Source organism: Lactuca saligna, chromosome 6, assembly GCF_052625555.1.
Source record: "Lactuca saligna cultivar CGN05327 chromosome 6, ASM5262555v1, whole genome shotgun sequence".
In the NCBI taxonomy this organism is placed as follows: domain Eukaryota; kingdom Viridiplantae; phylum Streptophyta; class Magnoliopsida; order Asterales; family Asteraceae; genus Lactuca; species Lactuca saligna.
The window spans coordinates 22,173,694-22,245,782 of record NC_136422.1 but is presented as its reverse complement, the minus strand read 5'-3'; the positions used below and the strand labels follow the sequence as shown (position 1 = coordinate 22,245,782).

The 72,089-nt window shown below is 38.0% G+C and overlaps 4 protein-coding genes across 4 annotated transcripts in view; all 4 read right to left on the bottom strand.

Moving 5' to 3' along the window:
• Nucleotides 1-8,269: 8,269 nt before the first annotated feature.
• On the bottom strand, nt 8,270-12,255 carry LOC145002371 (putative polygalacturonase At3g15720). The gene is made up of 11 exons (XM_078961657.1): nt 12,192-12,255; nt 10,324-10,412; nt 10,101-10,226; nt 9,854-9,991; nt 9,580-9,732; nt 9,456-9,491; nt 9,169-9,376; nt 8,991-9,072; nt 8,804-8,912; nt 8,586-8,708; nt 8,270-8,488 (listed from the first exon to the last, which is right to left on the bottom strand). Exons 1-11 carry the CDS (start codon nt 12,253-12,255, stop codon nt 8,270-8,272), a joined length of 1,347 nt encoding a protein of 448 aa, XP_078817783.1.
• Nucleotides 12,256-26,510: 14,255 nt separating this feature from the next.
• Nucleotides 26,511-30,827, bottom strand: LOC145002370 (putative polygalacturonase At3g15720). The gene is made up of 11 exons (XM_078961656.1): nt 30,755-30,827; nt 28,565-28,653; nt 28,342-28,467; nt 28,095-28,232; nt 27,820-27,972; nt 27,696-27,731; nt 27,409-27,616; nt 27,231-27,312; nt 27,044-27,152; nt 26,826-26,948; nt 26,511-26,729 (listed from the first exon to the last, which is right to left on the bottom strand). Exons 1-11 carry the CDS (start codon nt 30,825-30,827, stop codon nt 26,511-26,513), a joined length of 1,356 nt encoding a protein of 451 aa, XP_078817782.1.
• A 17,702-nt stretch (nt 30,828-48,529) lies between these two features.
• Nucleotides 48,530-56,182, bottom strand: LOC145002368 (putative polygalacturonase At3g15720). The gene is made up of 7 exons (XM_078961655.1): nt 56,039-56,182; nt 49,591-49,716; nt 49,346-49,483; nt 49,143-49,226; nt 48,951-48,986; nt 48,664-48,871; nt 48,530-48,567 (listed from the first exon to the last, which is right to left on the bottom strand). The coding sequence occupies exons 1-7, from the start codon at nt 56,180-56,182 to the stop codon at nt 48,530-48,532; spliced, it is 774 nt and encodes a 257-aa protein (XP_078817781.1).
• Nucleotides 56,183-70,942: 14,760 nt separating this feature from the next.
• LOC145002367 (putative polygalacturonase At3g15720) overlaps nt 70,943-72,089 on the bottom strand; it is a 2,143-nt gene continuing 996 nt past the window's right edge. The window contains exons 6-10 of the mRNA XM_078961654.1: nt 71,838-72,045; nt 71,661-71,742; nt 71,469-71,577; nt 71,246-71,368; nt 70,943-71,161 (exon numbers count right to left, since the gene is read on the bottom strand). Of these exons, the coding sequence (XP_078817780.1) occupies nt 70,943-71,161; nt 71,246-71,368; nt 71,469-71,577; nt 71,661-71,742; nt 71,838-72,045 (741 nt within the window). The remainder of the gene's footprint in view (nt 71,162-71,245; nt 71,369-71,468; nt 71,578-71,660; nt 71,743-71,837; nt 72,046-72,089) is intronic.

Sequence of the window (72,089 nt, the reverse complement as noted above, 5' to 3'; positions counted from 1 at the left end):
AATTATCGGCGTACATTTGGCGATTTGACAGGCAGCGGGCTGCCGACAGTCCACAACAACCACAACCTCTTGTCGCACCTTTGTCTTAGCCATATGGTTTAGTCCATTAACCCTCCAACACCGACCCCTTCTCAGATGCATTGGAATTATGGAACAAATCAATAGCAACCACAATGGGCCTCTTTAATAGCTCACCTACAGCAATAGTCTAATGAACTCCTTGGGTTGGCTCTACAACAGTGAAATCAGCAACCTCAGGCCAACATGAATGTGGGCTCATCTGTTGGACATACCAGTGGTGGCTCTATCTTACCTCCTTGGAATTGGTTCCCTTTATATCAACCTACTGCTCTTCGATAATTTTTTTGTAGCATGTCTCTTCAAGATCCATAACCATGATAGTGGATTATGAACATTGGATCCACTGAGCACGGCCAAGGATTATAGTACACTAGGTGAATGCCCACGCGTTGTGCAGAAACACTGAAGTTTTTACAAATATATGTTTTTTAATATAACATAACGTTGTTGTTAAATTTGATATAATAATTCGTATACTAAATTAATATAATATATTGATTGTTTTGAATTATATGATAATGTATACATTTATTATAATTGCATAATCTCAATCGTTTGAATGAATTCTACCTGCAAGTTAGATATTAATAAAATTAAATATAATATATGTTTTAATGTTATTTATAGTTCTTACTGTTAATTAATTTTTAAAATTTATTTGCTTAATGTTTTAATTTCTGTCAGTATAATTATTTAAAACATGAAACATTGTTTTTTGATTTTAAAGTTAACAATATAATCATGTATATAGGATTAGTTTTAACTATTGTTATTGTAAGTTATTTAAGCTACTTATTTGAAACTTTTAACGATTATAAAAATATATTCAGGAAATATGTTAGTTAAACTGATATTACAATTTAGTTTTTGCATTTATCAATAGAATTTATCACTTTTAACTATTTACAAAATATTCTTTGGTTTTTTAGGTGGAACTGAAATTTATATTTAAGTTGACATTGTAATGTTATATTTAAGTTAACAATTTAAGTATTTTATCCAAACTGTTTACAAGTTGTAGCTTTAAACTGATAATGGTTTATATAACAACATATTAAATCTAATAAATTAAGTATAATATATTAAAAGTTAAAGATATAACTTTATAAGTAGAAGTAAATATATTATTTTAAAATTGAAATTTATTTTATTGATGATTACACTTTAGGTTTGATATTTATGTTATCTTATTAACTAACTTATAATCATTATTAGAAAGACACTACAATTTATCACTTTTAACTATTTACAAAATATTCTTTGAGTTGTTTAAGTTAAACTAAAATTTATATTTAAGTTGACCATATAATGTAATATTTAAGTTAATAATTTATGTATTTTATACAAATTGTTGTAGAATTGTATCTTTAAAATTATAATGGTTTACATCCGACAATATATTAAAACTAATAAATTAATTGTAATATGTTAAAAGTTAAAAAACCTAATTTTATAAATACAAGTAAATATATTAATTTAATATCAAAATTTATTATATATATGATTACAATTTAAATTTGATAATTATTTAACCTAATTAACCAATAAATATAATTATTATTAAAAAGAAATTGTAAGGTCATGGGAGTTTCAAATGAATGTGGTGAAAGGAAAAATGCTTCCTTTATAAGTATACTAAGTGAATGCCCGCACGTTGCGCAGAATAGAATTATAAATTTAAAATATATGTTGTTTAAATATAAAAATGTCATGGTTAACTTTGATATAATAATTCTATACTAAGTTAGTATAAAATATTTATTATTTTGAATTATATGATCATATTAAATCTTTTAAAACTATATAGGCTTAATCGTCATTTTAAAAACTACATTTGATTAACTTTTTAATTTCTATTATTGTAGTTATTTAAAACATCAAACATTGTTTTTGTTTTAAAGCTAACAATATTATTTTTAACTATTATCGTTATAAGTTATTTGTAAGATAATTATTTAGAAATTATTAATGTTTATAAAAATAGTTTTAGGGAATATTTTAATTGATTTGAGATTACAATTTAGTTTTTAAATTTAACACTATAATTTATAACTTATAACTATTTACAAAATAGTCATCAGATTTTCTTTAAGTTTAATTGAAAATTTCATTTATGTTAGTACTTTAACACTCTATTTAAATTAACAATTTAAGTATTTTATACAAATTATTCAAAAGTTGTGGCTTTAAACTGATAATTTAAGAAATAACATATCAAAACTAAGTATAAATAAAATATGTTAATTTAATATTCGAATTTAGTTAATTTTAGGATTACAATTAGCGTTTTACATCTATTTAATATTATTAACTAATATATAATGATTATTATAAAGAAATTGAAAAGTAATGAGAATTTCAAATACATGCAGTAAAAAGAAAAATATATCTTTCAGATTTACATGGAAAATTTAAAATATTCATGACTTTTACTTAGTTACTTTTTAGAAGCGATACAAAACAAACGATAATATTTAACATATCTAATTAAATATTATCTACATCACAGTATATAACATATGATCGATAACATCAATCTGATCTAATATATATTAACGATTAAAACACAACATAGAACAATTGTATTAAAAGAGTCCAAAACCAAGAAAAATATATAAATAATTAGTATATAAGAAACTTACAAATTAAAAGCCTTAACATAATAATATATCTCAAAAAGTTGTCATAAGACCTCAAACCAATACCAAAACCTTTAAGCTTGTTTCTTTATGAAGTTTGTATGTGATTTGTATGCATGTCCACTTAAAAGATTGATCATTTTATTGTAAACGTTTCATTAAGTACTTATTAATCATAATATAAATTATAAAACCTTTGAGTGGTAAATCATTATTAAGAAGACTTTTGATTTGTATTAGTTAAAAGATGGAGGTTTCAAATGAATGTTGTTTGAGCAAAAATGATTTTATATAGTCTTAGGAGTTTCAAATGCATGAGGTTCAAGGAAAAATGCTAATATATGATTTTTTAAATATAACAATAACGTTGTTGTTAAATTTGATATAATAATTTGTATATACTAAATTGATATAATATATTGATTAGTTTGAATTATATGATAATATATACGTTTATTATAACTTCATAATCTCAATCTTTTGAATGACTTCTACCTGCGAGTTACACATGAATAAAATTAAATATAATATATGAATTAATGTTATATATAGTTGTTTTTATTGTTAATTAATTTTTTAAAATTTATTTGCTTAATGTTGTAATTTCTATCATTATAATTATTTAAAACATCAAACATTGTTTTTTTTATTATTATTTTTTTTTATTTTAAAGCTAACAATATAATCATTTATATAGAGTTGTTTTTAACTATTGTTATTGTAAGTTATTTTAAGCTACTTATTTGGAAACTTTTAACGATTATAAAAATGTATTGAAGAAATATTTTAATTAAATTGAATTTACAATTTAGTTTTTGTTTTTATGACTACAATTTATCACTTTTAACTATTTACAATATATTCTTTAGTTTTTTTAAATGGAACTGAAATTTATATTTTAGTTGACATTGTAATGCACAAAAACACCTATATATTTGAAGTCTTTACAAATGTATATTTTTTAAAATATAACACTAACTTTGTTGTTCAATTTGATATAGTAATTCGTATATTATTTTGATATAATATATTGATTATTTTGAATTATATGATAATATATAAATCTATTATAACATCATCATCTCAATCATTTGAATGACTTCTACTCACGAGTTACATATCAATAAAATTAAATACTATATATGGTTTAATATTATTTATAGTTGTTATTTTTAACTAATTTTTTAAATTTTATTTAATTAATGTTTTAATTTCTATCATTATAATTATTTAAAACATCAAACATTATTTTTTGATTTTAAAGGTAACAATATAGTAATTTATATAGAGTTATTTTTAACTATTGTTATTATAAGTTATTTTAAGCTACTTATTTGAAATTTTTTAACGATTATATAAACATATTTAGGAAATATTTTAGTTAAATTGATATTACAATTTAGTTTTTGCATTTATCACTATAATTTATCACTTTTAACTATTTACAAAATATTATTTGATTTTTTTAGTGGAACTGAAATTTATATTTAAGTTGACACTGTAATCTTATATTTAAATTAAGAATTTAAGTATTTTGTCAAAACTATTCAAAAATTGTAGCTTTAAACTGATAATGGTTTGCATGCAACAACATTTTAAATCTAATAAATTAAGTATAATATGTTAAAATTTAGAGACATAACTTTATAAATAGAAGTAAATATATTATTTTAAAATTGAAATTTAGTCTATTTATGATTACACTTTAGGTTTGATATTTATTTAACCTTATTAACCAACTTACAATCATTATTAGAAAGACACTATAATTTATCACTTTTAACTATTTATAAAATAATCGTTGGGTTGTTTAAGTTAAATAAAATTTATATTTAAGTTGAGCCTATAATGTAATTAATAATTTAAGTATTTTATACAAATTATTCAGAAATTATACCGTTAAAATGATAATGGTTTACATCCAACAATATATTAAAACTACTAAATTAATTATAATATGTTAAAAGTTAAAAAACATAATTTTATAAGTAGAATTAAAAATATTATTTTAATATTGAAATTTAGTTTATATATGAATACACTTTAGATTTGATATTTATTTAACCTAATTACCAAACTATAATTATTATTATAAGGAAATTGAAAAGTCATGGGAGTTTCAAATGAATGTGGTGAAAGGAAAAAAGAATGGCGGTTTCAAATGCATGAGATTTAAGAAAAAATGCTAGCTTTATAAGTATATATGATAATGATAATGATGTCAACCTCTAATACCATGTGATAATGACAACCCTCTTTACTCAGTTCTTCTATCCCTACCTCATGCCCATGTCTCCTCCATTTCAACTATTTGGCACCAGCGTCTCGGTCACCTCGAAAATAAAATTTTTGATTCCTTAATTTCAATAAATTCAACTTGTAATAAAAATCAATTGCATGAATTGTGTCAAGCTTGTCAACTTGGCAAAGACATTAAATTTCTATTTACCACTTTCGATTCAATTGTGGCAAATGCTTTTGATATTATGCACTGACCTCTCCCTTTTCTAATGTTGGTGATTTACGATATTACGTTATTTTCTATATCATCACACACACATAAACACACACACACACACATACACACAGTCTTTAGGCTTATCTAGTAAAGCAAAAATCTGCTGTATTTGCAAAATATGTTGAATTCACTAAAATTATTCAAACTCAATTCGGTAAAACCATCAAAATTATACAATGTGATAATAGGAGGGAATACAATAACAAACAGTTTCATGACCACTTTGACACACAAGGAACCCAATTTCATTTCTCATGCCCACACACATCGTAAAAAAAGACCATAAATCTGGAAGAATGATACGTACCATCAACAACATCATTCGTACCCTTTTGCTTCAAGCTCACATGCCCCCTACCTATTGGGATGAAGCTTTATACATGGCCATCCACCTACTAAACCTCATTCCCTCTACATCCATAAAATTGAAACACCCCACTATCGCCTCCACAAAGCTCATCCCACCTACAATCACCTACAAGCAAGGTTCTAAAAAGCTCGCCATGGTGTACCACGACTTCAAGGCTTGCACCTGCCGCCAAGCTTTGCCAAAACGCCACCTTAACTCATATATGTGTATAAAAAAGAATAATAGTTGAAAATACATATAAAAATATTAATTATATAGAAAATTGCTGCCTTAAGTCACGCCTTACAAATGTCATGACTCACCAAGGCTCGGAAAAGCTTGAGGCTTGACATTGCCGCCAAGTCATGCCTTACGTTATTTAGAACCTTGCCTACAAGTATTTAGTTGTTTGTATTTTCCACATATTTTCACACCTCATAAATTATCTCCTAACACCTCACCTTGCATTTTTTTTTATCACACCCGGTCATGTCGTTTTTGACAAAAAAAAACTCATTTCCTTTTCAATCGGTTACACCCAATAACCCCCCTCCATATTCATTTCTTGATAACATAGAGTACATTTCCCTAATAATTTGCTCCCACCTTCATGCAACAATTTCACCCACTTAACAACATACCACCTTTACCGAGACATCCTCATACCCAACCTTAACCTCACTCTCTGGACCGGACCCATCATCAACTACATAATCTCTTTCTCTCACAGACCCCTCTTATGTACCCACCCGTTCTACCACGGTCCATGTCATACCATCCTCAATTTCACCCACACACCCCATGTCCACTCGGGCGTGCAGTGGCATTTTCAAACTTGTCACTCGTCTCAACCACCATGTGTCTTCCGATTCTCCTATCCCCCAATTACATTACATGACTGGCGTAAGGCTATGCATGTCGATTATAATGTTGTAATATCGAATGACACTTGGAAATTTGTACGACGTCCTCATGTGGTCAACATTTTTAGATGTACATGGCTTTTTCGTCACAAATTTCATGATGATTGATCTTTGTCTCGCTAGAAGGCTTGCCTTTTAGCTAATGGTCGCAACCAACTATAGGAGATTGATTGTGATCAGACTTTTAGCTTAATTATTGAATCGACCACTATACGTACTATTCTTAGCATCGTTGTATCTAGAAAGTGGCTTATCCACCAACTTGATGTGACGAATGATTTTCTCCACGTCTACCTTCAGGAGACTGTTTAGATGCATTAGCCACCAGATTTTTGTAATCATAACTTCCCAGATCATATTTTTCTTTAGAGTTCCCTTTTTGGCCTCAAACAAGCCCCACGATCTTGGTATCATCGGATTGCTCAACATACTACCACCATTGGATTTTAATAAAATCACACTAGGTACTTATCTTCTCTCATATGTTAATGACATCATTCTCACAACTTCCACTACCAGTTTCCTACAACACATCATATCTCGACTAAGTTATGAGTTTTCCATGACCGATTTAGGTGCTCTAGTTTATCTTTTGAGATTCTCTGTTGTTCAATCAGACATATCTCAACAAAAATATGAGACATACATTCTTTGGCGAGCTAATATGCTTAATTGCAATCCATGTGGTACTCCAGCTAAACTAGTTTGTGAAATAGATGTTTTAGGTCCACCAATTGTCGACCATATCACAGCCTTGCAAGAGTTCTTCAGTTCCTGAGCTTCACCCGAATAGATATATCCTTCACAGTACAACATATTTGTCTTTTTATATATGACACCCGAGATCAACACCTGAATGCTCTCAAAAGGATCCACAAAGATGTTTGTGGTGCCATTGACCTCGGTCTTCAAATACATGCCTCCGAAACAACATTTGACACCACTTATTCTGATGTTGACTGGTGTGGTTATCTAAACTTACAACAATCTACATTTGGATATTGTGTCTTCAAGGGAGATAATCTCATTTTATGGTAATTAAAACGACATGGTGTCATCTCACGATCCAGTGTAAAGGCCGAATATTGTGGTGTTGCCAATGCAGTCGATGAAACTTGCTAGCTCCGTGACCCTCTTCATGAACTACATTTTCCTCTTCAAAATTAAAGCCATCGTTGTTTATTGTGACAATATCAACGTCGTATACAAGTCCTCAAACCCGGTACATCATCAACGCACCAAACACATAGAGATTGGTCTTCATTTTGTTCGAGACAGAGTTGCCATGAGGCACATACGAGTTATCCAGATTCCCTCAACTGATCAGTATGTTGACATCTTCACCAAGGGTCTACCTACTTCGCTCTTATCATAATTTTGAACTAGTTTGAACATCCGACATAATCATTCCCATCAAACTGTGGGGGGATGTTAGTGTATCAATATATTGTATTATTAGCATAGCCCACCTAGTGTATATTCCAGGCCCATGTACTGTTGTAATTGTATATATATTTGTTGTGTACCTGGTTTGAAGGACATGAGAATATTTTCCAAGTAGTGCTCAATATAAATTACGTAAATATTTAGGGTAAGTAAATTCATGTTATCATGTATGTTTGTATATATTTTGTAACTCGCTAATGAGCAAAGAGATGAGAGTTAAGCTTTTAAATGTAAAGTAATATATATAGCTTTGTTATCAGTAGAATATGTTGAAATACATGGATTTTAACACCAACATCGGGCTGGGTACAATCTAATAACAATTAATAGGAGGGGTAGTATCAATAAATTTTCCTTGAGTGTTTTGACAGTAAGAAATTTCGTCAAGTCTCGTTATTCCAACTTCGTTTGTTACAATTTCAGTACAGTTGTACTTTCCACTGCAATTGAAAGTAATAGCTTGCTTTGTTGCCGATGACCCATATATATTCGTATACGTAACATCGCTCACTTTTACAGCTGATGCATTTGGCTGATACATAAAATAAAAAAAAATCAGTAAATGTTATATATGGAATTGCATTTTAATTTGGTGAGATAGAGATTATTTTTATGGATAATAAGCATACCGGTGCGGGGCAATACGCATTTTCAGAATGAATGCAGTAATGTTGATCAATTATAATTGGATTTTCAACATTTACCAGATGAATGTTTTGAAATACAATCCCCCTAGCATACCCCGTTCCATACTATATAAGATATAAGAAATTGATTGATTTCAAGTAACCAGTGAATATTATGTTAAAAACTCCAAAGATTTTCATCAAGTTATATCTAATTTTACCGGCACTGTTTTGATTCGTAATCCGTTTTTTGATCCTGTGATGTTACAATTTTCCACACGAACTTGTTCAACTATGTCATAACCGCCGTTTTCACCAAGGCTTCCGATACTGCAATATCACATCCATTTAGTGGAGGACAATTTGTGTAAAAGTGATTATCGAGATATAAATATCGTTTTCTAGTACCTTATGCCATGACCAGGTCCGCAGAACACACTTGTTACATTAATATCATACGTGCCACCATTAATAGCAACACAATCATCACCTGTTTTAGTTTCCACAAAAAGAAGTGCATTATAAAGATTTTTTTATACATTATAGAATAACTCAATAAGAAACAAGGATGCTATTATTCTCATACCAGTCTGAATGTTAGAATCATGGATATTAACATGGGAAGAATCACCGATGTCTATCCCATCTGTATTAGGGCTGTCTCCAGGAGCAAAAATTTGAATATTTCCAACATCTACACCTTTACAACCATTGATACTCATATGTAGCATTGGGCTGTTGATATGTTTTGTACCTCTTAACTGAAGGCCGTTACAAGAATTAAAATGTAAAGCCTAAACAAATGTACATGTCAGTTTTCACGAAACTTAAATTCATTCAAGTCCTTAACATTGTAAAAAAAAGAAGGCTTACAGTTGGGCGATTGCATGAATTGGTTTTAGGTTGCCCCTGCAAATTAAAAGGAACTATGAATTGGATGGTTTTCACTTTTTATGTTTCCATTTAATATAAGTGTTTGATATTAAATTAATTCGACCTCCTTTTTCCACCAAATCGAGCCCTGGCCATCAATTTGACCAGGTCCTTGGATCTTGAGTCCTTGCACGGATGTGAAGTATATCCATATTTTATTGTTAATGCAACCTTTCCATCTATCGAGAGTCTTGGGTGCAGTGATGTTACCCAACAACTACCCATCATTTTAAAAAAATATTAGATTAGTCATAAGAATTTTATAAGAAAATGATATTTAATCAACACTTTATCAATTAACATCTTAGCCTCAAAGGATAGATAGCTGTTAATTTTACCTTAATATTTACAGTTTGGGATTTGCATGGACCTTTGAATGCCACCGGGTTTATCAAAAATGTCTTGTCTGATGGAATTATCATTGTCGGTTCTGGTGACATATCTCCACATAAATCATCCCATGCTCGAAGGAAAGCCTGCAACAATGAACGTACATAGAAAAAGGTTAACTGATTTTTGCTTTCTTTAATTTGCATGATACATCAATCTCTTTTGATTCAAAATTTGAAGATATTATTAATATACACTGGAGTCATCTGTATTTCCATCTCCTTTTGCACCATAAGATGTTACATCGTAGGTGGCAACACTTGTGATTATCGAGCCAAATGATAAGCAAGACAAGCTCAAGAAAACTACCATCAAGAAACCCTGCAGATCGAGAAAAGGTGGAGTAGTTAAGAATAATATTGCATTTTTAAGTATCCATGCATGGACAATCTGAGTGAGAATATGTTAATTATCTTACCATTTCTTTGAAGTCAATTGAAGCAGGTAACTCTGATCTTGTGTTTTGAATACACTTGCCATGCCCTCTCCATTCATTTCCTATAAATACTGTGAGAAAATGATGGATTAGCTAAGATCATATGTATGAAAATTTAGATTCTCCCACTTCAAAATAAATGCATGGATCGAGTTGATTATCATTTATATGTACATATATTTATCATCAGGAGTATCTTTGTGTAAGGAAATATAAGTTTTTGCGTACCCAAATAACTTTTAGATTTTATATGAGATACGATTTCATAAAAATGTTTAACCAATATATATATTGCTATATATATTGTTTGACTATGATTTAAATATGGTGTTCGCCGTTACCACCTAAGAAATAAACAACCACCCAATACTAGTTAAGATGTTTTTTTTTTCTTTGAAGTAGCTTTTTTTTTTCTTTGAAGTAATATTGCTTCTGTTACAAAAAGTTGAATTTATAAAAAACGAAGTTATAACCCATAGAAACTACGGGTATTACAATTAAAAATTTTACACATTCAACAAAAACTAATAACAGTAAAAAAAAACTATATAGAGTTATAGTCCTATTTTTTCTATAAAATAGATTTGGTACCCATCATAAAAACTTCCAGAAATGGTACTTGTATGTGGTGTTTGTGCAGGAAATTACAAAGTAATAAATAATATAACAATAATGACGTAAACAAAATGGTACATCAGTTAACAAAAAGATGTAATACTTTATAACACACAATCAAATGAATGTTATATCAGAATACTCCAGAGCTAGCCGCTCTCGCTCGACCCGTGGAATGTAGCGAACGCGGAAGATATCCCAGAACTGCTCCCAAGTAACTGCGGGTCTTTGATCATCAAAATATGACCCAATCATCAATCTTCACCAGTCCTTTGCCCCAGAGCTCAGCAGATTCAGGGCACATTTGACATTCTGGTCAGTAGGACATTAACACATGAAGAAACACCTCTCGTAACCAGAAGTCACACTTGTAGAATTTGGCATAAAGCCTCTCCGATCTCAATACTCCGAGAACCTCTCTCAAATGCTCCTCATGCTGCTCTCAAGACCTCGAATACACTAAAATATCATCAATGAGCACGATCACCGAACGATCCAACATATGTCTGCATACCCGGTTGATTAGATCCATGAACGCTGTTGGTGCATTGGTGAGCCCGAAAGGCATCACCACGAACTCTTAATGCCCATAGCGAGTCCTAAATGTTGTCTTCAGAATATCTTCCTCAAGAACTCTCATCTGATGATAACCAGACCTCAAATCGATCTTGGAGAACCAAGATGCACCCTGCAATTGATCGAATAGATCGTCGATCCTCGACAATGGATAACGGTTCTTGACCGTCAATTTGTTCAACTCCCCGGTAATCAATGCACATTCGGTGTGAACCATCCTTCTTCTTAACAAAAAAGGATCGGTGCTCCCCACGGTGAGCTACTCAGCAGGATAAATCCCTTTCCAAACAGCTCCTTATGATGCGAGAATAACTCCTACATCTCTGGTGGCGCAAGGCGATAGGGTGCCTTGGCGATAGGTGCCGCCCCTGGAAGCAAATCAATGCGAAACTCCACCCGCCTCTTGAGAGGCACACCCGGTAACTCTTCGGGGAATATGTATGGAAACTCGCTAACCATTGGAACCCCAACGGTAGCACTCGGTCTCTCTGCAATATCCCACGTATCCGACACATACGCTAGAAAATCCATGCAACCCTACTCCAAGCTCTGTCTCGCTCTGGCAGCCAAACAAAATGCTGACACAAATCTGGTACCCTCTCCATATATAGTAAGCACTCCCCCATTGGGGTCTCGTATCGTCACCAATTGACGCTCACAGTTGAACATAGATCCGAATAGACTCAGCCAATCCATGCCCACAATAACACATACATCACCCATCGCGATCGGTACCAAATCTATTGGAAACTCAACTCCGAAAATATCGAGCACACATCCCTGGATCACATTAGTCGAAAACACCGCATGCTCATCGGCTATAGAGACTCTCAAAGGCCTACTCAACGCCTCTCGTCACATACTAATGTGGCGACTAAATGCTAAAGATACGAAAGATCGACTCGCACCCGATTCAAACAACACCAAAGCAAGTACAAAATTCACAAGAAAACTATCTAAACATGTCACAAATAAGCATCATATATAAGCAAAAGAATAAGCAAAAGATCACATCCCAGCCACAACATCGGGTGCTGCGCGGACCTTTTCTGCAGTCAACTAAAAAGCTCTCCCGCGAGCTTTAGGTGCCTCGGCCTTCACTGGCCGACTCTCAGTAGCTCAAATAGCAGCAGGTGCAGATCCCTGCGCTGACCCCTGCAACAGTTGTGGGCATTCGGCCTTCCGATGGCCGGTCTGGTTACATTGAAAATAGACTATGAACCCTTTGGGGCAATCCTTGGCTATGTGTGTGACAACCCTATTTTTCCCAAAAGCACTGTAAACATTCGAAAGCTAAAAACAACGAAATTAACCTCGAAAATAAAGTGTTCAGGTATCTAAGTTGGGATGCATCGAATATTAGATATCATGCCCAGGTTTCCAAAAACATAAAGAACACTCAAAACCGAGTTATAATGAAGAAATTATAACCACTCGTATAATTACTACACATCGTTAAAACGTAATTTGACGTAAAAAGTGGAATCTCAATAAAATACATTTTTGCCTTAAAGTATCTAAATAAAAGTCGTAGATCTCGTTGAAAGATGAGCGTGCATAAAAAGATCGCCCAAATTGGACCTCGTATGAAGAAGTTACGAATTTTCAAAGTTTCGTAACAGTAGTAGAGGGCTAAAAACTCGGATTAAAGATCGAGTGTTATTTAGCTATCGCCACCTAAACGGAAGTTGAAGATCTCCTCGGTGGTAACAAAACAATCAAAAGACAAACGAAAACCGCCATCGAATAAAGAACCTATGAAATTTTAACGAACCTTAGGAGGCCCGGCATATTAAAATTATATCATTAAAAATAAAGTCAAAACTAGCCGACGGAGTCTAAATGAAAGTTGTAGAGCATAATCTCACCTACGCGTGGATATAAAGAACGCGAAAAACAGAGCTCGTACGCGAAAGTTACGGAATTTAGAAGTCGGAAGCAGGGATTACGCCCCGCGTACTCTGGGAGTACGCCCCGCGTACTAGACCCAGAGTCGGGTCTCATCAACCCGCCCAAGCTACGCTGGCTAGACCCAGTAGTCCCATCGACCCGCCCAAGCTACACCGGCTAGACCCGATTCGTAAGCCATGACGCCACATTACGCCCCGCGTACTCCGGACGTACGCGCCGCGTACGGGGTTTTCCAGCCCTATAAATGGAAGGCATAAGCTTCGAGTTTAGGCACACCTTCACCATTTCTCAGCCATTCTCCCAGCTCCAGAGACCTTTTTCTCACCTCGGTTTCGCACTCGAGCCCCCGACGAAAGATTTACGTTGCAGAAATCTCCGAAGAGCCCGACGACGCAACTATCCGCGATCGAAACTCTGCTCAACTCTAGCCCCTCTCTTCGGACTTAACGAGTGAGTTCATACCCCTACTTTTCAATTCTTTTACATGTTTTAGGGGGGAAATACAAGTACATTACACGTTAAAAGTATCGTTTTCTAAACATAAATGCAATTTCTAACTTCGAATATCGACACAAACATCTTATGTATACAAGAGCGATTATATCACTAAATTATGTCTACGAAATGGAACATACTATCTGAAAAACTATAATGGGTATAGTTAGCAAGTCAATCCTACATTTTTATACAATTTGAAAAACGAAACACTTTCAAAAGGAGTAAGGTCATTTCATTGTAAATCTACTTATACTAGGTAATGTGAGATACTTAAACTTCAACGTACATTTTTGTATGTATTTCAAGTCCTGTATTATATACCATAATCTCTTGGAGGGAGAGTGTGATACTTGTGTATAGATCTATACGGGATTGACAATCCCGCACCTAAACTACTAGCTATAGTTAGACCGGCAGGTCTGGGGTGACAAATGTCATAACACTGCAACACTTGAAGAATGTTGTTACAGGCCGTCAGTGTCAATAGTATGGTTATAAAACTCACATAAAAAGTATAAAACAAGATTGATTTACGAGATTCACAAGTGCATCGCAGTTTTCTTACATTATAATTTCATACTAAATTATTGTCTTTGTTGTTTATAAAAGTTACTAATACATTTCCAGCTTTGGAACCATTTTCATTTTACAAGAAAATATTGGATTTTCTAAAAACCTCGTTTACCAATTTACTACCAAAAGGAATATACGTTTCAACTCGGAGCACTCATGAACTCACCAACTTAATTGTTGACACTTTTCAAAACCACTTGTATTTCTCAGGGAATCAGTGATACAGGTAAACTACCAGCTTTTGGAAGAAGGAACACAAAGGATGATTTTATCATTAAACATTTATTCATCATATTGTAATATTCTTTTGATAACATGTAATACGCAACAATACACGTTTTCATTGTTATATATATGATGGTTGTGTTACTTTCTTTACAATATTCAATCGTTGTGATACTACATGAAGTCATCCACCCCCGAATGTTTCCGCCATTCTGGTTTGGGGGTGTGACAGATTGGTATCAGAGCATTGTTTATAGTGAACTAAGTATATCAAACCACATAAGATATACAAACTATAAATACAACGGGAACCAAAAACCCTCTGATAACAACATTTTTCATAGAAATATATTTTCTTTTAAATATATACATTTTTACCGCACGTATCAGTCTCGCGTCATGACAAGTTTTCTAAAAAGTAGTATGGCAAGTTGCAATACCACGATCGAGCCTTGGGGTATGTAATCAAATCAAGAATAAACATAGCCTGATCAACTATATTTATCCTGGATTTGACCAATATACGTCGAGGAATGGTCGTAGTAGTCAACAAGCCAAAAAGCTTATAAAATCTAAATTCGCTAAATTGAAATAATATAAGTCTATTATTAAACGATAAAACATTGCGCTCAGTAATGATATAAATAGGCTTAGGAATTCGTTAATTAGAAATTCTTTTCTTATAAAAATCTCATACCTCTATCCCAGTACAGACAAATGGCCGGATTTCCTTTACCAGGAGACCCCTACTACCTAAATCAAGGTAACGGCGGCTGGATAGAAGAGGACCCGGAGGAAGACCCAGAAGAAATCGAAGAGGAAATCGAAGAAGAAGCCGAAGAAGAATTCGAAATCAAAGTCGGAGAGGAATACGAAGTCGACGAGGAGATCGTGGAAATTTCTAGCGGAACAGATTCCGAACCAGAAGTAATTGACCCTCCCATCCCCCATCCTCCAGTGATCAGGCCACATCAACCGGGACCCATTCCCATCTGGGGGAGCCACCTCTACTACTGGAGCCGTCAGCAAGGCGTGCGCCCTCCATTTGGCATGTGTCGGGATTTTTACAACGTCAGTGGAGGAGGCTCAGCTGATCGAGCACTTCCCGTTGTCGTGAACGCTATAGCTAACCAGAACTACCAGGCAGACCAACAAGCAACCAGAATTCGAGAGATCAATGCTGCTACCCAAGGTAACGCCTCCGATATCAGCCGTTTGGAAGGACTACATGAGAATCTCCAAATCTACACGGGGACACTACAGAACCAAATGATAACAGCTCTAGATGATATAAGAGAGATGAAAGAACAACAAGCGGAATTTGAGAGGCGACTGATGGGAGTCAAACGGTCAGATGCCGAATCCAGTTCCAAACGCCACAAGTAGAGTTTGTTCAAGCTCCAACAAATTTTGATATAGACTAGGACCGCGGATAAATTTTTTCTCTTATTTTCTTTTGTATCTGTAAAACGGAGACCTCTTAAATAGGTCAAATTTTCCTAGAAGCCTAATGAAACACACCTTAGGTGTGATATATATATATATATATATATATATATATATATATATATATATATATATATATATATATATATATATATATATATATATATATATATGCAGTGCCTCTTTATATACCTCTCGAAATTAATTAAATTGTTATATCTAATTTGAAACCAAAAACTAAAGTCAAAACAAATTACAAGATACGACTAACCCTCAATTACACGATTGTCAAAACATTAGAAACTTATAGTATTCATTCTTATTTTCTCTACCAGAACATGCCTCCTCGTAGAACAACACGCAGAAACTCAACTCCAGCACCACCTCCACCACCTCCTCCAACTATGGATGCAGCTATGTTCCAAACTGCTGTAACGGCCGCTGTAACTGCGGCGATGGCTCAAATGAGCAACAATGGGTCGGGAGGTGGAATAAATAGCTTTACCAACGGCCCAAGCCAAGGCCGTACTGGAGTCTGCACTTACAAAGACTTCACTAATGGAAAACCTATTCCCTTTTATGGAACTGGAGGAGTATTGGCTCTGTCCCAATGGATAGAAAAGACGGAAGCTGTATTTGAAATTTGCGCATGCCCGGAAGAAAGCAAAGTAAAATTTGCTGCCTGTACATTCTCTGAACGCGCTTTGACATGGTGGAACGGCCACGTCAAGACACTAACCCTGGTGGTGGCAAACTCCATGGGTTGGGAGAATTTGAAGCGAATGCTCCTACGGGAATACTGTCCAAGGGGCGAGATTCAGAAGCTGGAACAAGAATTGTGGAACCTTTCGATGAAAGGATCGGACATCGCAGGCTACACCAATAGGTTCAGCGATTTGATAACGCTTTGTCCTGGGATGTTAATTCTAGAAAGCCAAAAAGTGGAGAGATACATCTGGGGATTATCACCCCAACTACGAGGAAGTGTGCTAGCTTCCAAGCCCATGACCTTCGACAGTGCCAAAGAACTGGCGCAATCGCTTGTGGATCATGGCGTCTGCCAAGGAGTCACGACTATCGCAACTGAACCAACCAAAGGGAACAATGACAACAATAACAACAGCAAGAAGAAGTATTGGAACAAGAGGAAGGGACTAACCTCGCAAGAACCTTCAAAGAGACAAATGGTGGCGGTTCATGCTGCTACTACTCCCAGCACAACTCCTACAACTTCGACGCCAACAAAACAGTATGCAGGGAACTTGCCAAAGTGCAGCAAATGCAACTACCATCACCACGGTAATTGCCGCGAAATGTACTGTAAGAACTACGACAGGAAAGGGCACACAGCCCGTTTCTGTAAGGCACCAGCGCGGCCATTCACTCAAGTTCCTGGTACTGGGGTAAGTCAAGCATGTTATGGATGTGGAGAAACCGGGCATTTCAAGAGGGACTGCCCCAAGACAAGGAATGTTGGTGGTATTGGGAGAGTGCTGGCGATAGGTCAAAATGAAGCAATAACTGATCCAACAATAGTTACGGGTACGTTTCTCCTCAACAACATTTATGCATGCATACTATTTGATTGCGGTGCAGAGAGAAGTTTTGTGAGCCATAAATTCAAACATCTACTTAACCAGAGACCCCAACCACTTAATAAAATATTCACTGTAGAAATGGCTAATGGAAAAACAGAAAGCACAAGTGATATGTACGTCGGGTGCACATTAAATTTAAACGAACATTTATTTCCAATCGACCTTATGCCCATTTCGATAAGAAGTTTTGATATAATCATCGGTATGGACTGGCTGAGTCTTCACCATGCCGACATTCTTTGCCATGAAAAGGCCGTTCGTCTCAATCTTCCCAACGGTGAAAACCTCATCATATATGGAGACAAACCTAGTGCAAAATTTCAAATCATCTCCTGTATTAAAGCACGAAAATATCTTCGCAAGGAATACCATGCCTTTCTAGCCCACGTAGTAGACCAGAAGAAAGAACCAAAGAACATTAAAGATATTCCAGAAGTCTGCAACTTCCCAGACATTTTCCCAGAAGATCTCCCAGGAATCCCACCAGAATGTCAAGTCGAATTCAGAATCGACTTGATTCCCGGAGCCACCCCAGTAGCAAAGTCACCGTACCGTTTAGCTCCAGCCGAGATGCAGGAACTGTCCAGTCAATTGAACGAGCTGTTGAGCAAGGGATTCATTAGGCCAAGATTCTCACCATGGGGTGCATCAGTCCTGTTCGTGAAAAAGAAGGACGGATCTTTTCGCATGTGCATCGATTATCGAGAACTGAACAAACTGACAATCAAGAACCGATATCCCCTTCCACGTATAGACGATGTTTTTGACCAACTACAAGGAGCGAGCTACTTCTCGAAAATTGACCTAAGATCCGGTTATCACCAGCTACGTGTACTAGAAGGAGACATCCCCAAAACGGCTTTCCGAACATGATATGGTCACTACGAGTTTGTAGTGATGCCCTTCGGATTGACAAACGCTCCAGCAGTGTTCATCGATTTGATGAACCGAGTATGTCGCCCCTTCCTGGACAAATTCGTGATCGTGTTCATAGATGATATACTCATCTATTCTAGAAACCAGGAAGAACACAGCCAACATCTCCGCCAAGTTCTGGAAACATTAAGGGCAGAGAAACTTTATGCAAAATTTTCCAAGTGCGAATTTTGGATTCGAGAGGTGGATTTTCTAGGACACGTAGTAAGCAAGGAAGGAATACACGTGGACCCCTCGAAGATCAAAGCAATAGAGAATTGGACGATTCCAAGAACCCCTACAGAGATCCGACAATTTTTAGGACTCTCCGGGTATTACCGAAGGTTCATACAGAATTTTTCCAAGATTGCCAAGCCACTCACCACACTAACTCAGAAAAATGTGACCTTCGACTGGGGAGAAAAACAAGATGCCGCATTTCAAACACTAAAACGAGCATTATGTAGTGCGCCCATCCTAACCCTGCCAGAAGGGACGGAGGACTTCGTGGTCTATTGTGATGCATCAAACCAAGGACTCGGGTGTGTCCTGATGCAACGAGGGAAGGTCATCGCCTATGCCTCAAGACAACTAAAGACGCATGAAGTGAACTACACAACGCACGATCTTGAGCTAGGAGCAGTCGTTTTCGCTCTAAAGATATGGAGACACTACCTCTACGGCACTAAATGCACGATCTTCACTGACCATAAAAGCCTTCAACATATTCTCAACCAGAAAGAACTCAACATGAGACAAAGACGGTGGGTAGAGCTACTAAGTGATTACGAATGCGAAATTCGATATCACCCCGGAAAGGCTAATGTAGTGGCGGATGCACTCAGTAGGAAAGAATACTCAGGTTGCCGAGTAAAGTCCCTAACTATGACGATCCATTCCCACCTGTCCACGCAAATCAAGGAAGCCCAAATAGAAGCCTTGAAAGCTGAAAATGTGGCAGGAGAAACCCTAAGGGGAATGGATAAGAATCTTGAAATCAAGAACGACGGAGTTCGTTACTTCATGGATCGAATATGGACACCAAAGTTTGGTGGATTCAGAGAAATCGTCATGGACGAAGCCCATAAAACACGATACTCCATACACCCCGGCTCCGACAAGATGTATCTCGACCTCAAGAAGTTGTACTGGTGGCCGAACATGAAAGCCGAAATTGCTACCTACGTGAGTAAATGTCTGACGTGCGCTAAGGTCAAAATAGAATACCAAAAGCCTTCAGGTTTATTACAACAACCAGAAATACCCGAATGGAAGTGGGAGCGGATAACTATGGATTTCATAACCAAGTTACCCAAAACGACAAACGGACTCGACACCATTTGGGTAATTGTAGACAGGTTAACTAAATCAGCGCATTTCCTACCGATCAAAGAGACGGATAAATTGGAGAAGTTAACAAGGACGTACCTCAGGGAAATTGTACGACTGCACGGTGTGCCCGTATCCATTATCTCGGACCGAGATAGTAGATTCACCTCAAGATTCTGGCAGTCGCTACAAAGAGCTTTGGGGACAAGACTAGACATGAGTACCGCCTATCACCCTCAAACTGACGGCCAGAGCGAGAGAACCATACAAACCCTAGAAGACATGCTGAGAGCCTGCGTAATCGATTTCGGCAAAGCATGGGACACACATCTACCCTTGGTCGAGTTCTCGTACAACAATAGCTACCACACCAGTATCAAAGCTGCCCCGTTCGAAGCCCTCTATGGCCGCAAGTGCAGGTCACCTTTATGCTGGGCCGAAGTGGGAGACACCCAACTAGCAAAAGGACAAGCAACTGACAACACACTTACTGGGCCAGAAATCATACGGGAAACTACGGAGAAGATTGTTCAAATCCGAGAACGTCTAAAGGCATCAAGGGATAGACAAAAGAGTTATGCAGATAAGAGACGAAAACCCTTGGAATTCCAAGTTGGAGACCGTGTCCTACTAAAAGTCTCGCCTTGGAAAGGATTGATACGCTTCGGAAAACGTGGGAAACTAAACCCCAGATACATCGGACCATTCGAGATCCTTGCGAGGATCGGTCCAGTGGCTTACAAACTTAGACTACCTCAGGAACTCCACAATGTACACCCTACCTTTCATGTATCAAACCTGAAGAAATGCTTATCCAACGAGACCCTCGTCGTCCCTCTAGACGAAATCGCAATAAACGAAAACCTCCAATTTGTAGAGGAACCGGTAGAGATCATGGATCGGGAAGTCAAAAGGACTAAACAAAGCCGCATACCTATCGTGAAGGTCCGCTGGAATGCCAAGCGAGGACTTGAATACACCTGGGAACGAGAGGATCAAATGAAACAAAAGTACCCGCATCTTTTTCTAAATTTGTAATATCTATCTTAGATTAAATTTCGGGACGAAATTCCCGTAACAGGGGGATGATGTGACAACCCTATTTTTCCCAAAAGCACTGTAAACATTCGAAAGCTAAAAACAACGAAATTAACCTCGAAAATAAAGTGTTCAGGTATCTAAGTTGGGATGCATCGAATATTAGATATCATGCCCAGGTTTCCAAAAACATAAAGAACACTCAAAACCGAGTTATAATGAAGAAATTATAACCACTCGTATAATTATGACACATCGTTAAAACGTAATTTGACGTAAAAAGTGGAATCTCAATAAAATACATTTTTGCCTTAAAGTATCTAAATAAAAGTCGTAGATCTCGTTGAAAGATGAGCGTGCATAAAAAGATCGCCCAAATTGGACCTCGTATGAAGAAGTTACGAATTTTCAAAGTTTCGTAACAGTAGTAGAGGGCTAAAAACTCGGATTAAAGATCGAGTGTTATTTAGCTATCGCCACCTAAACGGAAGTTGAAGATCTCCTCGGTGGTAACAAAACAATCAAAAGACAAACGAAAACCGCCATCGAATAAAGAACCTATGAAATTTTAACGAACCTTAGGAGGCCCGGCCTATTAAAATTATATCATTAAAAATAAAGTCAAAACTAGCCGACGGAGTCTAAATGAAAGTTGTAGAGCATAATCTCACCTACGCGTGGATATAAAGAACACGAAAAACGGAGCTCGTACGCGAAAGTTACGGAATTTAGAAGTCGGAAGCAGGGATTACGCCCCGCGTACTCTGGGAGTACGCCCCGCGTACTAGACCCAGAGTCGGGTCTCATCAACCCGCCCAAGCTACGCTGGCTAGACCCAGTAGTCCCATCGACCCGCCCAAGCTACACCGGCTAGACCCGATTCGTAAGCCATGACGCCACATTACGCCCCGCGTACTCCGGACGTACGCGCCGCGTACGGGGTTTTCCAGCCCTATAAATGGAAGGCATAAGCTTCGAGTTTAGGCACACCTTCACCATTTCTCAGCCATTCTCCCAGCTCCAGAAACCTTTTTCTCACCTCGGTTTCCGCACTCGAGCCCCCGACGAAAGATTTACGTTGCAGAAATCCCCGAAGAGCCCGACGACGCAACTATCCGCGATCGAAACTCTGCTCAACTCTAGCCCCTCTCTTCGGACTTAACGAGTGAGTTCATACCCCTACTTTTCAATTCTTTTACATGTTTTAGGGGGGAAATACAAGTACATTACACGTTAAAAGTATCGTTTTCTAAACATAAATGCAATTTCTAACTTCGAATATCGACACAAACATCTTATGTATACAAGAGCGATTATATCACTAAATTATGTCTACGAAATGGAACATACTATCTGAAAAACTATAATGGGTATAGTTAGCAAGTCAATCCTACATTTTTATACAATTTGAAAAACGAAACACTTTCAAAAGGAGTAAGGTCATTTCATTGTAAATCTACTTATACTAGGTAATGTGAGATACTTAAACTTCAACGTACATTTTTGTATGCATTTCAAGTCCTGTATTATATACCATAATCTCTTGGAGGGAGAGCGTGATACTTGTGTATAGATCTATACGGGATTGACAATCCCGCACCTAAACTACTAGCTATAGTTAGACCGGCAGGTCTGGGGTGACAAATGTCATAACACTGCAACACTTGAAGAATGTTGTTACAGGCCGTCAGTGTCAATAGTATGGTTATAAAACTCACATAAAAAGTATAAAACAAGATTGATTTACGAGGTTCACAAGTGCATCGCAGTTTTCTTACATTATAATTTCATACTAAATTATTGTCTTTGTTGTTTATAAAAGTTACTAATACATTTCCAGCTTTGGAACCATTTTCATTTTACAAGAAAATATTGGATTTTCTAAAAACCTCGTTTACCAATTTACTACCAAAAGGAATATACTTTTCAACTCGGAGCACTCATGAACTCACCAACTTAATTGTTGACACTTTTCAAAACCACTTGTATTTCTCAGGGAATGAGTGATACAGGTAAACTACCAGCTTTTGGAAGAAGGAACACAAAGGATGATTTTATCATTAAACATTTATTCATCATATTGTAATATTCTTTTGATAACATGTAATACGCAACAATACACGTTTTCATTGTTATATATATGATGGTTGTGTTACTTTCTTTACAATATTCAATCGTTGTAATACTACGTGAAGTCATCCACCCCCGAATGTTTCCGCCATTCTGGTTTGGGGGTGTGACAATGTGCCCCTCCTTGCCACATTTGAAGCAAGAACCTGCTCGATAGAATCCCTCGTGACTCTTGCCGCACTTCTCACAAGTGCAGCCCTTCTGGCCTCCTGATCTCGAATCAGCAGGCTTTGCCCACTTGGCCGTCAGCTGAGACTGTGCCGACCGCCTATCCCTCATCTGAGACTCCGCCTCCTCCCTTTCCCGAGTCTCTAGCTCAATCTCCCTCTTCCGAGCATTTGCCTGGAGCTCGGAAAATGTTTGATATGTCGATTTTTTCATGAACTCACGAATGTCTCACCTCAGTATGCTTAAATTTAGCATATACGTGCCTGCTCGGTAGACACATGCTCAGGGCAAAACAACGCCCTCGCATTAAACATCCACGTGATCACAGTCATAGACTCTGTCCCCTACTTGAGGGACAAGAACTCATGGGCCACCCGTTCCCTCTTCACCGGAGGAACGTACTCGTCTCGAAACATAGTGGTGAACCTCTCCCAAGAACTCCTAGACTCCCCCCTTCTACTCTCTCAGAAGGGTAAAAGACCATTTTACCCCTTCGTGAGTCTAACAGTTTATTTCTTAACCGAACCCTAAAAATCAACAAAAGTCAACGCCCGCGAGTAAGCTGTGCGTAATAGATCCCTACGTTGGGCGTACTCGTCCTCTGCGCTGGTATCAAGCTAATCAAACCCTACGCCCCACGTACTGGGATTTATGCTCAGTGTACGTCCCAATTTCACTATTTTCCCACTTATGGTCTTAATCAGTTAATACCTTGGCTCAAAATACAGATCTGGACCCCCTACACCCTCTTAGTCCATAAAGTCAAAGACTTTACACCTTTGCATGCTTGGTTTGGCTTTAAACACTCAAAACCTTCATCCATTTTCTTGCTTAAGCTCATATCCCATGCATGGTTAGTTCTTATTGACCAAGATTGGATTTTTATGACCTTATCACATGAAATACTCTCGCAAGGGACAGATCTAGGTTCTTAGAGCTCATCAACTCATAAAGCCATCAAATTTTGGGACAAAAACTCTAAAACATCCCATATAAGAACACACAACATAAAAGGAAGAAAGTTTGAAGCTTTATACCTCCAAATGAAGCTTCTCACACTGCTAAGCTTAGATCTAAGTGCTTGGGCTCTTACTCGTTCTTCTCCAAAGCTTAATTTCCACTCTTAACGCTCAAGAACACACCAACAAGATCTCAAGGGCACTCTCTAGCTACAAGAACCAGGATTAGGGTTTTGGATGGACAAGTCTCTGGAAATGGTGGCCAACAATGAGGCCATAATGCTCTTTAAATAGGGGGCTCATTTAGAATTTGGGTTTCATTCTGGGCCTAGTACGCCCCGCATACCAAGCAACCTCCACGTCATGAATATGCTCACGAGTACGCGCGACGTACTCCCTATTACGCCGAACGTTCTCGATTATCACACAACTACACAAGGGCTAAAACTGACAACTTAAGGAAAGAAGAAGGGCCAAGGAGATATACTTGTTTTCGGGATGTTACATGCCTTTTAGCCAATGATCGCAACCAATTGCAGGAAATTGATTGTGATGTGACTTTTAGCTTAGTTGTTAACCCGACTATTACACATACTGTTCTTAGCATCTCTATATCCAGAAAGTGGCTTATCCACCAACTTGATGTGAGGAATGATTTTCTCCACGGATACCTTTAGGAGAATGTTTAGATGCATTAGCCACCAGGTTTTTGGCATAACTTCTCAAATAAGGTTTTTTTCTTTAGAGTTCCCTTTTTGGGCTCAAACAAGCCCCATAATCTTAGTATCATCGGTTTGCTCAACACGCTATCACCACTAGATTTCAATAGAATCACACTGACTCATCTTTATTCATTCTCCAGTTAGGTGACATCACGACTTATCTTCTCTCATATGTTGATGACATCATTCTCACAACTTCCACTACCCTTTTCGTACAACACATCATATCTCGACCCAGTTATGAGTTTTCCATGACCGATTTAGGTGCCCTAATTTATCTTTTGGGATATTTTGTTGTTCGATCAGACACTGGCTTGTTTTTATCTCAACAAAAATATGCGACATACATTCTTCGATGAGCTAATATGCTTAATTGCAATTCATGTTGTACTCCAGCTAAACTAGTTTGTGAAATAGATGCTTTAGGTGCACCAGTTGTCGACCTGACTCTATATCGCAGCCTAGCAGGAGTTCTTCAGTACCTGAGCTTCACCCGACTAGATATATTCTTCACAGTAAAACATATTTGTCTTTTTATGTATGACAATCGATATCAACACCTGAATGCTCTCAAAAGGATCCTCAAAGATGTTTGTGGTGCCATTGACCTCGGTCTTCAAATACGTGCCTCCGAAACAACTTCTGACACCACTTATTCTGATGTTGACTGGTGTGGTTATCTAGCCTTACAACAATCTACATTTGGATATTGTGTCTTCAAGGGAGATAATCTCATTTTATGGTAATTAAAACGACATGGTGTCATCTCACGATCCAGTGTAAAGGCCGAATATTGTGGTGTTGCCAATGCAGTCGATGAAACTTGCTAGCTCCGTGACCCTCTTCATGAACTATATTTTCCTCTTCAAAATTAAAGCCATCGTTGTTTATTGTGACAATATCAACGCCGTATACAAGTCCTCAAACCCGGTACAACATCAACGCACCAAACACATAGAGATTGGTCTTCATTTTGTTCGAGACAGAGTTGCCATGAGGCACATATGAGTTCTCCAGATTCCCTCAACTGATCAGTATGTTGACATCTTCACCAAGGGTCTACCTACTTCGCTCTTATCATAATTTGAACTAGTTTGAACATCCGACATAATCATTCCCATCAAACTGTGGGGGGATGTTAGTGTATCAATATATTGTATTATTAGCTTAGCCCACCTAGTGTATATTCCATACCCATGTACTGTTGTAATTGTATATATATTTGTTGTGTACCTGGTTTGAAGGACATGAGAATATTTTCCATGTAGTGCTCAATATAAATTACGTAAATATTTAAGGTAAGTAAATTCATGTTATCATGTATGTTTGTATATATTTTGTAACTCGCTAATGAGCAAAGAGATGAGAGTTAAGCTTTTAAATGTAAAGTAATATATATAGCTTTGTTATCAGTAGAATATGTTGAAATACATGGATTTTAACACCAACATCGGGCTGGGTACAATCTAATAACAATTAATAGGAGGGGTAGTATCAATAAATTTTCCTTGAGTGTTTTGGCAGTAAGAAATTTCGTCAAGTCCCGTTATTCCAACTTCGTTTGTTACAATTTCAGTACAGTTGTACTTTCCACTGCAATTGAAAGTAATAGCTTGCTTTGTTGCCGATGACCCATATATATTCGTATACGTAACATCGCTCACTTTTACAGCTGACGCATTTGGCTGATACATAAAATAAAAAAAATCAGTAAATGTTATATATGGAATTGCATTTTAATTTGGTGAGATATAGATTATTTTTATGGATAATAAGCATACCGGTGCGGGGCAATACGCATTTTCAGAATGAATGCAGTAATGTTGATCAATTATAATTGGATTTTCAACATTTACCAGATGAATGTCTTGAAATACAATCCCCCTAGCATACCCCGTTCCATACTATATAAGATATAAGAAATTGATTGATTTCAAGTAACCAGTGAATATTATGTTAAAAACTCCAAAGATTTTCATCAAGTTATATCTAATTTTACCGGCACTGTTTTGATTCGTAATCCGTTTTTTGTTCCTGTGATGTTACAATTTTCCACACGAACTTGTTCAACTGTGTCATAACCACCGTTTTCACCAAGGCTTCCGATACTGCAATATCACATCCATTTAGTGGAGGACAATTTGTGTAAAAGTGATTATCGAGATATAAATATCGTTTTCTAGTACCTTATGCCATGACCAGGTCCGCAGAACACACTTGTTACATTAATATCATACGTGCCACCATTAATAGCAACACAATCATCACCTGTTTTAGTTTCCACAAAAAGAAGTGCATTATAAAGATTTTTTTATACATTATAGAATAACTCAATAAGAAACAAGGATGTTATTATTCTCATACCAGTCTGAATGTTAGAATCATGGATATTAACATGGGAAGAATCACTGATGTCTATCCCATCTGTATTGGGGCTGTCTCCAGGAGCAAAAATTTGAATATTTCCAACATCTACACCTTTACAACCATTGATACTCATATGTAGCATTGGGCTGTTGATATGTTTTGTACCTCTTAACTGAAGGCCGTTACAAGAATTAAAATGTAAAGCCTAAACAAATGTACATGTCAGTTTTCACGAAACTTAAATTCATTCAAGTCCTTAACATTGTAAAAAAAAGAAGGCTTACAGTTGGGCGATTGCATGAATTGGTTTTAGGTTGCCCCTGCAAATTAAAAGGAACTATGAATTGGATGGTTTTCACTTTTTATGTTTCCATTTAATATAAGTGTTTGATATTAAATTAATTCGACCTCCTTTTTCCACCAAATCGCGCCCTGGCCATCAATTTGACCAGGTCCTTGGATCTTGAGTCCTTGCACGGATGTGAAGTATATCCATATTTTATTGTTAATGCAACCTTTCCATCCATCGAGAGTCTTGGGTGCAGTGATGTTACCCAACAACTACCCATCATTTAAAAAAAAATATTAGATTAGTCATAAGAATTTTATAAGAAAATGATATTTAATCAACACTTTATCAATTAACATCTTAGCCTCAAAGGATAGATAGCTGTTAATTTTACCTTAATATTTACAGTTGGGGATTTGCATGGACCATTGAATGCCACCGGGTTTATCAAAAATGTCTTGTCTGATGGAATTATCATTGTCGATTCTGGCGACATATCTCCACATAAATCATCCCATGCTCGAAGGAAAGCCTGCAACAATGAACGTACATAGAAAAAGGTTAACTGATTTTTGCTTTCTTTAATTTGCATGATACATCAATCTCTTTTGATTCAAAATTTGAAGATATTATTAATATACACTGGAGTCATCTGTATTTCCATCTCCTTTTGCACCATAAGATGTTACATCGTAGGTGGCAACACTTGTGATTATCGAGCCAAATGATAAGCAAGACAAGCTCAAGAAAACTACCATCAAGAAACCCTGCAGATCGAGAAAAGGTGGAGTAGTTAAGAATAATATTGCATTTTTAAGTATCCATGCATGGACAATCTGAGTGAGAATATGTTAATTATCTTACCATTTCTTTGAAATCAATTGAAGCAGGTAACTCTGATCTTGTGTTTTGATTACACTTGCCATGCCCTTTCCATTCATTTCCTATAAATACTGTGAGAAAATGATGGATTAGCTAAGATCATATGTATGAAAATTTAGATTCTCCCACTTCAAAATAAATGCATGGATTGAGTTGATTATCATTTATATGTACATATATTTATCATCAGGAGTATCTTTGTGTAAGGAAATATAAGTTTTTGCGTTCCCAAATAACTTTTAGATTTTATATGAGATACGATTTCATAAAAATGTTTGACCAATATATATATTGCTATATATATTGTTTGACTGTGATTTAAATATGGTATTCGCCGTTACCACCTAAGAAATAAACAACCACCCAATACTAGTTAAGATGTTTTTTTTCTTTGAAGTAGCTTTTTTTTTCTTTGAAGTAATATTGCTTCTGTTACAAAAAGTTGAATTTATAAAAAACGAAGTTATAACCCGTAGAAACTACGGGTATTACAATTAAAAATTTTACACATTCAACAAAAACTAATAACAGTAAAAAAAAACTATATAGAGTTATAGTCCTATTTTTTCTATAAAATAGATTTGGTACCCATCATAAAAACTTCCAGAAATGGTACTTGTATGTGTTGTTTGTGCAGGAAATTACAAAGTAATAAATAATATAACAGTAATGACGTAAAAAAAATGGTACATCAGTTAACAAAAAGATGTAATACTTTATAACACACAATAAAATGAATGTTATATCAGAAAACTCCAGAGCTAGCCGCTCTCGCTCGACCCGTGGAATGTAGCGAACGCAGAAGATATCCCAGAACTGCTCCCAAGTAACTGCGGGTCTTTGATCATCAAAATATGACCCAATCATCAATCTTCGCCAGTCCTTTGCCCCAGAGCTCAGCAGATTCAGGGCACATTTGACATTTTGGTCAGTAGGACATTAACACATGAAGAAACACCTCTCGTAACCAGAAGTCACACTTGTAGAATTTGGCATAAAGCCTCTCCGATCTCAATACTCTGAGAACCTCTCTCAAATGCTCCTCATGCTGCTCTCAAGACCTCGAATACACTAAAATATCATCAATGACCACGATCACCGAACGATCCAACATATGTCTGCATACCCGGTTCATGAGATCCATGAACACTGTTGGTGCATTGGTGAGGCCGAAAGACATCACCACGAACACTTAATTCCCATAGCGAGTCCTAAATGTTGTCTTCAGAGTATCTTCCTCATGAACTCTCATCTGATGATAACCAGACCTCAAATCGATCTTGGAGAGCCAAGATGCACCATGCAATTGATCGAATAGATCGTCGATCCTCGACAATGGATAACGGTTCTTGACCTTCAATGTGTTCAACTCCCCGGTAATCAATGCACATCCGGTGTGAACCACCCTTCTTCTTAACAAAAACGATCGGTGCTCCCTATGGTGAGCTACTCGGCAGGATAAATCCCTTTCCAAACAGCTCCTAATGCTGCGAGAATAACTCCTACATCTCTGGTGGCGCAAGGCGATAGGTTTCCTTGGCGATAGGTGCCGCCCCTGGAAGCAAATCAATGCGAAACTCCACCCGCCTCTTGAGAGGCACACCCGGTAACTCTTCGGGGAATACGTCTGGAAACTCGCTAAGCATCGGAACCCCAACGGTAGCTGCAGTCAACTAAAAAGCTCTCCCGCGAGCCTTAGGTGCCTCGGCCTTCACTGGCCGACTCTTAGTAGCTCAAATAGTAGCAGGTGCAGCTCCCTGCGCTGACCCCTGCAACAGTTGTGGGCATTCGGCCTTCTGATGGCTGGTCTGGTTACATTGAAAACAAACTATGAACCCTTTGGGGCAATCGTTGGCTATGTGCCCCTCCTTGCCACACTTGAAGCAAGAACCTTCTCGATAGAATCCCTCGTGACTCTTGCCGCACTTCTCACAAGTGCAACCCTTCTGGCCTCCTGATCTCGAATCAGCAAGCTTTGCCCGCTTGGTCGTCAGCTGAGACTGTGCCGACCGCCTATCCCTCCTCTGAGACTCCGCCTCCTCCCTTTCCCGAGTCTCTAGCTCAATCTCCCTCTTCCGAGCATTTTCCTGGAGCTCGGAAAATGTTTGATATGTCGATTTTTTCATGAACTCACGAATGTCTCTCCTCAGTATGCTTAAATTCAGCATATACGTGCGTGCTCGGTAGACACATGCTCAGGGCAAAACAACGCCCTCGCATTAAACATCCACGTGATCACAGTCATAGACTCTGTCCCCTACTTGAGGGACAAGAACTCATGGGCCACCCGTTCCCTCTTCACCGGAGGAACGTACTCGTCTCAAAACATAGTGGTGAACCTCTCCCAATAACTCCTAGACTCCCCCCCCCCTTCTGCTCTCTCAGAAGGGTAAAAGACCATTTTACCCCTTCGTGAGTCTAAAAGTTTATTTCTTAACCGAACCCTAAAAATCAACAAAAGTCAACGCCCGCAAGTACGCTGCTCGTAATAGATCCCTACGTTGGGCGTACTCGTCCTATGTGCTCGTATCAAGCTAATCAAACCCTACGCCCCGCGTACTGGGATTTACGCTCAGCGTACGTCCCAATTTCACTATTTTCCCACTTATGGTCTTAATCAGTTAATACATTGGCTCAAAATACAGATCTGGACCCCCTACAGTCTCTTAGTCCATAAAGTCAAAGACTTTACGCCTTTGCATGCATGGTTTGGCTTTAAACACTCAAAACCTTCATCAATTTTCTTCCTTAAGCTCATATCCCATGCATGGTTAGTTCTTATTGACCAAGATTGGCTTTAAACACTCAAAACCTTCATCCATCTATGAAAATCGATATTAACACCCGAATGCTCTCAAAAGGATCCTCAAAGATGTCGTGGTACTATATATTGACCTCGGTATTCAAATACATGCATCCAAAATAACTTCTGACACCACTTATTATGATGCTGACTGGGGTGCTAATCTGAACACACGACAATCTACATCTGGATATTGTGACTTCATGGGAGATAACCTAATTTCATGGTAATTACAACGACAGGTAGTCATCTCACGATCCAGTGCAGAGGCCGAATATCGTAGTGTTGCCAATGCAGTCGCTGAAACTTGTTGGCTCCATGACCCTCTTCATGAGCTACATTGTCCTCTTCAAAATTAAAGCCATCATTGTTTATTGTGACAATATCAACGTCGTATACATGTCCTCAAACCCGGTGCAACATCAACGCACCAAACACATAGATATTGATCTTTATTTTGTCGAGACACAGTTGCCATTAGCTACATACGAGTTCTGCATATTCCCTCAATTGATCAGAATGTTGACATGTTCACCAAGGGTCTGGCTACTTCGCTCTTCTCATAATTTTGAACTAGTTTGAACGTCTGACAAAATCATCCCAATCAAACTATGGGGGGATGTTAGTGTATCAATATATTGTATTATTAGCTTAGCACACCTAGTGTATATTCCAGGCCCATGTATTATTGTAATTGTATATATATTTGTTGTATAGCTGGTTTGAAGGACATGAGAATATTGTCTCAGTATTGCTCAATATAAATTACGTAAATGTTTAGGCTAAGTAAATTCATGTTATCATGTATGTTTGTATATATTTTGTAACTCGCTGATGTGCACGCAAGTACCCATTAATTTTAATATTTATAACCTAACAAACTTAGACTAACTATGCACTTATAGGCAGTGTACCTAGTCAGATTACAGTATAGCTTAGGTATGTCGGGTGTCGGTCACAGGGAACGGTGGATTAATTTAATATATTTGATTATAGGTTACAGGTCACACGAAAAGAATAAAAGAAATAGTTTAATAAAACCCAAACTAATAATTAATTAACCATTCTCGATAAACTAACAGGACAACAAATCTCTTCAGGTACTTTGGTTTAGACAAATTCCACCTTAAAAACATAGACAATTGCATACACAAATTCATTTATTCATGTTCACCGATTCCTAAAATGATTAGATTCGCATTCACTATAACTAATCCTTTAGCAAACCAGTCAATTCAAACAGTGATCAATTGGTTAAACTAACATGCTTCCTAGTGTTCAGTTCGTATCAAGCAAGACTTGTAAATATAGTTAACCAAATTAGACATTCAATTAACCTCTTGTTGATGGTCATCAAACAAGGCTCACACATTAACTTACTTATTCCCATGTTAATCCTAGTTTCACATTTGTTATTCCTAGACTTATAATGTCGATGGTCATCAAAATTATAAGAGACAAGCAATCAAGCATATGTTCATACAACTCAATTCACTTAACAATTAACAAAAAATAATCATCATTAATACATAAGGATCTGTTAACAAGCTTGGCAAGATAAATTAAACATAAACAAACTATTCAATATAGCAATTAGTCTAATAATCAAAGCTTCATTCACTCATAAACACAAAGTAAAAGGTTTTTACACCCAAGTCAGAAACTAAATACAGAATAGTAACACAATGGAATGCTAAACATGGTCACGTTAACAGCGCATAGGATTACCGACACGTATCCGCTCTCCAACCCTTCCGATCTCCGCTCCCGTTAGCTTAACGGCCTTCCGGCCGCCTTCTATACCCTCAAAACGGCTTAACAGAAGTTAATTGTCGACTAAATTAGGTTAGAAGTCGAATCCTCCCCCCTGGTTAGCTGAAAATCGACTTTTATAATCTTTGTAGCCGACCTAAGTACGCTGGGTGTACATAGGATTACGCAGAGCGTACTTAGGATTACTACCCGATTTGAAGTTATCTGAAACCAACCTGTACGCGACGCGTACCCTTTAATTACGCGGGGCGTACGTTGCTTTTGGGCACTACGCTGGGCGTAATGCAATGTTACGCGGGGCGTAACCCACTTCTTCAGCATATTTAATTCCTTTTAGCTCCTAAGTCTGGTTTCCGCTTCAGTCTTTTCTTTTGTGCATTATTGACAACGAATAGCTGCAAAACATAATTCAAAGTACTATGAGTACTTTTTAGTTCTAAAATAGAATAAATAAGGCCAAAATATTAAGATAAAGTGCATAAAAATATATATAAAAATACACATATCAAAATACCCCACACTTAGCCTTTGCTTGCCCCAAAGCAAATTTACTTTTATTTTACCAATATTGCACTAAACAATCCATTTAAAACTCAACCATTATGCCAAGACCTCAACGCATGCATTTTTGTCTAAAATTTTCCTAAAGTACCCCCCATACTTTAAATACTCACAATCTTCATAAACACTTGCCCACTTTTTCCGAACAATGCTCATTTTATGCAACCCTCCGAATCCATCCGCAGAAAACCTCCTAACCTCAAGGTATTCTTAGTTGAGCAACCTAAGCATACATAATCTAGAATTACAATTTATGATACCGAGCGGGGTTATGTTTTTGGTCCATGATTTCACTAAAATAAGGGAAGCCACAAATGCACTATAACGTATATTGGCTCAACTAAACATTTGAGTTCTCATCGGATCATCTCATACAATATTAGCAAAATTTTAAATTATCACTAGATTTTTCTAAATTAAACTATTATTTCAAGTTTTCTTTTAAAATTTTAAATTTCCCTAAATCTAGCAATTTCCAATTATTATTTCATTTTTATAATTTACTTTTACCGACCCCCTACCCCACACTTATTTCATAAAATGCCCTCATTGTATGCTAAACAAATTAAGAACATAAAAAGGGAGAAAAAGGAACAGACTCCCCTGGGTAGTTGTGGCGAGATCGAATGGGGTTGCTATTGGTTGCTTCAAATATTGCTGAAAAACTGAAAACTGGAACTGCTGCTTTTGAATTTGCCGAAAAAATAAAATCAAGACCGCCATCTTCAAAAAATGTGGCGCAAAAGATCGCAAACAAATGCAATGTATAAAAAACCATGAAGTGGGAAAGTGTCGACCACGTCGTCTCGTCAAGAATGACATTCTCTTCTCGCGATGAAAAATCCCCCACAACATAGGAAAGTGTCAACCATGTCGTGGCAGTCGGGATGATACTTCTTCCTCTAACAACAGTCGGACCTAGCTGATGAACTTACTGCCAGCTTTCTAAGGGCGAAAATTCTGCAGAGATCTAAACAACCAAAGAGCATCAACATGGAAAACAAAAGTAAAAACAAACTAAATTAAAGATCAATTACACACCAAATAAAAATACTTAACTAAACTAAAAATAACACAAAATAAAAATAAAAATAAAAAGGATAACTAAATCACTCATCATCTCTATCATCCTGCTGCTGCGTCCCAGAAGTACCGACCCCATCATATCGTGATTGAAATGGTGGTGGATAGGGAACCGAATACTGAAAACCCTGGTGGGCAAAGAATGCGGTCAACGCATTCCCTTGCCACCGCTGTTGCGTGTCCACATGTGCAACATAGTCATTAAGGTTCTGGACCCTCATGTCAACACGATCAATGCCCTGAGCTAGGTAGCGCATGTCGATCTCCGACTCAGGTCCCTGCTGCGCTCCTCGATGAGCAGGTCTACGCCCCGGGACCCGTCTCGGCTGTGGCTCGGCGGCACCCTCCTCATCTGCCACATCATCTGCTCGTACTCTCAAGACACCATCGCCACCCCTCTCCAATACACGCATCGACTCTAACAGCTAAAGATTCATCGACCTCATGTCATAGAACACCATCGATCTCGTGATCTCATGCGTCAACAACTGATATGACCAGGCTAAACGCGTGATAAAATTCCCTCCGCATATCGGGCTGTGCCCCCTAAGTCCCCTGGCCCTCCGTCCCAAATATACAGCCAAAGCAATCGGAAGGTTCAAGTGCCTCCCGGGAGTAACTAGCGCCCATAGGAAATAAAGGTTTGTCGAAGGCACTCTCTCACTGTTCTTGTGATGCGTGAGAGAAATAGAAATCAACCGGTGCAACATTCGGTAGGTAGTAGACCGAATCATCCCCCCTCGCGCGGTAGATGGTGTATAAACTACCCCTGTAATCTCGGCCCAAAAAAGTGTTCTCGTTATAGTCATCTGGCCGCTCCGTAAGACAATCAGCAAGGAATGCCAGGAAGTGGACACTCCTCGTCTCATTGGCTGTGTAAATACCCACCCGAGTCGCAAGGTCTATCACACTGCATTCCCGGCTCGCTCCACCTAGTCTGAAGGCAAAAGTTGTCCTGTCATCGAGTTCCTTCCTATGATCATAGGAAATTGTAGCGTAGAACTCCAGCAAAAACTACCGATAAACCAGCTCCTAGATCCGGAACAAACGTGCCCATCCCTGGCACACAAACAAGTCCACACCACTCGCGTCCGAGTGCGTGTATTGCAAAAATCCCTGGATCAATGCAGCTAGTCCAGTCCTGGAAGGCAATTCCCAATCGAATGATGGTGCTATATCAATTTCTTTGGTGAGAAGCAAGCTCAAGTTGGTGACATAACGCGCCCAGGTAGCATCGTTCAGCGTTTGCAGAAATTGTAAAAAACGATGGTCAGTCACATCCTCGGGTGGGTTGTTCCTTTGCGTCCTTCGAGCCATAATCTGCACAAATAAATAAAAACACAAAACCAAACAAAATATGGTAGCATTAATAAATTTTAAACCAACAAAATTGAAGCTGGATAGGGACATTACGCTGGGCGTACATCCAGTGTACGCTGGGCGTACGTCCAGGTTCCACAGATCTACGTCCCGGTTACTTTACTTGTGCTAAAATGATAACCCAACTCAAAATAAACACAGCAGGGCAGCAGACTGTTAATATTTTTGTGGTCCAAATGCAGTAGGAAAAAAAAAACGTGACCACCCTTAAAAATCAATCCCCATTATCTCGTAACTAGTGATAATCAAGTGTAGCAGTCAAGAGCTTGAAGTCAACAGGGGTACGCTTGGCGTACGTCCCCGAGGTCAAATCGATGGTGTGGGACGGGATTAAGACGAAATTAGGTCTGAGGGTTTAGTGTATTAACCGGAATCGGTCCATTCAAGCCCTAATCAACACTTACATTTGCGAAATAGACCCTAATTCAAGAACCCCATAAACCCTAGATTTCGAACAAAGGCTAAATGCAACTTGTTCCTTCGATTGAAACACAAATACATGACATTGAGTAACCGAAAAGCTTACTTGTGTGTTGAATTTGACAAGAAAAGAAGCAAAATCGTAGATCTTGGAATGAAGTCGCTGGTCGTCGTTCGTGTTTGAGAGAAGAGTTCTAAAAAAAAATAAAGAAGAAGTCAAAGGGTCAAAAGATATACCTAGTCGCCGTGTTACGCGGGGGGTAACCCTATCCCCATGAAATTCAATACGCGATCAGATGTTTAATTACGCTTGGCGTAATGTAACTTACGCGGGGCGTAAGTTTAATTGGAAATTTCTTTCTTTCTTTAATTTAATTTCCTTTTCTTTTTATTATTTAATTAAGGGACTTAAACTTTAATTATTATTATTTTTTTCTTTTTAATTTCTTCAGCTAATGATGACTTCACGATGAGTGATAAAAAAAATAAAAAAATATGAGACGTCATAACCACTTATCTTTATCGAGATCAAACGACAACGGTTGATCAAAAGCCTTTGCATGCAAGAATTGGTTTACGAAAATACCCGCTTTCGGGACCCGTTAGAATATTTCTTTTGTTTTCCTTGCACCTTTAACTAAAAGCGGAACAAGAAGTGACTTAACTAGTCAAGAACAGCAAGAGCTCGGTCTTCCACTTATCCACCACAATACGCCTCGCTATACTACGCCTCCTGGATTGAGTTGCACAAATCAACAAAGTAGTAGGCTAAGCAGGTCAAGAATTCCCTAATCGCTTTCATTCTCAAAACCCATGCAAAAAGTAACGTCAAACAATGTGTACAATCCCAAATTCTTGCAAATAAAAACAGAAACCTTCCCGACAAGTGAAATGATATCATCGGAAATCAACTAAAAATAAAAACTAACTAAAACTAATAACGAACAATCAAATAAACTAAATTAATGGCTTCTAATTCTCCATCTTCAAGAAGACGTTTTGCAAGAACCTTATATACATACTCTCATATATATTTAGCACACTGCCAGTAGTTTCGACTACAGTTTAATATTATACCTAAAACAACATTTGGAAATTCTCCAATTCCTGATATTTGCATTAGTAAAACTTTGTAATTTTGAACCCCGACAGAAAATAGTGGAAATTTACTCCAACTGTTGGTCCTTTTTTCTTGTATCACGGACTCATGGTATGCCAAGTCCTTTTTTATGATTTGATCGATATCACATCTAGACTAGTGGTGCTATTAGAATCAAACCTCGTTTGCTATATGGTTGAATACATATTTATTCAACCATGTTTTTTATGTTATGATATAAAATTTGATACAAATTATATAACCACATTTAACTATTTAAGTGGTTACCAATATTTCACAAATTTATCCATGCATATTTGATATAAAATATAAAATAAAATTTTGGATAAATTCAAGTCTATTTTATTAGCATATTAGCACAAGTTAATAAAAAAACATGCATTAAATTCTAAGGCACAAAATATTAAGAGATGGATGGTCGGTTAAGCCGCTAATGTTGAAAATGTTAATAACTTTAAGCTACACTTCCACTTAGAGCTACTCCACATATATAAATATAAATAAAGGGAAGAAACCTCTACTTCCTGTGTATCCCTTGTTCAACTGATTATACAACTTGCTTCCTGCAGCTATAAGTAACCTAGTGCCGATTGTGGTCACTCACACCACCAAAAGTCTTACCCATCAAGCAACACCTTCTTTCGGCTTCCCCCAAGAATATTAACCTTAGGGAGTTTCTTCTTGATATGTAACAACAGAATTATAAAAAATATTATATTGTTTTATTTTTCTATATTTCCTAATTTGCCCTTCTTTAAATACTAACCGTAATAAGTGTGCTACGCTCCTCCTCGTCCTTCTCCTTTTTCCTTTACTCTAAATACTCTTCATAAACAATAGGATTAGCTGCTGCATGTGCCTGAAAACACATATAAAACATACAATAACAAATTTGTTTAAAGAAAAAAAAGTAAAATCATAATAACTAATAAGAAAGCATAAAGGAAATAGGAAATTACCTTTTTATAAAGACGAAAATCAATAAAGTACCCATGCATGTCTACTAATATGTTGGCACCTTTTATATCCCTGATAAAAAGCATAATATAATTGTTATTACTTATTAGCAAGAACAACATAATCACATGAAGCTAAATTCAAGATTAAAAAATATGAAAGAGAGAGTTTAACTACCTGTGAACTGTATTTCTTCCAATATGATATTATTTTGAAAGAACAACATATTAGTTCCAACCTTAAATAGGTTATACAACATATATGTTTATTTGTTTAGTGTAAAGTACATTGGTATGTTCATTTGTTTGGGATTAATTAAGTAAAATGATACGTTAAACGTTGTTTATAGATCGAAATGACATTAAATAGAGAATGGATATACACAAAGAGACTCACTAGGAATGGGGCTTTAAATACCGAATTTCAACATTATGTCAATTATTTCTTGGACTTTGCTTACACGAATGCAACAAACATCCAACATAGTATTGTGGAAGGGGTGGAGGTTTTTGAAATTAGATACTTATGTAAGAAATGCAAAAATCGTTATTACAAGACAAGAAATTTAGTTGAATTGCATCTATGCCAGAATGGGTTCATGGAAGATTATATGCTTTGGTATGCACATGGGGAATTATATCCAACACAAGAAATTGGTCAATGTTCAATCTCTGAAACGGCTCAAGACAATGATGAAGGTGTGGGTGATTATCGTAGATACAAGCAGATGATTATGGAAAGCATGCATCAACTTGAGGCTTCTTACTATTAACAGGCTCCTTATTGTCAACAAGCAAAACAAAACCCAAATCAATCATCCCAAACCTTCTATAAAATGTTGAACCAAGTTAGCGAGCCTTTATGGGACGGGTCCAAAAAAGCTTCCACACTCTCCACGACCACCAGATTGTTGAATTGGAAATCAAAGTGCAATGTATCAGACTCTTCATTTGATAGATTAATTCCTATAATCAAAGACAGTCTACCTATAGGTGAGAAGCTTCCTAACAACTTTTACGCGACCAAGAAAATGTTGAAGCCATTACAACTTCCTTCACAACGAATTCATGTATGTATAAACCATTGCATGTTATTCTATGGAGATCATGCTAATCTGGATCGTTGTATAGTATGTAATGAAAGTAGATACATGGAAAAGGGCAACAAGGTTCCTAATTTGGTCATGACTTACATGCCTATTGGACCTAGACTTCAAAGGTTGTTCTATTCAAAGAAGACGGCTCAACATTTGACTTGGCACTCAGATCATCTGATAGATCACGGAAAGATGATGCATCCTAGTGAAGGTCGAGCTTAGAGTCATTTTGATGAAGTTTTTCCTGATTTTGCACAAGAGACACGTACTATCCGACTTGGGTTGTGTACCGATGGGTTTAGTCAAAATAATTCAAATGGGAGTCCATATTCATGTTGTCCAGTGTTTATCACAGTATACAACCTACCTCCTTGGTTGGCCTTAAAACATCAATACATATTGCTTCCTTTGATCATTCCTGGGCCGAAGAATCCTGGACAAAATTTGGATGTTTTCCTACAACTTTTAGTGAACGACTTAAAGATGTTGTTCATAGATGGCATTGAAACTTATGATGCCCATCGAAGGGAAAATTTCCAGATGAGAGTTGTATTGATGTGGACAGTTAGTGATTTCCCTGCTTATTCAATGTTGTCCGGGTGGAGCACACATGGTAAATTAGTTTGCCCATATTGTTTGGATCAATCAGAATCATTATGGCTTCAAAAGGGAAATAAAAATTGTTGGTTTGACTGCCATAGAAAATATTTACGCAAAGGCCACACTTTGAAAAAAGATGAGATTAATTTTTAAGAAAAACAAGACATCAAAGAGCGAAGTAGATATTCCGTATGCAACCGGAGATGAAATTTGGCAGACAGTCAAATATTTTAACATTGTTTATGAAGGGACTCCGTATGGTCCAAATTATATAAATACAGATGGTTTTGGAGTGACACATAATTGGGTAAAGAGGAGCATTTTTTGGGAGCTTCCCTATCGGCATCATTTATTGATCCGATATAACCTTGATCTGATGCATATCGAGAAGAATGTGTTTGAAAATATGTTTCATACAAGTATGGACACCCCCAAATCTAAAGATAAATTGAGCGCAAGACAAGATCTTGAGATGCTATGTGACCGACCTCTTCTAAACCCCGTCCGGGACAAAAAAGGGAAGGCTTGGATCAAGAAAGGAGACTACACTTTAGAGAGGGTCAATGTTAAAAAAGTTTGTGCTTGGCTGAAAAAGTTGAAATATCCAGACGGATATGCATCAAATATAGGGATTTGTGTGAACGTAAAAAATGGTAGTTTTTACAGTTTCAAGAGCCATGACTGTCACGTCTTTATGCAACGGTTGCTTCCACTTGCTATTAGAGGGTTTGTTCCAGATATGGTATATGAGGCCATAATAGAGTTTTGCATGTTTTTTCGAGTATTATGCTAAAAAACATTGCATATGGAGGACTTGTACAACATGAAACGCAGTATTGCTCAAACCATCTGCAAGTTGAAGAAAATATTCCCTCCTAGTTTCTTTGATTCCATGGAACACCTAATCATACATTTAGCTAATGAAGCAATTCTTGGTGGTCCGGTGCAATATAGATGGATGTATCAATACGAGAGGTAATCATTTTGTTTGTAATATTAAGTATTAAACTTTTACATATACTTTTTAGTATTCATAACATGTTCTTGATAATTTCTAAGTATAGAAAGTTGGGCATAATAAAAAGAAGAATTAGGAACAAAGCAAGGGTTGAAGGTTCAATCGTCAATGAACATCTAGTGAATGAAATCGCTACCTGTTGTTCTTTATATTTTGCCCCAACGGTTGAGACACACCATAATCAAGAGCCACGAAATTTCGCACCACAACATGACAACTCTTCAAGTGGAGATATATTAAGCGTATTTTCCTTTCCATCAAGAAGATTACATGAAAAGGGTGGAAAGAAAAGACTCTTGAAACATGAAGAACTTCACAAAGCACACACTTACATCCTACTAAATTGTGTAGCAGTTGCCCCTTTCATCCCAGAATTTGATCGAGCGTCCCAAGCATCATATCAAAACGAACCAATTTTGCTACTTAGAGATAAATACTTTTCAGAATGGTTTAAATACAAAGTAAGTAAAACCAATTCAATCATACTTGTTAATTTTTGTGTTTTTTTCAACAAACATTTTGCATATATGCTCTTTAATGTAGGTATCGAGGGACTTAACTGATGGACGTGCTAAACATTTAGAAACTTTAGAAAATGGGCCCTCAAACGATGCTCGGTCTTACAACGGATACTTTGTAAATGGTTATAAGTTCCACACACAAGAATATGGTAAAGGACGTGCAACGAATAACTATGGACTATACGTGAGGGGTGAGATATATAATGGCGAAGAGTCAGACTACTACGACTTATTGGATGAGATCCTAGAGATTGAGTATTATGGCATTGGGTACTCGACTGTTGTGCTATTCAAATGCACTTGGTTTGATAATATCCGTGGTGTAGTAGTTGACAAAAATAAATTGGTTGATGTTAAACCTACGTCTCGTATTCAAACTAATGACCCTTTTTGTTTGGCATCACAAGCGGAACAAGTATTTTATACACCATATCCTGCGGTGACAAATGAATTAAAAGATCGTTGGGCGGCTGTCAAGACAAAACCAAGAGGGGTATATGAAGTCACCGAAGCTGAAACGGAAGTTGCGCTTGATGGAAGCACTGAAGCAAATGGAGTCTTTCATCTTGATGAGTGGTTTGAGTTACTAAATGAAGTAAATGTTAGTGAACGTTTAAGCCTAGCCTCAAATAGAACTAACTTTGAGCAAATATCTTCCGATGAGAGTGAGGGTTCTGAAGCGGAAAACCAAGAAGATGATACATATGAAGATGATAGAGACGAACCATTTTATTTTGACTACTATGATCCAGATGAGGACGAATGTTAGGAAGTTTGTTTTATGTTATATGGTATATACACTTTAATATATTTGTTATCCAGTTTTACTTTTAAGTTATAATATGGTATGTAGACGTTAGTCTATTTGTTATTTTTCATTATCATCTAACACATTTGACTATTTTTGTTCTATAAACCCAGCATGTCGGATAAAGGCATAGCACATAACCTTTTTTCCGGTTCGTCCTTCGTCGGGTGGTAGGCCATCGTCTTTGCCTGATCGTAGTGGCCTTCAACGCATCCCTCTTACAGGTGGTTCTGTACCAGGAGCTAGGTCATCACCTTTGCTTGATCCTAGTGGCCTTCCACGCATCCCTCTTACAGGTGGTTCTGTACCAGGAGCCAGGTCATCACCTTTACCTGATCTTAGTGTCCTTCCATGCATCCATCTCACAGGTGGTTCTGTACCAGGAGCCAAGTCATCACCTTTGCCTGATCCTAGTTGCCTTCCACACATCCCTCTTACAGGTGGTTCTGTACCAGGATCCAGGTCTGAAACGACCCGAAAACACGACCCAAAAATTTTCATTTTTCCATATAATCAAAACCATAATATAAGTATCATAACATAAACACACGCGATGTATCCCCAAAACATAATAGAATATTGTGCGGAAAACTGTATCATACTACATCAATCCAAAACATCAAGAGACATCCCCATGATAAAAGCTATGCTGCGGTGTGTGCGATGCTGTCACCCCGAGCTCTTCCCTTTGCTTGTGGAAGTACCTGAAACCAAAACTGAAACTGTAAGCACGAAGCTTAGTGAGCTCCCCCAAACTACCATATACCATACAATAACACATAAACACATATTGGGCCTTGCCCACTGCATCGGGCCGAAGCCCGGAACTGCATCAGACCGAAGTCCGGAACTGTTTGGGACCTTGTCCCCTGCATCGGACCGAAGTCCGGAACTAACTGCATCGGACCGAAGTCCGGAACTGACTGGGACCTTGTCCCCTGCATCGGACCGAAGTCCGGAACTAACTGCATCGGACCGAAGTCCGGAACTAACTGGGACCTTGTCCCCTGCATCGGACCGCAGTCCGGAACTAACTGCATCGGACCGAAGTCCGGAACTGACTGACTGAACATGGCATAGCATAACACATCAACTAGCGTAACACATATACGACATTCTACATCGAGCCGTGGCCCGGAACACATAATACTTAACACATAAAACATAGCACACAAATCCTGTTCGAACCACGAAGGCATCGAACATACTAACTACTGCATCGGACCTAAATCCGGAAACTACTGCTAACTGAACGGGCCGGCATTGTGGCCTTAGACCCGTTCCTACCGGAAGGAAACTCACCTCGTAAGCTGGCTGCTGAGTGTGTGGCTCGGAAAGCTAGCGGCGGCTGCTCCTGAATCTCCTCGGCTACAAGTCCATAAACACACTCAATCAAATACTAAACACGGTGCTTGGGGTAAAATGACTCTTTTACCCTTGGTCAAAGTCAACTCTCTTTTGGGCTGACTCGCCGAGTTGGGCCACCCAACTCGTCGAGTCCTACTCTCACTTTTCACTTTTACTCACTACTACTCGTCGAGTCTGGCATCGACTCGACGAGTACCCTCTTGATCCAAGAACTCAGACAATCTTCATCCGACTCGCCGAGTCGTATGAACAGACTCGACGAGTTGTTCTTGATCCCAAGAAGATTGCCTTGGACTCGCCGAGTTGATGAACAACTCGCCGAGTCCCTCCATCATTGAGTTCACCCTCAACTCGCTGAGTCCACTCTCTAACTCACCTCGTCCACTCGACACTGATAAAACTGAAGAACTCGGGACTCGCGACCCAACTCGTCGAGTCATTCTTCCGACTCGCCGAGTTGCCGCCATGCAACAGATTTTTACTTGATTTTGTTTGAATCCAACACATACAATTGATAGATCTGGGTCCAATAAGCTGATTTACCACGTAAAGTTTCCAACTTTACGTGCACGACCTCATGAATAAGGGAAATAAGGCTAAAAGATGCATAAAATGGGTAGATCTATGGTTATCATGCAATATAACTCCAAAAAGACAGTAGATCTGGGCTCTACAACACCCCAACATTCAGATCCATAGATATATCGACTTAATAAGACGTTCATGCAAGTGCAAGGCTTGGAACAAGCATCAACTAGCTCTTAGGAGAGCTCTAATGGAAGTTTAAAGCATATAACAAGATGGAACTCCGGAAATACCTCAATTAACTCTGATTTGGCCTTGGATCTTTGCACTACAACACTTCTCCTTGCTTCTTCCTTCTTCTCCTTCTTCACACCTTCACAAAATGGCACCAAAACACATATAAGCTCTTCAAGGGAGGTTTAAGGCTCTATCACTGCGTTCTCAGGGTGAGGGAGGCGAGAATGGGGGCTATAAGGTGGTATAAATAGTGGGCAACCCGGGGAATTTAGGGTTTCACCCAGACAGATGGACTCGCCGAGTCGGGGATATGGACTCGTCGAGTCCCCGGCTCACGCGTGCCCTCAGACGCGACCCTACTCGGCGAGTCAGGCTAGAACTCGCCGAGTCCCTCTTGAAAAACTCACTATAATTACCAATAAATCAACATACCGGGAACGGGTCGTTACAAGGTTATCACCTTTGCTTGATCCTAGTGGCCTTCCACGCGGTGGTTTTGTATTGGGAGCTAGGTCATCGCCCGGCCCTAATGTCCTTGCACGCATCCCTTTGTCGGGTGGCCTTTCACACACTTCACTTAGGATGGCAAGGTTAGGATTCTTAGGTAGTAGTAGCATGAGTGACATAAATACCCACATGGGCTTGACTGATGCAATAGCAGATACAGGGGTGGTACAGAATGATGGGAATGCTATTTCATATGGTTATGAGATGACAAGCAACAATGAAGACCCTGCTAGTGATTTTTTCTATAATGGGCCTGAGCATGAAAATGAGCCTGAGCATGGGCATGAGTCTGAATCACCAATGGTTCAGATGCCCCATTATTCGGGTACACATGGTGGATAAAATGATGTAGATTCGAAAGGCTCTCATAGGCCATTTATCACACGAAAGGGGTAAGAGTAAGTCTTTTTTTTATTATTATTATAAATTTACTATTTTTGATGTTATAATTATCCTTATATGGTTATTTCAATATTGTAGTTTTGGGAGACAAAGTATTCATCGGGCGATCATAAAAATATTTTGGCAGTCTATAAATGAACCTTGGATTACTTATAAAAAAATTCCGAAGGAAGTTGTCAATCAAATGTTTGAGCGTTTTAGGGTAATATATTAATTATTTATATTTATTATCTATTTCTCATTCACTATTATTTTTCATTTTAAACTTTTACTTTTTATTTTTTACAGACTCAATACCGGTGGGATCCAAATGAAGAAGGGTTAATTCGTGAAGGTTTTGAGAATACACTGAAAGATCGCTACAGGGGTAGAACGAGGGATGCTAGGGAAGGATCGGTAAATTCTGCAAGAAAAGTTGTCCACGTTATCACAGAGATTACTGATAAATTTGAGATTCTTGCAAATTACAATCCTGCTGAAATACATATAGATGTTTGGTGATGTTTGTGCAGGGCAAGGAATCTAATACATTATTGCTTATTTTGTTGTTTTTTATTTTGTATTCTAATTATATATATATATATATATATATATATATATATATATATATATATATATATATATATAAACACACACACACACATATATTACAGAAATGGGACACGGATGAGTGGAAAAAGTTGTCCAAAAGCGGAAAAAACAACCGTAACACTGATTCTGGAGGGCAGCCAGACATACGGGTGGTAGCATTGGATTGGAGGAGCACCGTCTTAAATTGGTAAGTAATCCCAATTATAGATTTTAGTGATACATTTTTATTTCAACACTAATTATATCAATTATATTGTGTCATTTATATAGAAACAATTGATGGGTGAAGACCCCTCATTCATTGATCTTTATTATAAGACACATCTTAGCGCTGAATCTAAGAAAATATATTTTGGGGGAGATAAAGAGGTGCGAGTGGATTTTGTGAATGAGACATCTAGAGTGGCGATCGTAATTTGTCTTTATCTTTTTATATATTTACTAATATTAGTTTTTACTTTTTAGTACAATAACAAAAACTTTCTTTTGGTATGTTGTAAGAATCATATAACATAGCCCTATCTAAAAAATATGGTGATGATCCGACTCAAAATAATGTGAATGATCCTGAATTGTGGACCCAAACACAATTGCCTAGGAAAGGCGGGAAATAAAAAGGTCCTATCTATGGGGCAGGATACTCGGATCTTCACTTTATGATGACGGGTGCATATTCTTATGAGTCAACTTCAGCTTCTGCTGACTTTGAAAGGTCACAATAGGAGGTACTATTATTTACATAATATATTATAGAGAAAAAAAAATCAACGAAAGAGGTACTTAATATGGCTGAAAATATATGTTCATATTGGTAAGGTACATTGTTGTTACGGGTGAAAATTGAAATACGCTGTCATTATAATATTAGGTAAAGTGCATTGTTATTATGGTTGAAAATGATACTTTGTTGCTATTTTTAAATTAGGTAAAACATAATGCTATAATGGGTGAAAATTACAATATGTTGCTATTATTGATATTTGGTAAAGTAAATTGTTGTTATTGATAATAATTCAAGTATATTGATATTATGGATTGGAAATGTAAAGTACAATGGTGTAATGGATAAAAATATAGCATGTTATTATTATGCATACAAAAAGTTATTATTATGGATGTTAAAAACAATGTACATTTTTATTAGCAATAGTGTGTTTTTATATTGAATTAAAAGTAAAGTACATTGCTATCATGGTTTAAAGTTGAATTACATTTACTAACTGCATGTGTTTCTCTTGATATATTTAGGTAAATGAATTTTCAAATGCAACAAACGCGAAATGAAATAGAATTGCAAGTGCAACGACAATTGGCGGCCTTTATGAAACAAATTAATCCGTCCGGTAATCGACCAAGTAGTTCTTAGTTTTTGTTTTAGAACACTAAATTAATGTAATGTTATTGATTAGTTCTTAGTTTTTGTAATGATATTGTAATGGTATTTTGAGTATTTGAATGTATGAATGGCATGTTAGTGACTATTTTAATGGTAATGAATGTAATGGTATTTGACTATTATTTTAATTATTTATTTGGTTTTTTTAGCATAAATTTTGGATATTTTTTAAATTATAATTCTGTAGGAATTATAAATTTAATATAGCAATAAAAACTGGTAAAAAATTCATAGAAAATCTGTAGGAAATAAATATTTATTAGGTATTCGGTAGGAAATAAAATCTAATAAAATCGGTAGGTATTCCGTAGGAAAAAATGTTAGTAGGTAATCTGTAGGTAAAATAGTTGGTAGGTATTCTGTAGGAAAATCAGTCGGTAGGTATTCTGTAGGAAAATTTGTTTGTAGGTAATCCGCAAGTAAAGTAGTTGGTAGGTATTCTGTATGAAAATCAGCTTGTAGGTAATCCGTAGGTAAAGTAGTTGGTAGGTATTATGTAGGAAAATCAGTTTGTAGGTAATCCGTAGGAAAATAATCCGTATGTATTTTGTAGGAGTTCCGTAGCTAAATAACCCGTAGGTAATCTATAAGTACTCCGTAGTTAACGTGTTCCGTAGGTATTCCGTACTTAATTAAATTTGTAACAGAATATTCCGTAGGAAGTGCGTAGGAACGTTTGTAGCTAATTTCCATAAGGGTTTTTCCTACAACCCGTTTTTGTAGGAAATCTGTAGGTAATGCCTTGTTCCTACGGATTTACTATAGGTAATTACTTAGTTTTCTAGTAGTGACAGCCATTAATAGCAACACAATCATCACCTGTTTTAGTTTCCACAAAAAGAAGTGCATTATAAAGATTTTTTTATACATTATAGAATAACTCCTTAACAAACAAGGATGCTATTATTCTCATACCAGTCTGAATGTTAGAATCATGGATATTAACATGGGAAGAATCACCGATGTCTATCCCATCTGTATTGGGGCTGTCTCCAGGAGCAAAAATTTGAATATTTCCAACATCTACACCTTTACAACCATTGATACTCAAATGTAGCATTGGGCTGTTGATATGTTTTGTACCTCTCAACTGAAGGCCGTTACAAGAATTAAAATGTAAAGCCTAAAAAAATGTACATGTCAGTTTTCACGAAACTTAAATTCATGCAAGTCCTTAACATTGTAAAAAGTAGACGACTTACAATTGGGCGATTGCATGCATTGGTTTTAAGTTGCCCCTGCAAATTAAAAGGAACTATGAATTGGATGGTTTTTACTTTTTATGTTTCCATTTAATATAAGTGTTTGATATTAAATTAATTCGACCTCCTTTTTCCACCAAATCGAGACTTGGCATAAATTTGACCAGGTCCTTGGATCTTGAGTCCTTGCACGGATGTGAAGTATATCCAAATGTTATTGTTAATGCAACCTTTCCATCCATCGAGAGTCTTCAGTGCAACGATGTTACCCAACAGCTACCCATCATTTAAAAAATATTAGATTAGTCATAACAATTTTATAAGAAAATGATATTTAATCAACACTTTATCAATTAACATCTTAGCCTCAAAGGATAGACAACTGTTAATTTTACCTTAATATTTACAATTGGGGATTTGCATGGACCTTTGAATGCCACCAGGTTTATCAAAAATGTCTTGTCTGATGGAATTATCAATGTCGGTTCTGGCGACATATCTCCACATAAATCATCCCATGCTCGAAGGAAAGCCTAAAACATTGAACGTACATAAAAAAGTTAACTGATTTTTGCTTTCTTTAATTTGCATGATACATCAATCTCTTCTGATTCAAAATTTGAAGATATTATTATTTTACATTGGAGTCATCTGTATTGCCATCTCCTTTTGCACCATAAGATGTTACATCGTAGGTGGCAACACTTGTGATTTTCAATCCAAATGATAAACAAGACAAGCTCAACAAGACTATCATCAAGAAACCCTGCAGATTGAGAAAAGGAGGAGTACTACTTAAGAATAGTATTGCATTTTTAAGCATCCATGCATGGACAATCTGAGTGAGAATATGTTAATTATCTTATCATTTCTTTGAAATCAATTGAAGGTAACTCTGATCTTGTATTTTGATTACACTTGCCATGCCCCCTCCATTCATTTCCCATAAATACTGTGAGAAAATGATGGATTAGCTAGATCGTATGTATCAAAATTTAGATTCTCCCACTTCAAAATAAATGCATGGATCAAGTTGATTATCGTTTATATGTACATATATTTATCATCAGGAGTATCTTTGTGTAAGGAAATATAAGTTTTTATGTCTCCAAATAACTTTTAGATTTTATATGAGATACGATTTCATAAAAATGTTTGACCAATATATATATTGCTATATATATTGTTTGACTATGATTTGAATATGGTGTTCGCCGTTACCATCTAAGAAATAAACAAACACCCGATACTAGTTAAGATGCTTTTTTTTTCTTTGAAGTAGCTTTTTTTGTTTGAAGTAATATTGCTTCTGTTACAAAAGGTGAATTCCTATTAATCTATGTTATAACCCGTAGAAACCACGGGTAGTACAATTAAAAATTTTACACAGACAACAAAAATTAATAACTGTAAAAAAAAAACATCGGATGTGATTATGGGTTGAAATGTTTTTAATAGTGCTCTAAGCTTAGGGGTAAAAGAGGTGATTATGGGTTAAAATGTTTTTTATAGTGCTCTAAGCTTAGGGGTAAAAGAGTCATTTACTGAAAGAAAACAAAAACTATCACTTTGTATAGTTATAGTCCTACTTTTTCTATTAAACAGATTTGGTACCCATCATAAAAACTTACAGAAATGGTACTTGTATGTGTTGTGTGTTTGGTACCCATCATAAAAACTTATACAAATGGTACTTGTATGTGTTGTGTGTGTAGGAAATTACATAGTAACAAATGATATAACAATAATGACGTAAAAATGGTACTTCAGTTAAATAAAAAGGATGCAATACTTTATAATACACAATCAAATGAATGTTATATAAACTTAAAAAGACCAAAATAACAATGTTTCATAATAATGAACAAAAATGCCCTTTTACTAAATTTCCACTATTTAATATTATGATGTCATTATGGGTTATGCTGTTTGTAAGACTACTCGGTACACGCCCGTACAGGGACGTTTTTTTCCTACATGGAGGCTCCTTAACGTCGTTACAACGGCTGGAACGCCACCTCTGCCTCTAGTTATGAGATGTGGCGTTATGAAATGTGCTAATGAACACGAGAGGCAACACCCAATCAAATTATTTCATTTTCTTTTCTCTTTTTTTTCTATCCTCCTAACATCATGTTATAACATGGGAACACCCCCCCCCCCACAGACACACACACTTCATGTTATAAAATGTTAAAATATGGGGTGGCAACATTTGACAACATTGTAACATCCATAAAAAGCATGCGAAATTTAAACTTTTTAAAACATTTCAAAACCAAAGATTATTACAAAAATTGTTTTCAAAATAGTATATTGATAGAGTATCCCATAATTAAATCATAAAATCATGAAATATGAGGAATTATACGATCATGCCTTCGCCTTCCCACGATCATCAAAAGTACCTGAAACAAAAATCGATAAATGTAAGCTTGATGGCTTAGTGAGTTACCCCCGAAATACCAACTCCATACATATATAACCATATCATATAAACAAACAACATGCATAATGAGCCTTCAGCCTGACTGGACCGTCTCGCAGGCCTTCAGCATATCTGGACCGCTCTCCAAGCATTCGACACATCTGGACCGCCTCATAGGGCCTACAGCCTATTTGGACCGCTCGTCGGGCCTTCGACCTAAGTGAACCCCCTTGTAGGACCTTTAGTCTATTCGGACCACCTTGGGTATGTTGGCTTTCAACACAAAGCAGGACCACCTCAACCCAAACCCCAATCAAACAAACATGTGCACATAAATATAATACGCTAGCATATATAACAATCAAACCGATCTAACAAATCACTAATCATAGCAATATCCTATAACCAGGATACATACCTAATCAGTCACTAACATATCATCATCCTATATACCAGGATACCGATCTAACCAGGTCACTAAGCATATCACCATCCTAACTACCAGGATTAGGTAAGGATACAAATCCGATAAGGACTGACATTCGTGCCGTAGACCGAGTTGATATAGTGAGGAGAACTCACCTCACAAGTAGTTCGAAGTGATAAATTCAAACTCAACAAAATACAACTCCATGTCCAACACCTACATCCACCGATGATCCTCTTCCATAAATTATCAAATTACCAAAATATCCCCCAGAAGTCAAACTTGGTTAAGCCTTGGTCATAGTCAAAGTCAACAGTCAGAGTCAACAGCCTACATTAACCCAACTCTTTGAGTGCAACAAGCAACTCGTCGAGTTCCTTAGAAACTCATAAAGTCATAAAACCCTAACCGACTCGTCGAGTTTCCAACCAACTCATCTAGTCCATGCATGTCTAGAATTTAGGGAAAACCCTAACAGACTCGTCGAGTCCTCTGACTGACTCGCCGAGTTCATTCAGAGTCAAATACGTGCAACCTTCCTCCAAGTCGGCTAAGAGACTCATCGAGTTCATGCAGTCCATTACTTATACAGAATCGTTTAAGCCACCCCAAAGCTCCATATTACAGATCCAACCTCCTAGGGCATGTTTTCCACATAAAGTTGCAAACTTTACATAGATGAATGGCCCTAAATGTCAAAAATAAGTGAAATGGAAGGTTTAACCCCAAAGGAAGGGCCATAGCTTGCCAAATCTCATAAGTTTATAGCTATAGGGACCAAGGGGAGTTCAGATCTGATGTTACAACTTCCGATCTTGCCCCAATACTGAAAATGACTCCTAAATGTGCTAAAGATAGCCCTAAACCCAAAAACGAAGAGATTTAGCTAAAGATAAGCCAAGGTATCGACTTGATACCTTTAAAATGATGCCAAGATGAAGCAGAGTCAAATCCACATGCTCCTCTCTTCCCCAAGCTTCTTATACTTCACATCTCCTTTACAAAATGCACCAAAATCACTCTTTAAACCTCACAAACACTCAAGAACAAGGTAATATCAATTAGGGTTTCTCTCATCCATCAAGGGGGGGGGGGGTAAAGGACTAGAGGTAGGGACTTTAAGGTCCTTTAAATAGGGTGAAAACCCTAGAAATTAGGGTTTCATCACCTAGCTCCTACTCGTCGATCCAGGCCCTCCGACTCATCGAGTAGATCCAATAATCCAAACGGCTAACCCACCTCTACCTAAAGATTCGAGGCAACCAACTCGTCGAGTAGGTCCATAATTATGCCATAAAATGCTTAGAACTTGTACCTAGGAGTTGGGGTGTTACAATTGTCCCCCACTTGAACTTGACTTCGTCATCGAAGTTTGTTGTGGCGAACAAGTCTGGGTAGTGCTCCCGTATCTCTTCCTCTGGCTCTCATGTCCTCTCGGATCCCCTCTTGTTCTCCTACTGTACCTTTACCAAAGGTACCTCCTTGTTACGTAGATTTTATCTTCCTCTCTAGAACGACTACTGGCCTCTCCACGTATTTCAGGCGCTTATCGACCTAAATATCATCTAATGATACCACTTACCCTGCATCTGCAATGCACTTTCGCAACTGTGACACACGGAAAGTGCTGTGGACCTGACTATGCTCATCCGGAAGATCTAGCATATATGCCACCTTGCCAACCATGTTAATGATCCTGAATGGTCCGATGTTTTGGGGACCCAACTTCTCCTTCTTCCTGAAGCAAACCACAGCCTTCCAGAGTTAGACCTTCAGGAGTACCATGTCACCGACTTGAAATTCCAACTCAGATCGGTGCCGGTCCACATAACTCTTCTACCGACTCTATTCGGTTTGCAACCACTGTCTGATCTGGTGAATCATCTTGGTATTCTGTAGAACTACCTCGATCTAACCCATCACCCTATGACCGACCTCACCATATCAAACCGGGGTGCGACACCTTGATCGATACAACAACGCAAATAGTAAGGTACTGATACTAGAATGAAAGATGTTGTTGTATGTAACGCTCCATTTCTGGTATGTAATTTAAATAAAGTATTTTTCCTTTCTTAAGAGGTACTCGACGAGTCAGTAGCCTAACTCGTCGATTAGAGGCAGGATTTGCATGTGTCTGTAGTAGGCGACTCGACAAGTCTGTATCCCGAACTCGACGAGTCCGCTAGTCTGGATGAAACCCTAAATCCCAGGGTTTGCACCCTCTTTAAACGTCATTTAAGCCTCCCACCCTAGCCTCCAGCACCTTTAGAGCATTTCTCTGTAAAACCCTAGTCCCTATTATTGAGCTTGAGTGTTTTGTGATAGCTTGGGAATTGTAGACTAGAAGGAAGGAACGAGGATCAATATAAGAGGAAAGAGATCCAAGAACTAGCTTGCATCAGCTTCATATTATAGTAATAAAGTTATTACCTTGCTTATTCTTCCATTAAACCCTCTTTTATGCTTGTTTATATCTCTTTTGGAGCCTTATATGATTCAAACTCGAGATTTGAGCTCTCCTTAGAATGGAGACCATAGATCTGGATGTTATTGAGCTCTAGAAACTCAGTATAACTACCTTTATGCAAATATAGCCTTGTTCCAAACCCTAAGTGCTTAGTTTTGGATGATTTTGGTCTTTAAGCCCCATTCTCGTGTGCAAGCACGTAAAGTTGGAAACTTTATGTGCAAAACCAGCCATAGAAGCCCAGATCTATGAATTGGATGTACTGAGACCGACTAGAAGTGACTGTATAGTAGTGGCATGCATGAGACTCGTCGAATCCACGCTGCGACTCGGCGAGTCCAAGGCAATCTTCTTGCCACAAGAACAAACTCGACGAGTTGTTCATACAACTCGGCGAGTCGGATGAAGTTAGATTCAACGTTAACTTGGAAGAAGAACTCGTTAAGTTATTGCCAAAATCGACGAGTTGAAGAAAGTAGAGGATTAGAAAAAGGTGTTAGGGACTCGGCGATTTGGCGGCCCAACTCGATGAGTCCGGTCAACTGAAAGTTGACTTTGACCAGGAGGTTGACTTTGACTTGGGGTAAATTAGTCATTTTACCATGAGAACAGTTATCAGTATCTGATTTAGTGTCTATGGAATTTGTAGCCGGTGTGTTCCGGAGCAGCAGTAAGCCAGTTTCAGATTTAGCATCTCAGCAGCTGGCGTTACGAGGTGAATTTTCCTTATAGTAGGAACGGGTCTACGACCACAATGTCGGCCCGTTTAGTTAGAAGTAGTTCTGAACTTTGGTCTGATGCAGTAGCTTTGTGTGCTTGATATCTTTGTGATTCAAGCATGTCTTTGTATTATGTGTTCTGTACTTTGATCTGATGCAGTATGCCTTATATGTGTTTATGCTAGTAGTTATGTTATACCATGCTATGCTCAGTCAGTTTCTCGACTTCGGTCCGATGCAGAGGGCAAGGCCCTGGTTAGTTCCGAACTTCGGTCTGATGCAGAGGGCAAGGCCCTGGTTAGTTCCGGACTTCAGTCTGATGCACTTTCCAGACTTCGGTCCGATGCAAAGGGAAAGGCCTTGGTTAGTTCTGGACTTCAGTCCGATGCTGTTTTCGGACTTCGGTCCAATGCAGAGGGCAAGGCCCTGGTTAGTTCCAGACTTCGGTCCGATGCAATTTTCGGACTTTAGTTTGATGTAGTGGGCAAGGCCTAATAGTTGTTTTATATGTTATTGCATGGTATGTGGTAGATTGGGGGATCTCACTAGGCTTTGTGCTTACAATTTCAGTTTTTGGTTTCAGGTACTTCTGCAAGTAAAGGGAAGAACTCGGGTTGATGGCATGACACACACCATAGCTTCAGTTTATCCTGGGAGTTTTTATTCGAATGTTCTGATATGTTTGACATCAGTTGATTTGATACATTCACTTTTACATTTGAGGAATGTGATTCGTGGTTTTATTATATGATGATTAATTTCATGGATTTAGTAATGTTTAAAACAAAAATTTTTGGGTTGTATTTTTGGTGATGTTTCATTGTAGGAGAACTCTGCAATGGGAAGGTAGGAGTCCCAACTCCCACCAAAGTCAATGACATAGGCTCTTAGCATATCCTCGAGAGTCTGTATGGTCCCCTCACTCCGGTCGTCTGTCTGTGGATGAGAGGTTGTATTGAAGTGTAGCCGCATGCCCATTTCCTCGTGGAACTTCTACCAGAAATAGGAGGTAAAATGAACATCGCAGTCTGAGACAATAGAGACCGACATCCCATGGCGAGCAACGATTTCGTAGATATACAAGTCGTCCAGCTTGTCGGTTGATGAAATCTCTCGTATTGCCAAAAAGTGGGCACTCTTAGTCAATCGATCCGCGATGAGCCAAATAGCATCGAATCCCTTCGCCATTCTCGGTAGCTTGATAATAAAATCCATCGTGATCTGTTTCCACTTCCACATGGGAACCTCTATCGGCTGCAGCTTGCCATGCGGCCTCTGGTGCTCGGCCTTGAGCATCCTGCAGGTCAACCACCTCTCCACGTACCAAGCGATTTCTATCTTCATGCACGGCCATCAGTAACTCAGTCGCAGATCTTGGTACATCTTGGTGGCACCCGGGTGAATAGTGAAGCGAGACTTATGAGCCTCCTCCAAAATAGTCTATCTGACCCCACCTGACATCGGAACCCAGACTTGACGGCAACGGGTCAATAATCCCTGACTATCCTACACAAACCATGTGTTCTCACCCCTAATCCTTTCAAGTTTCCAGTTCTCCTGACACATACCCTCTACATGAGCTTCTTTGATCAAGCTCACAATTGGAGAATCCACTGATATCCTAATACATGCCACTGGGGTAGAAGGTCCAACTAACTTGCGGCTCAGAGCGTCCGCAACCATATTCGCTTTACCTAGGTGGTAAAGGATCTCACAGCTGTAGTCCTTCACTACATGTAACCACCTGCGTTGTCTCATGTCCAGGTTCGGCGGATCCATGATGTGTCCCAGGCTCTTGTGGTGCGTGTATATGGTACAACGGACCCCATAGAGGTAGTGTCTCCAAATCTTGAGAGCGAATACCACTGCTCCCAACTCCAGATCATGAGTATGTTATCTTTTCTTGTACGGCTTCAGCTTCCATGATGCGTAGGCTATCACCCATCTTCTCTGCATGAGGATCGCTCCCAGTCCCGTGATGGATGCCTCACAGAACGCCACAAAATTCTCGACTCCCTCCGGAAGATTCAAGACTGTAGCCTCGCATAGTCGATTTCAGAGGGTCTCAAATGCCCTCTGCTGCTCGGGGCCCCACCAAAAATCCACCCCCTTCCTCGTTAGACGAGTGAGGGGTACTACAATCTTGGAGAAATCTTTTATGAATCTCTGGTAGTACCCTACCAATCCCAAAAATCTCCTGATATTCGAGGGAGACTTTGGAACCTCCTACTACATAACCGCCTCGATTTTAGCCGGATCGACCAAAATCCCCTTCTGGTTAACGAGGTGTCCAAGGAACTGAACCTCTCATAATCAAAACTCGTACTTCGAGAACTTGGCATAGAGCCTTTCTCGTCTCAAAACTCCTAATAACTCCCGAAGATGCTCCTCATGCTGCTCTCGTGTCTTGGAGTACACCAAGATATCGTTTATAAATAAAATGACCGAGCAATTGAGCATTGGTCTGCAGACCCAATTTATCAGGCCCGTAATACTGCTAGCGTGTTGGTGAGCCTAAACGACATCACTATGAACTCGTAATATCCATAGCGAGTCTGGAATGCGGTCTTCTCTATATCCTCCTCCCTAACCTTGACCAGATGGTACTTGGACCTCAGGTCTATCTTGGAGAACCAAGATGCTCCTTGAAACTGATCGAAAAGATCATTTATCCTTGGGAATGGATAACGGTTTTTCATCGTCAACTTGTTCAACTCCAAGTAATCAATGCACATCCGGTGCAAACCATCCCTCTTCCTAACGAAGAGAATCAATGTTCCCCATGGGGAACTGCTTATATGAATGAACTGCTTGCCCAACTGTTCCTGTAACTGTGACGACAGCTCCTGCATCTCTGGTGGTGACAACCGGTACGTCGCCTTGGCGATAGGGGCCGTACCTGGCACTAGGTCATGAGTGGTCTTGAAATAAGATTTGAGTATTGGATTAAACCCGCACTCACATGAATCATTTCATGGTATTTTATCATGAGTGATTGTGATATGATGATATAATACAATCTTTAAACCTAGATATATGGTTTATTGATTGCAAGTTAGTTGTGCATTGATAATATGTAAATGCATCAGTAACTTGATGTTATAAAAAACATTGTTTTGTATGAATTGATGTGTAAATAGTAAAAACACATAAGTCAAAGTTTATCTATTCCTTTTATCTTATGAGGGTAAAAGCGATATATTGGGCCCCTCGATGATTTGGTTTGACTTATGTGCCAGGCCCAGTCAGGACTGAATTGATGTGTTCAATTAAGTTCTACGTAAGACGAATTAGTAATCGAGAAAAAAACTGTTGGACAATAAGTATGAATATGTTCCATGTAATTGTCCACACGATATATTGAGAATAGAGGACTATACGATCCCTTATCTAAAGGACATGTTAGAGTTCGGCAACGAGTTTTGAGAGCTATGATTGCTAATCGGATTTTGAAGTTGTATTTGCATTTATAGTTATTAGACTTATCCAAGTGGGAAACTGTTGGATTAGTGTCTAAATCCATAATTATATTTGGTATGTACTTGACCCGGTTGTAGCATGGTCCTTTTCGGTTCCCTTCACCAAAGCAACTTGACTGGATGAATAATGGAGAAAGAGGTCATTATGGTTTATTAAGATATTATATGCATAATATATTAAAGGGGAATCATATTTGTTTAATTAATATTGGTCAAGAGTTAGTTAAGAATTAAATTTGTGGTCAAAATAGATTAATTAATCTAAGGGGACTGAAATTGTAATTATAAGATAATTGGAATTTGGGTTGTGGATCCCTTTAGCAAGGGATGGATGAAATCTTATGGGAGCGCATAAGGATTTCGTCCAAGGGATTGATTCTCGAAGATTCTTATGGGCTGTTTAGGGCTTAAGCAACCAGGTTAGGGATTTAACTGAAACCCTAATTTTGCAGCTATATAAGGACCCCTTGGGATAGTGAAATCGGCCACTTGAAACTCTACAAGAGTTCCAGTCGATTTTGAGCCTCTATTCCCTTATCTCCATCATTCTCCAATTTCCTTGGTGTTTGTGATAGATTAGAGGTATTACACTGTTAATACTAAAGCTCTCAAAGGTTGAAGATTCTCGCTACAATTAAAAGGTAATCATCTAAACTTATTTTAGTTATTGTTTTCATTTTTGTATGCTAGTATTATGCTTATAAGTTGTGGATGATTTGCATGTACAATTAAAGAAAGCTAGATCCAAAGCTTTAGGGTTTGCATGTGCACCATAGGATTGATGTAATGCTCAAAACCCATCAGGTACTTCACATGGTAATTAGGTAAAAGCAATTGAACATTTTTCAAATGCCTAAATTTATAAAGCGTTCGGCAACAAAAAAAAATCCATAAAAAACAGAAATACGCAAACAACTCATGGACTTACAAATCATGGACAAAATCACGGATGAGAGGGTCTTGATTAGAAAACGAATAACCGGCTGCTAAACTAATAAAAATACAACATTTTTCTAATTCCTACATGTATCAATAATTTATTGATTAAATGGTTCTATATTAAGACCGATAATACATTTGGTTAACATTCATAATTGATTCTGTATCTCATAGCTACTGTTAAAATTTAATCCATTGTTAGTGTATCAATATATTGTATTATTAGCTTAACCCCCCCCCCCCCCATGTATACACCAGATCCATGTATTATTGTAATTGTATTCATATCTATTGTATACCTCGTTTCACAGACAAGTGAATATTTTCCCAGTATTGCTCAATATGGTATCAACGTAATTTATCCTCTTTTTTCTCCTACTCCATATCCTCTCCATTCAAAACAGGGACGGATCCTCCGCTGCATCACTAGAACCCTACTCCTACCACCTATCTCATTCATATTATCATGGCAACATGCCTGCTAATACTCCACCTCTTCCCCCACAAAGTATTTACCACCACAAACATTAAGTCTCATATCCCACTCATACTTGATTTAGCGCGCATAAACTATGATTCTTGTAGGGCTCTCTTCCTAGCACACTATCAAGCACATGATGTTATTGATCATGTTGATGCTACTCATGATGTTCCTATAGCCAAACCTATGTATGATGTTTGGAAGAATGTCGACGCTATCGTGTTGGTGTGGATATACACCACCATGTCCCAAACTCGTATTCAAATGGTTCTCAAAGAAAAATCCTATGCAAGAGATCTATGGCTTCACTTGAAAGACTATTTCGAGACAACAAGAATCTATTGCAATGCAAATCGATACGAAACTCCACTACTTCACCATAAGGGACTCCACCGTAAAAACCTACGATTCTAAGATTCAACATCTTGCTGACCTCTTGTAAAATATTGATGTTTCATCCAAGGTTCAAGACAAACACCAGGAAATTTATACCACTAATAGGCTATGTCCCAAGTAATATGATAAGGAACAGGTCAGTCCAACTAACAAGCCCACCAAAGAGCCCATGCCTTGGAAGGTCTACTCACACAAGAAGAAAATAGGACAGGTGTAAAGTGATGTCATAGTTTGTTGCATCACTAGAGAGGCACTATATATATCTAGTTGAATGTTAGAATAAGGGTGTGGAGAGAATATTTTCTGTTAGAGAGAATCGGCTAGTGGCTAGCTTGGGCAGGAAGAATAGTTATTGGCTCTCTTCTCTGACATTCCATTTTGTTATTCCTTCCATTATCGTTTCAGAAATAAATCAAGCATTCAACCATTATTTGTGATTCTATCTTATTATCAGCTATTTGCTTAACCTAAACCTTTCCTATCAATTGGTTCCATTGCCGGGATTCTCCTCCTCCATCACCATGCCTGATAACACTGATGCTCACGTTACCACTCGTCTCCAATCTCTCCATAATAGAATGAATACTCAGGAGGGGAAAATGGACCAGATCTCAACACAGATGCAGGAATTGACTGTCTCTTTTACATCCTTGAAGGAGCTCATGGAGAAAATGGTGCAAACTTCTCTCAACCGCCCTGACCGTCCTGTTGAAGAAGGTGCTTCCTCCGGCACCTTCCTCCGCTCCGGCCTCTCCAATCCCCTTTTCCAACCCACAGACGATTCGTTGTTCTCTCTACCGAAGGTCAAATTACCTGTGTTCGATGGAGAAGACCCTCGTGGGTGGATAACCAAAGCTGAACTCTACTTTTCCGTTCATCAAACCGCAGATTCCAACAAATTAAAGCTTACTCAGATGTGTATGGAAGGTTCTGCACTCAATTGGTTCACCACGTTGTTGTTCAAACATCCCCAATCCACTTGGGAACAATTCAAAGACAAACTCATCACTCGCTTTGGTGGTTCTCAATTCCTGAACGCACATGAAGCTCTGGGCTCTCTTTTTCAGGAAACCGACATCGACACCTACATTGAGCAATTTGAGTCAATCTCTGCCCTAATTCCCGATCAATCTGAAGACCAGTCCCTTTGGATGTTCTTACGTGGTCTTCAACCAACCATACGAAACTGGGTTCGTGCTCTACGCCCCAATACCTGTGACACCGCAATGGAATTAGCTCGCCATGTTGCCACCGCCACAACCACCCCTGCCGATTCCACAACTTTCAAACGGAAGACTTCTTCATTTGGATCGGGCTATCCACCATGGAAAGGTACCTTTTCTCCGGCTCAATCCTCTCCTAAACCCACTGATCTGCTTAGCCCAACACCGAGACCCGCGCCTACTCCGGGTCAAACCATGGGTAAACCTCCAGACCCGACCCGATCTACTACTACTACACCCCGACCCAATCGCACCAAACACCTCACCAAACATGATTGGGAGGAACGCCGTCGTCTAGGGCTCTGTTTCAGCTGCGGTCAAAAGTACTCCCCCCAACATAAATGTACTGATGGTCAATTTCGTGTGCTGCTGCTTACTGATGGTGATATTGTCAATGATTCTGATGACCTTTGTCATCTCGATTCCGACCCAATAGAAGATACGCCCATCGACGGAGAATGCCATGTGTTAGATTCTCATGGTTTCACTTCCGATCTCTCTACTACACTACGCACCTTGAAGCTTGCGGGTCAGCTCCACGGTTTCACAGCTCTTATGTTGGTTGATGGTGGTGCCACATACAATTTCATCTCCAAAACAGTAGTATCAGCTTTGGGTCTCCCCATCTCTCGCACAAAACCTTTGTCTATCAGTTTGGGTGACGGTACCAAGGTCACGATGGATGAAATCTGCAAAGGTATTCCACTGTCCATGGTTCCTATTCTTGTATAGTTGATGCTCTTGTTTACGAACTAGGATCTTTGGACATTATTTTGGGCGTTTCTTGGCTGGGTACGCTAGGAGACGTTGTGTTTAATTGGTTGAAACAGGAGATCGTTTTTGGTTCCAGGGTTCACATATTACATTACAGGGCATTTCTCCTACACCTCCACATCACTCCCTTAATTCATGGCTGGAACTCCATCTGAACACCATCACCGATCCTCCGGAACCCACCACTACTCTCTCTACTACACAGCAAGACCAATTAAATATTATCCTATCACAATTTACACCATTATTTCAATCTCCGCAAGGGCTTCCTCCTGTTCGTTCTATTGAACACCGTATCACCTTGCTCGCGGGACAGGGTCCTATCTGTGTACGTCCTTATAGATACCCTCATCTCTAAAAAGATGAGATTCAACGCCAGGTCGAGGAGATGCTCTCTACTAGAATTATTCACCTAAGCCATAGTGCTTTCTCCAGTCCAGTTATACTTGTCCGCAAGAAGGATTCTTCCTGGCGACTCTGTATTAACTATCGAGCTCTTAACCGTGTTACAATCCCTGACAAGTATCCAATTCCAGTTGTCGAGTAACTACTCGATGAACTTCATGGCTCTGCTTTCTTTTCGAAGATCGACCTTAAATCCGGATTTTATCAAGTCCGGATGTGCGAATCGGATGCCCATAAGACTGCTTTCCGTACTCATAATGGCCACTATGAGTTTTTAGTTATGCCTTTTGGGCTAACTAATGCGCCTTCTACATTTCAGGCCTTAATGCATGAAGTTTTCCGCCCACTTCTTCGTAGGGGTGTTCTGGTTTTTTTTTATGACATTTTAGTCTACAGCACAAATTGGGACTCCCATCTTCAACTCCTTACCCAGGTGCTCATACTCCTACAAGACCACAAATTGGTCATTAACAAAAAGAAAAGCTCGTTTGGTATCCAATCCGTTGAATATCTTGGCCACATTATTTCACAACAGGGCGTTTCCATGGATCCTCAAAAGATCACTATTGTCCAAGCTTGGCCTACACCAAAAAACGTGAAAGGAGTTCGGGGTTTCCTAGGCCTCACCGGCTATTACCGTAAGTTCATTCCAGGGTATGGCAAGATTGCCCGCCCTCTAACTGAGTTGACAAAAAAGACAAGTTTTCTTGGGGGTCTGAAGCACAAGCTGCTTTCGATCTTCTGAAACATACAATGACCACAGCCCCTTTTCTCACACTTCCTGATTTCTCCAAACCATTCGAAATCGAATGTGATGCATCAGGCCATGGATTTGGGGCTGTCCTCATGCAATCTCGTAAGCCAATTGCTTATTTTAGCAAGGCACTGTCTGACAAAACGCTCTCCAAATATGCGTACGAAAAAGAATTGATGGCTCTCGTCTTAGCAATTCAACACTGGCGACCATATCTTTTGGGGCGATCTTTCACCGTTTTTACTGACCAAAAGAGCCTCCGCCATCTACTAGAACAACGCATTACCACCACTGACCAACAAAATTGGCTTGCCAAACTTATGGGATACAACTTCTCTGTTCTCTACAAACCGGGACGAGATAATCGTGCTGCCGATGCTCTCTCCCGTGTCTCCGAAGCTCCAGACCTTCGCACCCTATTGTCATACCCTTGTTGGCTGGATGGCGATTCCTTGTTGGAGGGTTTCGAGGCTGATTCTCAACTTAAAAAAATCGTTTCTGATTTACAGGCCAACCCTTCTTCACATCCTGGTTTTTCCCTCATCCAGGATAAACTATACCACAAAGGCAAATTGGTCATTCCAGCTTCTTCACGTTGGATTCCTCAGCTGATTGCGGAATTTCACGACAATCCTACTGGGGGCCACTCGGGGTTTTACCGGACTTACCGACGTTTAGCAGCCCAAATTTATTGGATCGGTATGACAAAAACTATCAAAGCTTATGTCCAGGCTTGTGACACTTGTCAACGCTACAAACATTCAACTCTTGCTCCTGCGGGTCTTCTACAGCCACTTCCTATTCCATCGCGCATATGGGACGATATCTCATTGGATTTTATCACAGGCTTACCCAAATCAAAAGGGCATGCAATGGTCTTGGTAGTTGTTGACCGGCTGTCCAAATATTGCCACTTTATACCTTTAAAACATCCTATCACAGCTCGTTTCCTCGCTGAAATCTTTGTCAAAGAAGTGATACGGTTACATGGTCCACCCAAGACCATCCTTAGTGACCGTGATCCTTTGTTTCTAAGTAAATTTTGGACGGAGATTTTTAAGCTACACGGGAGTCACTTGAAATTCAGCTCAGCATATCACCCGGAATCTGACGGTCAAACTGAGGTGGTCAACCGTAGTCTTGAAACATACCTCCGATGTTTTGCATCTGAGCAACCCAAGACTTGGTCCCACTGGCTTCCATGGGCAGAATTCTGGCATAACTCTGCTTACCATGTATCCACAAATACCACTCCTTTCCATATAGTCTATGGTCGTCCTCCTCCGACAATTTTTCAGTACACACAAGGTGAGATCAGCTGTGAATCAGTGGCATCGGATTTGGCTGATCGAGACGAGGCACTATCACAGCTTAAATACCACCTTGCACGCTCCCAATCCTACATGAGGACTTATGCAAATAAACACCGACGGGACATCGAGTTTTCCGAAGGGGACTGGGTCTTTCTCAAATTGCGTCCCCACCGTCAACAATCAGTTATTCGTCGGATCAACCAAAAACTGTCACCTCACTTCTATGGGCCTTTTCTCATCACAGCTCGTGTTGGTCTAGTTGCTTATCGCCTCCAATTACCAGATTCTTCAAAAATACACCCCGTGTTTCACGTCTCCCTTCTTAAACGTGCCATTGGGAACCATCAAGTTGAACCTTCATTGCCCCCCGGGCTCGAAATGGACTCCACCACCCCTCCACACCCACTGCAATGTTTAGCTACTCGCACTGTCACAAAAGGAGACTCTCAAGTCGAAGAATGGCTCATTCAATGGGAAAATCAAACAGTTTATGAGGCAACATGGGAAGACGCTTTTGACATCCAGACTTCTTTCCCTACCTTTGGACTTGCGGACAAGTCCACTTTTCACGACCCCGACATTGATAAGGAACAGGTCAGTCCAACTAACAAGCCCACCAAAGAGCCCAGGCCTTGGAAAGTCTACTCACGCAAGAAGAAAATAGGACAGGTGTAAAGTGATGTCATAGTTTGTTGCATCACTAGAGAGGAACTATACATATCTAGTTGAATGTTAGAATAAGGGTGTGGAGAGAATATTTTCTGTTAGAGAGAATCGGTTAGTGGCTAGCTTGGGCAGGAAGAATAGTTATTAGCTCTCTTCTCTGACATTCCATTTTGTTATTCCTTCCATTATCGTTTCAGAAATAAATCAAGCATTCAACCATTATTTGTGATTCTATCTTATTATCAGCTATTTGCTTAACCTAAACCTTTCCTATCATAATAACATTTTGCAACCCTCATACATCCCATATCTCCATTGGACAAGTTCTTGGAATGTTGCTCTATGCTCTCGCTTGAAGAACAATGCGTAGTCAATATTCACACTCAATATTTGTTAGCACACACTAGCCACACCTCGTTTCTAGCCATTCTTCACGCAAGGACTGTTGAAAATCAATGAACCAATAACAAAAAATTTCGGTGCCATGATTGAAGGAATTATCGACATAACAATTGGCGATTTTACAGGCGGCGGGCTACTGATGGTCCACGACAACCATATCCTCTTGTCGCACCTCCGTCTCAGTCATATGGTTTGGTCCATTAACCCTCCACCACCGACCCCTTCTCAAATGAATTAGAATTTTGGAAGAAATCAATAGTAACCACAATGGGCCTCTTTAGTAGCTCACCTATAGCAACTATCAAATGAACTCCTTGGGCCGACTCCACAATAGTGAAATCAGCAACCTCATGCCTACATGAATGTGCCCTCATCTGTTGGACATCCTAATGGTGGCTCCATCTTACCTCCTTGGAATTGGTTCCCTTCGTATCAACCTACTGCTCTTCTGCAATTTTTTTTTGTAGCATGTCTCTTCAAGATGCACAACTATGATAGTGGATTATGGACACCAGCACCACTAATCACGTTCACGCCAATACAGGTATCCTCGATTCCATGTAACATGGACCAGGCACAGAAAATTCCCCATTTCAAATTCCCATTATCATCTTTATTTACATAATGTTCTCATCTCACCCTCAGTTATTAAAAATCTCATTTCAGTTTGTCAATTTACTCACTAAATTAAATGTTTAATTGAATTTGATGAATATGGTTTTACGGTCAAGGATTATAGGACCTGTCAACCTCTAATACGATGTGATAGTGACGACCCTCGTTACATAGTTCTTCCATCCCTACCTCAAGCCCATGTCTCCTCCATTTCAACTATTTGGCACCGGCGTCTCGATCACCTCGAAAATAAAGTTTTTGATTCTTTAATATCAATAAATTGAACTTCTTGTAATAAAAATCAATTGCATGAACTATGTCAAGCTTGTCAACTTGGCAAACATATTAAATTTCCATTAGCCACTTCTGATTCAATTGTGGCAAATGATTTTGATATTATGCACTCTAATCTTTAGAACTCTCCTTTTTCTAATGTTGGTGGTTTACGATATTATGTTATTTTCTAGATCATCACACGCACATACACAAAAACACATAAACACACACGCGCGCACACACACACACACTGTCTTTAGGCTTATCTAGTAAAACAAAAATCTGATGTCTTCGCAATATATCTTGAATTCACTAAAATTACTCAAACTCAATTCAGTAAAACCATCAAAATTGGACAATGTGACAATAGGAGGGAATACAATAACAAATAGTTTCATGACCACTTTCCCACACAATGAACCCAATTTCGTTTTTCATGCCCACACACATTGCAAAAAAAAAGAAAAAAAGAAAAAAAAAACTATAAATCTGAAAGAATGATACGTACCATAAAAAACATCCTCCATACCCTTTTGCTTCAAGCTCACATGCCCCCTACCTATTGGGATGAAGACTTATACATGGCCATCCACCTACTAAACCTCATTCGCTCTACATCCATAAAATTAAAACACCCCACTATCGCCTCCACAAAGCTCATCCTACCTACATTCACTTACAAGTATTCGATTGTCTATATTTCCCATATATTTTCACACCTCATAAATTATCTACTCACACCACACCATGCATTTTTTATCACACATGGTCATGTCATTTTTGACAAATACTCATTCCCTTTTCGATCTGTTACACCCAATGAACCACCTTTATATTCATTTCTTGATAACATAGAGGTCATTTGCCTAATAATTTTCTCCCGCCTTCATTCAAAAATTTCACCCACTCAACAACATACAACCTTTACCGAGACATCCTTATACCCAACCTTAACCTCACTCTCTGAATCGGACCCATCATCAACTAAATAATCTCCTTCTCTCTCGGACCCCTCTTACATACCCACCCGTTCTGCTACGGTCCCTGTCATACCATCCTCAATTGCACCCACACACCTCATGACCAGTCAGACATGCAATGGAATTTTCAAACTTGTCAATCGTCTCAACCGCCATGTCTCTTCTGATTCTCCTGTCCCCCGATCACATTACATGAATGACGTTACGCTATGCATGACGATTATAATGCAGTAATATCGAATGCCACTTGGAAATTTGTACGACGTTCTCATGTGGTCAACATTGTTAGATCTATATGGCTTTTTCGCCACAAATTTCATGATGATTGATCTTTGTATCGCTATAAGGCTCGCCTTTTAGCTAATGGTGGCAACAATTGTAGGAAATTGATTGTGACGCGACTTTTAGCTTAGTTGTTAAACCGACCATTATACATACTGTTTTTGGCATCACTATATCCAGAAAGTGGCTTATCCACCAACTTGATGTGAGGAATGATTTTCTCCACGACTACCTTCATGAGACTGTTTAGATGCATCAGCCACCAGGTTTTCGTGATCATAACTTCGCAGATCATGTTTTTTCTTTAGAGTTCCCTTTTTGGCCTAAAACAAGCCCCACGATCTTGGTATCATCGGTTTGCTCAAGATGCTATCACCACTGGATTTTAATAGAATCACACTAACTCATCTTTATTCATTCTCTAGTTAGGTGACACCACGACTTATCTTCTCTCATATGTTGATGTCATCATTCTCACAACTTCCACTACCGGTTTCGTACAACACATCATAGCTCGACTTAGTTATGAGTTTTCCATGACCGATTTAGGTGCTCTAATTTATCTTTTGGGATTCTCTGTTGTTCGATCAGACACTGTATTGTTTTTATCTCAAAAAAAAAATATGCGACATACATTATTCGGCGAGCTAATATGCTTAATATCAATCCATGTCGTACTCCAGCTAAGCTAGTCTATGAAATAGATGTTTTAGGTGCACCAGTTGTCAACCCGACTCTATATCGCAGCCTTGTAGGAGTTCTTCAGTACTTGAGCTTCACCGACTAGATATATCCTTCATAGTATAACAAATTTGTCTTTTTATGTAGGGAAAATGACTTAAAAGCCCAATGAAGTTTTCAAACCATTAAAAAAACCCCAATCATGTTTTATCTGTTCAAGAAAACCCAACGAACTTAACCTTTTGTCTAAAAAGTCCAACAAAGTTTCAAACCGTTCAGAAAATTTCAATTTTGTTTTGTTTAAGTTCGTTGGGTTTTTTTTGAACAGTCAAAACATGATTGGAGTTTTTTAAACGTTTTGGAAACTTCGTTGGTCTAACAAGTCATTTTTCCGATACGGTAATAAGTCACGTCATCTGTTTCTCTTATTTGACTTTCGAGAAAGTGTAACTTAGTTGGGCTTTTTAGATAAAATGTTAAGTTTGTTGGGTTTTTTTGAACAGACAAAACATGATTGGGGTTTTTTAAACGGTTTGAAAACTTTGTTGGGCTTTTAAGTCATTTTCCCTTTTATGTATGACACCCAATATCAACACCTGAATGCTCTCAAAAGGATTATCAAAGATATTCGTGGTACCATTGACCATCTTCTTCAAATATATGTCTCCAAAACAACATCCGACACCACTTATTGTGATGATGACTGGGGTGGTTATCTGAACACACGACAATCTACATTTGGATATTGTGTCTTCATGGGAGATAACTTCATTTCATGTTAATCAAAACAACATGGTGTCATCTCACGATCCAGTGCAGAGGCTGAATATCGTGTTGTTGCCAATGCAGTCGTTGAAACTTGCTGGCTCCGTGACCCTCTTCTTGAACTACATTTTCCTCTTCAAAATTAAAGTCGTTGTTGTTTATTGTGACACTATCAACGCCGTATACATGTCCTCAAATCTGGTGCAACATCAACACACAAAACACATAAAGATTGATCTTAATTTTGTTCGAGACAAAGTTGCCATGAGCCACATACGAATTCTCCATATTCCCTCAACTTATCAGAATGTTGACATCTTCACCATGGGTCTAGCTACTTCACTATTCTCATAATTTTGAACTAGTTTGAACATCTGACATAATCATCCCGATCAATATATTGTATTATTAGCTTGGCCCACCTAGTGTATATTCCTGGCCCATGTATTGTTGTAATTGTGTGTGTGTGTGTGTGTGTATATATATATATATATATATATATTGTATACCTCGTTTGAAGGAAATGAGAATATTTTCCCATTATTGCTTAATATCGATTATGTAAATATTTAGGCGTAAGTAAATTCATGTTATCATGTATATTTGTATATATTTTGTAACTCGCTAATGAGCCGAGAGAGGGGAGTTAAGCTTTTAAATGTCCTCCTTAATAAATGAAGGTTTTTTGCCACTTGTCAATCTCTCATGGGTTTTGACACTTGTAATTTTGTGGTAATTTTGAAATAAATATTATCCACTTCTCAATATTTTGTTTGTTTTAATTTTTAATTAAAATCATATATTTATATATGTAAAATATTAGATATCATATATATTATATTAAAGTATAATAAATACGTTTCTTTCTTTCTTATTTTAATGTTATACTTTAAAAAGTATTTCATTTTTATACTTTAAGTTTAATCATTTTTTTTAATTAACCCGTATAATATATATACGGGTCTCACACCCAGTTTACCCTAATAAATAAGAATGATTTTGTCATATGTTATCTTCTACTTCATTTTGATATTTGTCATTTTCTAATGTTTTTTTAATTATTTAATATCTACTTATCATTTTTATAGTTTTTTTTTATTCAAATATCACCTATTAAATGCCACCTCATATTAATTAAATTTATAAATATATTAATTAATGTACATAATAACTTTCTATTTTTGAATTCCTTTTTCTATTAATATATTAATTAACATATAAGTACATTAATGTAGATAGTACATTTTATTTGTGAATTAATATTAATTAATTTTATTAGTATAAATTAATTATGACCAAATTACATAAATAGTCCATGCGGTTTACCAAAAGGTCACAAACTCAATCATTACTAATTTTTTTTATGAACAAGATCTTTGTGGTTACCAAATTTATTTTTAATAAACCCGTGTAATACACGGGTTTCACAGCTAGTAAAGTAATATATATAGCTATGTTATCATTAGAATATGTTAAAATACATGGATTTTAACCCCAACATCGGGGGTGGCTACAATCTAATAACAACTAATAGGTGGGGTGGTATCAATAAATTTTCCTTGAGTGTTTTGGCAGTAAGAAATTTCATCATGTCCCAAGATTCCAACTTCGTTTGTTACAATTTCAGTACAGTTGTACTTTCCACTGCAATTGAAAGTAATAGCTTGCTTTGTTGCTGATGACCCATAGATATTCGTATACATAACATCGCTCACTTTTGCAGCTGACGCATTTGGCTGATAGATAAAAAAAATCAATAAATGTTATATGGAATTACATCTTTGGTAAGATGAGATTATTTTCACGGTGAACAACCATACCAGTGCTGGGCAAAAGGCATCTTCCGGATTACTACAGTAATGTTGATCAATTATAATTGGATTTTCAACATTTACCAGATGAATGTCCTGAAATACAATCCGCCTAGCATACCCCGTTCCATACTATATTATAAGATACAAGAAATTGATTGATTTCAAGTAACCATTGAATACTATTTGTTAAAAACTCCAAAGATTTTCATCAAGTTATATCTAATTTTACCGGCACTGTTTTAATTCGTAACCCATTTGTTGTTCCTGAGATGTTACAATTTTCCACACGAACTTGTTCAACTGTATCATAACCACCGTTTTCCTCAAGGCTTACGATACTACAAAATCACATCCATTTAGTGGAGGAAAATTTGTGTAAAATCGATTATTGAGATACAAATATCATTTAATTTTCTAGTACCTGATGCCATGACCAGGTCCGCAGAACACTCCTGTTACATTAATATCATGCGTGCCACCATTAATAGCAACACAATCATCACCTGTTTTAGTTTCCACAAAAGAACTGAATTATAAACGTTTTTTTATACATTATAGAATAACTCATTAGGAAACAAGGATGCTATTATTCTCATACCAGTTTGAATGTTAGAATCATGGATATTAACATGGGAAGAATCACCGATGTCTATCCCATCAGTATTGGGGCTGTCTCCAGGAGCTAATATTTGAATATTTCCAACATCTACGCCTTCACAACCATTGATACTTATATGTAGCATCGGGCTGTTGATATGTTTTGTACCTCTCAACTGAAGGCCGTTACAAGAATTAAAATGTAAAGCCTAAACAAATGTACATGTCAGTTTTCACGAAACTTAAATTCATG

Coding starts and splice junctions, on each gene's coding strand:
- LOC145002371 (XM_078961657.1), bottom strand. CDS start 12,255: ATGGGTGATGTATGTGTTATTGTGGGCATGGATTGGCTGAGTCTATTC. Junction 9,733..9,853: donor CCCAAACTGTAAATATTAAG/GTAAAATTAACA, acceptor AATGATGGGTAG/TTGTTGGGTAACATCACTGC. Junction 9,492..9,579: donor CGATTTGGTGGAAAAAGGAG/GTCGAATTAATT, acceptor TTTAATTTGCAG/GGGCAACCTAAAACCAATTC.
- LOC145002370 (XM_078961656.1), bottom strand. CDS start 30,827: ATGACTGTGATCACGTGGATGTTTAATGCGAGGGCGTTGTTTTGCCCT. Junction 28,233..28,341: donor GAAATACAGATGACTCCAGT/GTATATTAATAA, acceptor TCATTGTTGCAG/GCTTTCCTTCGAGCATGGGA. Junction 26,730..26,825: donor ATGCGTATTGCCCCGCACCG/GTATGCTTATTA, acceptor TTTATGTATCAG/CCAAATGCGTCAGCTGTAAA.
- LOC145002368 (XM_078961655.1), bottom strand. CDS start 56,182: ATGGCGAAGGGATTCGATGCTATTTGGCTCATCGCGGATCGATTGACT. Junction 49,484..49,590: donor GCAATACAGATGACTCCAAT/GTAAAATAATAA, acceptor TCAATGTTTTAG/GCTTTCCTTCGAGCATGGGA. Junction 49,227..49,345: donor CCCCAATTGTAAATATTAAG/GTAAAATTAACA, acceptor AATGATGGGTAG/CTGTTGGGTAACATCGTTGC.